Consider the following 60948-nt stretch of genomic DNA (forward strand, 5'->3'; position numbering starts at 1 on the left):
GGGACACAACTCTGTCCATAAGGAAGCCCGGGCAGGCTGCGGGGTTGGAGGGTGGCGGGGAAGCCGCCGCAAGGGTCCCCCATTTAAAAGACGCAGGTGACATGTGGGCAAAGGCCTGAACATTTCTAGGCTGGCGTCACGAGGGCATTGCTGCTGTTCCAGGACAAAGGATGTGGGAGGGACTTGTACTTGGAAAATGATCTGAGGTCGTGAGATGAAGGAGCTACGAAGATGCTTGTTTTTATGCATCACCACTAACAACTGCTTCAGCCGAAAGAGGATCCAAAGCCTTTGGTCTGTGCTGTGCTTTCCGGCCTTGACCCCGCTATCGCTGTGCTCACGGTCTCCCTCTCGCTCCTCTTTCTCTCGCGCTGTTCCTTTCGCCCGGTCCGACCACACAGCACGCAACATCTTCAAGGCCCTGCGCTCCGGGCCGGGGGAGGCCCGGAATGGAATCTCAGACTAAACTTGCGCTGGTGAGCTACCTTCTCAAGGGCACGTGATGTCTCAGGCAGCAGCTGCAGCTGCCCAGGGAGAGCCAGGAAGCGCCAGTGGCTTCTCGTGCATTGAAGAGGGTCGTCCTGATGGACAGCCCGCTCTGGGGAGGGTCCTGTGAGCCCTGTCCCCGAGGGCCCAGTCATCTCAGACCTTGGGAATGCACAAGGACAGGGGCAGCTGGCAACGTTTCGTAACTGCTGGTTCTGTGCCATCAACGTTGCTACTTGGGGAGTAAGGGTTTGTTTTGTCAGGCGGTGGCTATTTTTTGAGTATGTGGCAAATACCATCTGCACGGTGCTTACCCGTCGACCGAGTGGCCTCACAAACAGCTCTCCGTTTGATCTGCACAGGTCTGACTGTCCCCATTCCCATCTTGCAGGACAGGAAACTTAGGGCTCAGCAAAGCGGCGTGACTGGCTCAGGGTTGCCCAGCTGGGAGGGGCTGGCGTTCGTCTCTGGGAACAAGCCCCCCTGGCTCCTGGGACTGGTCCTCTGTCTGTGTGAGCTCATTTGACTCCCTCGACAATCCCGACGGGAAGGGCTGGGGCTCCTCATTTCCCTGGTGGAGAAGATGCTTGGGGGTTACGTGAGTGCCCGAGGTCATGGAGCCAGAGCCAACGCTGATGACTTCTGATCTTGGGTGCTTTCTTCTCCACCACAGCACCATACCTGGACAGGTGGGGCCCAGTAGGTTGGGGGACCGAGCCCTGCCCTCCATGTGCTCTGGCTGCTTGAGACGAGTGGCGGCTGGAAGGACGGGGGTGCAGGTGGGAGCGTACCCACTGGCTGCGGGACGGGGTCGTGCATCCTTTGCGTCGGGTGTCGCATCTCCTCGATGAGCCAGGGACCGTGCTGGCGTCAGTTCCCGGCCCACAAACATAGAGCATCTTGCCTTCCACCAACACCTCTGTGGGGAGGCACGGTGTCATGGAAAAAGAGAGCTTGGGTCGGGAGTCAGACAACCTGAGTTCAAATGCAGACTTTGTCGTGGATGAGTGGCACGACCTTGCACGCACTGGTTAATTCCCCTGAGCCTCAGCCTTCCCACCTGTGTGATGAAGGCGGTGATGTCTACCTTGTAGGACTGCTTTCGAGATGAAAGTGAGACAACGCATGTCGATCGTCCGGCAATGTCCCTGAGGCCGGGGAGACGCTTAGTAAGTGGCGGCTAACGTGATGATGACCAGCATGTGAGGTCAGGCAGCCCCATGGACAGTCCTGAGGCTCAGAACAAGCTCTTGGGGTGACGTGTGTGTCTCTGCACATCTATCCTCCCTGCCTGCGGACCTTGGACCCAGGGCTGTGCAAGCGTGAGGGTCACTAGCTGTGAAATCTTGGACCGATTACTTCAGCTAAGTCTCCTTTACTCGTCGGCAAGATGGGAATAATAATAAAAGTGCCTTCCTCACAGGCTTATAAGAGTCAAATGAGGCCATGCATGTGGAGACTCGACACAGAACAGGCTTCCTATATATCATAGAATTATCATTATCATCTTCATTGTTCCCTGTGCCAGCTCAGCCGTCTGTGCCTGGAGGTCCATGCTGAAAGGACTGGGGGGCTTTGTCTCACTTAACAGAGAGAGTACCATAACTGGTCAGTGAGGTGTGCTAAAAGTGGATGAGGAGCATAAAATCCACAAGTTTCCCTTCCTGAAGCAGATGGTCGCCACGATCCTGTTAATGTAAAGCATGACTCTTTCCGACTTTGGGTCTTAGTTGTCTTCTCCATCAGTGAGGGACTTGGGCTGGCTGATCTCTGAATTCCTTTTTGGCGCCATTATTCTAGGACCCCAGTGACTCCCTGCCTTGGCTGAGCCAAACGTTATCCAAAATGCTCCTCTCCGGAGAGTTGGCTGCAGCGGGGAACAGGAAGGAATTCAGCCTCTGCTGGTCCCTGCCTCTTGGAGGCTTCTCAGAAGCGGCTCCACGACTCAGCAGACGGTGCCTGGTCGTCAGCCGGGCTGCCCCCAGCCTGCCCACGCGGCCCTCCTGCCCCCAGCCTGCCCACGCGGCCCTCCTGCCCCCAGCCTGCCCACGCGGCCCTCCTGCCCCCAGCCTGCCCACGCGGCCCTCCTGCCCCCAGCCTGCCCACGCGGCCCTCCTGCCCCCAGCCTGCCCACGCGGCCCTCCTGCCCCCAGCCTGCCCACGCGGCCCTCCTGCCCCCAGCCTGCCCACGCGGCCCTCCTGCCCCCAGCCTGCCCACGCGGCCCTCCTGCCCCCAGCCTGCCCACGCGGCCCTCCTGCCCCCAGCCTGCCCACGCGGCCCTCCTGCCCCCAGCCTGCCCACGCGGCCCTCCTGCCCCCAGCCTGCCCACGCGGCCCTCCTGCCCCCAGCCTGCCCACGCGGCCCTCCTGCCCCCAGCCTGCCCACGCGGCCCTCCTGCCCCCAGCCTGCCCACGCGGCCCTCCTGGGCCCAGCCTGCCCACGCGGCCCTCCTGCCCCCAGCCTGCCCACGCGGCCCTCCTGCCCCCAGCCTGCCCACGCGGCCCTCCTGCCCCCAGCCTGCCCACGCGGCCCTCCTGGGCCCAGCCTGCCCACGCGGCCCTCCTGCCCCCAGCCTGCCCACGCGGCCCTCCTGCCCCCAGCCTGCCCACGCGGCCCTCCTGGGCCCAGCCTGCCCACGCGGCCCTCCTGCCCCCAGCCTGCCCACGCGGCCCTCCTGCCCCCAGCCTGCCCACGCGGCCCTCCTGCCCCCAGCCTGCCCACGCGGCCCTCCTGCCCCCAGCCTGCCCACGCGGCCCTCCTGCCCCCAGCCTGCCCACGCGGCCCTCCTGCCCCCAGCCTGCCCACGCGGCCCTCCTGCCCCCAGCCTGCCCACGCGGCCCTCCTGCCCCCAGCCTGCCCACGCGGCCCTCCTGGGCCCAGCCTGCCCACGCGGCCCTCCTGCCCCCAGCCTGCCCACGCGGCCCTCCTGCCCCCAGCCTGCACACGCGGCCCTCCTGCCCCCAGCCTGCCCACGCGGCCCTCCTGCCCCCAGCCTGCCCACGCGGCCCTCCTGCCCCCAGCCTGCCCACGCGGCCCTCCTGCCCCCAGCCTGCCCACGCGGCCCTCCTGCCCCCAGCCTGCCCACGCGGCCCTCCTGCCCCCAGCCTGCACACGCGGCCCTCCTGCCCCCAGCCTGCACACGCGGCCCTCCTGCCCCCAGCCTGCACACGCGGCCCTCCTGCCCCCAGCCTGCCCACGCGGCCCTCCTGGGCCCAGCCTGCACACGCGGCCCTCCTGCCCCCAGCCTGCCCACGCGGCCCTCCTGCCCCCAGCCTGCCCACGCGGCCCTCCTGCCCCCAGCCTGCCCACGCGGCCCTCCTGGGCCCAGCCTGCCCACGCGGCCCTCCTGCCCCCAGCCTGCCCACGCGGCCCTCCTGCCCCCAGCCTGCCCACGCGGCCCTCCTGGGCCCAGCCTGCCCACGCGGCCCTCCTGCCCCCAGCCTGCCCACGCGGCCCTCCTGCCCCCAGCCTGCCCACGCGGCCCTCCTGCCCCCAGCCTGCCCACGCGGCCCTCCTGCCCCCAGCCTGCCCACGCGGCCCTCCTGCCCCCAGCCTGCCCACGCGGCCCTCCTGCCCCCAGCCTGCCCACGCGGCCCTCCTGCCCCCAGCCTGCCCACGCGGCCCTCCTGCCCCCAGCCTGCACACGCGGCCCTCCTGCCCCCAGCCTGCCCACGCGGCCCTCCTGCCCCCAGCCTGCCCACGCGGCCCTCCTGCCCCCAGCCTGCCCACGCGGCCCTCCTGCCCCCAGCCTGCCCACGCGGCCCTCCTGCCCCCAGCCTGCCCACGCGGCCCTCCTGCCCCCAGCCTGCACACGCGGCCCTCCTGCCCCCAGCCTGCACACGCGGCCCTCCTGCCCCCAGCCTGCACACGCGGCCCTCCTGCCCCCAGCCTGCCCACGCGGCCCTCCTGGGCCCAGCCTGCACACGCGGCCCTCCTGCCCCCAGCCTGCACACGCGGCCCTCCTGCCCCCAGCCTGCACACGCGGCCCTCCTGCCCCCAGCCTGCCCACGCGGCCCTCCTGGGCCCAGCCTGCACACGCGGCCCTCCTGCCCCCAGCCTGCACACGCGGCCCTCCTGCCCCCAGCCTGCACACGCGGCCCTCCTGCCCCCAGCCTGCACACGCGGCCCTCCTGCCCCCAGCCTGCACACGCGGCCCTCCTGGGCCCAGCCTGCACACGCGGCCCTCCTGCCCCCAGCCTGCACACGCGGCCCTCCTGGGCCCAGCCTGCACACGCGGCCCTCCTGGGCCCAGCCTGCACACGCGGCCCTCCTGCCCCCAGCCTGCACACGCGGCCCTCCTGGGCCCAGCCTGCACACGCGGCCCTCCTGCCCCCAGCCTGCACACGCGGCCCTCCTGCCCCCAGCCTGCACACGCGGCCCTCCTGCCCCCAGCCTGCACACGCGGCCCTCCTGCCCCCAGCCTGCACACGCGGCCCTCCTGCCCCCAGCCTGCACACGCGGCCCTCCTGCCTCCAGCCTGCACACGCGGCCCTCCTGCCCCCAGCCTGCACACGCGGCCCTCCTGCCCCCAGCCTGCACACGCGGCCCTCCTGGGCCCAGCCTGGTGGTGACCGGCAGGCCCAGCCTCTCTGCCACGCACTCTGTCTCGCAGCAGCGAGTCTGAGGGAACTTTGTCCATATCAGGCGGGCTGTTGAGTCTGCTGGTGTGGCCGTGAAATGGGGGTGCTCATAGCTGCTCAGACCTAAGGAGCAATGGACCTTGACCGCCAAAAGGGCCTGTGAACAGGCCTTAGTCATCTTCCCAGAGGAGAGAAACATCGAAAATGAAGCTGGAGAAGAGAATGGACATTTGCCGAGCTTCCCACTCTGTCGGCACTGTGCAGTTTCTCAGGATACAAAGGGGAAGAAGACAAAGAGTCCACTGTCTAGGAGACAGACAAGTTGCTTATTTTTTAGAATTAAAAAAAAAAAAAAGGTCTGTTTCCTCTAACTTGAATATAAGCTGCAGGACAGCGGGGATTTCCTTCATCCTGTTCACCAAGGTGTCCCTGGAACTGGCAAGTGTGCCTCACGTGTGGCAGACACTCAATAAATACTCATTAACTTAGTGGAACAATTGCAATATTGCAGAGTAAAGATGGAAGTGTAATCAAGGTGCTGGGAGAATGGTGGAGAAGGTTAATGCCAGAGAGGTGACAATTGGACTGGGTTTTGAAGGATGAATAGGAGTTCATCAGGGAGAGACAGTATCAAAGATTTTTTTTTTCTTCAGTTAGATTTCAAGATAAACTTTCTGTTGATGATACTTATGAGACCCTTAAATAAGCTATGATAGGAGGTGAAGGTATGAGTCACAGAGGAAGAGTAAATGTCTTGAGGTTTCCACGGCAGGGAAGAGAATCGATGGACATTAATGGCATGCCTTGTGTGTGCCCGATGCGGTGCCAGGCACTTAATGCACGATATCTTATCCCTTCTAACCCTCCTATCAGAGAGGCATTTGGCAAATGGGCGTGCGGGCTTAGAGGCTTCAGTACGTTGCTCTGGGTCTCAGAGCTTGCTGGGGTTGGAGACTGGAATAGACCTAGGGCTTTCCACCTCCAAAGCTACTGTTATTTCCTGGGCAGGCTGGCCCTCCTTCAAGGCAGGGGACCCGGTTATCTTAACCATAAAACAAATGAATTAAATGCCCCTCCAGAAATAGAGCCTTCTGTTAAAGCTCCAGATTCCAAGGCAAGAGCTTGAAAATAAACTCTAAGGCTTTCTCATTTAAAAAAAAAAAAAAAAAAGTCATCTGAGCCTATGGCCTTTCTGCTTTACTTTCTCCTAGTTCACTCCTATGCCTCCACTGTCCGTCCTCCAGCCCGAGGGCTTGGGGACACTCAGAAGGTCCAGGAGGAGCCCAGAGCTGATCCATCCCTCAAGACCTTGAAAGGCCCAGGGCAGGTTTGGGGGGCAGCAGAGAGGGATGGGGGAGCCTTGTTACAGAAGGGAAGCACAGCCCGGAGGTCCCTAGCCCCATTCCCTGGAGGGGAGGGGGCCATGGGGGTGGAAAGGGATGGAGGGGCAGAGAAGAAGGAAAGATAAGCCAGCGGTCATTTGTCTTTTTAATTGGCTCAAACGCTCGGAGGAGAGTGGAGTTTTTATCCTGGCTCCGGGGCTGGACCAGGTCCAAGCTCCAGCCCGAGGAGCTGGAGCTGTGCAGTGCGGGGCTGCAGGGGGAGACTGTGCTCTGCCCTTCACCCGGGAGGGGCCCCTGGGGAGGACGGCTTGGGAGACAGGCTGGGAGGCAGCAACACGTGGTCAGAGGCGGCTTTTGCTTCTCCGGCATTTCAGAAATTTGAAACAGTAATTCAGCCACTGAAATAGACATCTTTTAAAGAATCCGCGGCATCTGAAGGCCCCTCCTAATTCATTCCTGTGCCTGTGGATGGAGCCTGTCAACCAGCTAGGCCTAGAGGTGTCTACGGGGAGGGAGAGTTGTGAGGTGTTTGTCTGGAACTTGAACTTTCCTTTACTGAGGACAGTATAGACACTGCTCAAGCACTCAGGACCGTAATGTATCCCCTCATATTTGCCAGTCCACTTATAATCAGCAATGCCGTGTTGCATTTATTATCCCCTTTGGGTCTCTGAAACAATCTGGTGAAAAAGGCAAGACAGGTACACCTTCCCACGTCACAGGTCACATACGAGGAAACTGCAGCTCCAAGAAGTTGGTGACATTCTAAGAACACCCAGCTTTGCAGCTGGGACTCAAATCCAGGTCTTCTAGTTCTGAATCCGGGGGCTGGCCTCCAAAGCAGTCCACCCCACAGAGGAGCTGCACAGGCAGATGCCTGGGGTGGCCTGGTGGTCCCCAACGATGGATGTGGGTGCAGCTTCCAGGGGACAGACAGCTCAGTTCAAGTTCCCACTCGGAGCACATCTCAGCCTGGCGAGCCATCGTGGTGGGAGAAGGATTCTCCCAGTGCAGGGAGGGAAGGGGTTCCTGGGAGCGTGATTGGTCCCGAGAGGGAATGATGAGGGCAGAGCGGGGAGGGGGAAGATGGTATGGTCCCAGTTAGTACTGGGGTATCCAGGCAACTAAGAAAGCAGATTCAGCCAGATCTGAGTGAGTGTTTGTGGGTAAGGGTCCTCGAGATGCTGAAGGATGCCTGTAGTACCTGGGTCTCCAAGATCTTTCTTCAAGGAGATTCTACCCCATCTTTGACTAAAGTGGAGATCCATTGCCTCAATACGTTTAGGCCTGAAGTGCCCAGTTAAAAATCTCGATGCTCCTGTGGTTTATAAAGGATTTGACAGAGGCTGTTCCTCATCCATCCTTTATGAGAGAGACTGGGCTGGGGTTAGTACTGTCACACTTCCTTCGAGGAGGAGACAGGCTCAGAGATGGAGGGTGACTTTTTCCAGATAAATGACTGTGCTGAGGAGTTCAAACTCTACTTCCGATCCTGAATAGAGCCCCTCCAACGCCACTACTCCAGCTGCCCCACCTCCTGCAATGCTGTCCCTGCCAGCCTCCAAATATACCTATCCTTTTGGTTTTTAATTGTGGTAAAATATACATAACAGAACAGTTCCCATTTTAACTGTTTTGGGGCATACAATTCAATGGCATTCAGTACAGTCACAATGTTGTGCAACCATCACCGCCATCCATCTCCAGAACTTGCCCATCATTCCAAACTGGAACTCTGTGTCCACTAAACATGAATTCCCCTTTTCCCCTCCCCCCATCCCCTGGCTACCCCCATCCTACTTTCTGTCTCTATGAGTGTGATTACTTATGTACCTCACGTAAGTGGGATTATACAATATTTGTCCTTCTGTGACTGGCTTCTTTCACTTAGCAGAATGTCCTCAAGGTTCATTCATTGTAGCCTGTGTCAGAGTTCCCTTCCTTTTTAAGGCTGAACAATATCCCATTGTACGGCTAGACCACATTTTGTTTACCCATGATCCATTGGTGGACTCTTGGGTTGTTTCCACCTTTCCAAATCTCCCTCCTGTTATGACTCAGCTCAGGTGTTACCTCCTGCACAAACCCACACTGCACACAGTTGCCGAACATGTCCAGGAACGGAGGGCGAGAGTTGTCTGGGGACTTGCACGGGGGGAGGTAGCCCCTTCCCCATGCCAGCCTTGAGCAGGAGAGAGAGCAAAGTCTGCTTGTTGCCCAAACCTGTGCCGATCTGAGGCCTGGCATTGTGTTCCTGGCACTGAAAGTCGCTTGTTGGAAATGACTGAATACATCAGACTCATAGGGTGGCCTTTTCTCCCAAGAAGGAAATGTTTGTGTCAAGTCCAAGTGACACACTCTACTGGTTGGAAGCTACTGGAGGGCAGGGCGGGACCTCTTGCCCCCAGACGGGCCCCAGCTCAGCCCTCAGACCTGGAGGGAGTCAGGGTGGCTGAGCTTGAACTCTGAGAGCTCCCAGGGCTCAGGGTGGGAGGTGTATAAAACCTATTTATTCTTTAGTGGGCATCGATAATTTATAACCGCAGACCCCCTCCATCCACTCCTGAAACAGTCAGCAAGGACTGGGGTCCTGGGGATGAGGCAGCAACGCAGGAAAGAAAATGAAAGAAAGCGTCAAGGAAAGGAAGAGAGTCGGGAACAGAGGCTAAAAGCATCTGGGAGCGTGAGACGCTCTCTGAAAGTTTGGAGAAGGATTGCTCTAGATGCTTAAGAATGTTTTGCTTGGTCTTTAAAAAAATAATTTTAAAAAATCACTTTGGGTTTAGATTGCACATCACTGACCCCTTCCAGTGTAGGGACCCCTCAACTTTCCTTCTCACATTCGAAGGAAAAGGGAACCTCAATGTTGGGAGGACCAAGTCCCCAGGAAGTGGTGCATTGTGACGATTTGCCAGCAGGTGGCGATAATGTGCCTTGGGGAAAGACACGTTCGTCTAATTCACAAAGGCCCTGGATGGGTTAGTGGGTGGCCAGGGGTTGGGTGAGGGGCATGACTTAGACATTACTTAATTTTCCTTGCCGTTTGTCAGATGTGGAGTATGACCTGCCAGTGGGTTAGAGACTACTCCACACAAGATCTGTGGAGGCAAGTTACACTCATGCTACTCTGCCCCAGAGACAAGGAGTAAGACCAAGGGGTAGATACTATGGGAAAGCAAATTTTGTTCTGACCCAGGGTGAGCTTTACAATAATCAAAGGTGTCAAAGATTTATGGTAGTGAGGTCTTCGTCACCGGAAGTATTCAAGCTTGGGCAGATGATTCTTTCTTAGTGATATTGTATAAGATCCTCAAACATTAGGTGAGGTTGGGTTAGGCGGCCTTTCCAACCCCGGGAGCCTTTCCTGTTATTTTACTAAAGGAAAAAGACGATAAGGTCTTGAGCTCCTTGAAGGAAGCAGTGTACCTTATTTGTCAGTGACTCACCTGTCCCTAGAACATATAGGTGCATGTGATAAATATGTCAGTAGATACGGCAGCCTTATTAAACAAATGGGGGCCAGAGAATCGGGATCAGAGCTGCTGTTAGCTCACCTGAGCAACTTATGAGGCCCCCTCACCTGGCTGATGGTTAACGAGGACCCTTGCCACCTCCCTGATGGTATCTTACCCCCCTCCCCAATCTCTCTGCTGGTTGCCATGTCCGTGCTGCCATCTGGAAACTTCGGGTGAGCATTCAAAGAATCCCACCTCCAAACACCAACCCTCAGCATCCACCAGGCGTCAGGTGGTGCGGCAATAAGCACTTTCATTTTCCCTCTCTCCCTCTCTCAGGAGGCGGGGCCAGGCAGGAGTGACACTGCCCCTTTGCACCCCTCTGGGGAGGTGGCCTAAATCCAGCTGAGAACTCAAAGTGTCCTAAAAATACCAGTCCCCACCCGAGTGTCCAGTCCCAGCCCGCACGTCCAGAAATCCCTGACAGTAACCATATGCCACCGCCGAGTCAGTCCAGGCAGCCTTGGCAAATGTCAGCCACAGTTGCTCGTAATCTTCCGGGAGGGGGGGCGGTGCCAGAACTGCCCGGTTTCTTTATCCGCATCACCCAGATATAAACAATATCGGGGAGCTGTGACAGGGAGCGCCTCCTAGGCCCGGACCATTTCTCCCTGAGCAGCGTTACCCTCAAGCTCGGGGCCCTAATGGCTCCCGGGATTTCGGCTTATGACTCTTATCTGCTGGAGGCAAAAGCACCCCAGTGAAAGACATTTTTGGTGCCCTGTTCTGGATGGCTCGGTAATCCTCTCATTTATGTACGCAGACAAGGAGATCAAAGCCCCCAGGGATGCATAAAACATGTCAGGGCTGGGAGTTGTACATCCATTAAAGCTGACAAATGCTTTGTCCAGCTGATGGGCGGTCAGATAGCCACCCCGGGGGACAGGAGAGCTGCGAGGGTTGAAGCAGAGGAGAGCGGCCCCGAGCAGGGATGGGGGGCGGGAGAGGCAGGGCTGAACGCAGAGCCAGAGCGGGGCACGCAGGGTGGGCGTGGTACCCAGCCCCAGCCTCTGGCAGCGCCCCAGTCTTCAATGTGGACAGTTGATGATTTCTGAGTCTTATGACAAGTGCTGTGCAGAAAAGGAGCTTCAAGATGCCCTTCCAAGAATCCCCAGGGCCTTCTGTGTGGACATAGTGGGATCAACAGACATGGAAAAGGACTGGAAATCCTGAGAGCCAGGAGGGCAGAGAAGAGGCAAGAAAGAAAAAGGCAAGGAAGGAATGTCCTCAGTTCTCTCCTAGAAAAGCACGAGGCTGACGTGCTCATCTGGAGCCCCACCTGTCACCTCTGCGGTTGCCATCATGTCCCCCAGTTCTCTGGCTCAGGCAGGAGTGTGCTCTCTGGGGTCCATGGAGGAGGAAGACCTTCCTGGAGTTCCTGCTCAAGGGAAACCGTCAGTTTCCCTCGGCTTTCAGGGGGGTCACTCTGCAAACGGAGGAGCAAAGCGGCCCCGAGGGTGGCTGGTGCTCTCCTGGTCTGTGGGAGAACACAGGCCGCTGTTCATGCCCAGATAAGGAGAGGTCTAGGTCAGAACGTGCTTGGATCTGTGTGTGTGTGTGAGAGACAGAGAGAGACAGGGACAGAGGGGCCGAGACCTGCGCCAGGAGCCCTGGCTGCTGCTGCGTCCCCAGGACCGTGGCACAGAGGGCATTCTTCATAGGTGCGGGAACCCGTGATTCGAGCTGCTGAGCTGTACCGATGCCTGCAAAGATCATTCTGGTTTTTTCCTAACTTGTGGGCCTTCCAGGGGAGCCTCGTGGTAACTGCACAGCCTGTGCTGGCCTCACAAGGGAAGTCTCCCTCCCTGCACAAGGGAGCAGGTGGGAGCCACCCTAGGAACTGCCAGGGAGGCCTTGTCTTTAGTTCTGAGAGATGCTCTGTATGGTTGCTAGGAGAGAAACTGGTTCTCACAGTTGCTCTGGCTTTGCTCCTCTGCGCCTGGGTCCCTTTGTCCAGTGCCGGCCTCCTGATAGTAGTTCTAGAAGGAGTGCAGTCAGTGAGCCTTCTCTTTCCTCACGTAGGGACCTGCTGTCCCCATCACACCTGCATTCGTCCCCGTAGACCTTGTCTCAACCTGGATGCTAAGGAAGTGATGCCCCAGGCAGCCCCTACTTATGGATGGGCTTGTTTGGAAATAGTAACACACTTCCTTGTGGAAACAATGTAATAGTTCCAATCCCCTATCCCACCTCCCAACCTATTTAAACCCATTGTCTAAAATGACATGTATTTGCAACAAAAAGTAAATGCTCTTGCAAACTCATAATTTACATGAACAAAATAACAGATTCAATAAAGCAATCATTTTCCTATCCTAAATGCAAGTTCTTGAGGAGACATAGAGTTTTAATCAGAAGATGGTGGAGAAATAGATGGAGATTTTTGCATGTACCTGAGGGGGGCTCCTGAGTACCACCTATGAGTACTGTGCTGTAGAGATTGATAACATTGTTCTGCTTTTTAAAAATTGTGCTTAGTCTCAAACCTAATATATTTTCCTTCCATTCATACAGATCCTTTGCTGTCTTTTATTAATGGTGACTGGGGTCATTTAAGGAAATCTCCCCTGTCCCAAAACAAAATTCAGGAAAGAATAAAAGAAAGCAAGATAGGAAGGGGGAGAGGTTGCCCTTGAGAACACTGGGCGTGAGCTAAGGCAGAGATGCAGGAGTTAAGAGGGAACGTGTGTATATGTGAGCAAGTGTCTGATCTGGAGTGAACTAAGTTTTGGACAGAGGACCACAGAACGTTGTAAAGAGGTGAGGGCAGAGTGTATGTAATTTCTTCAAAGAGAAAGGGGAGATGCCTACCTAGAGATCTGTCTCTCGCTTTTTATCTCTAGCCACCAGAGGGCAGCACTAGCCCAGAACAGTTTGGTTGCTTTGGGCAGTGAGTCAGGTGGGTGAGACCGGCAGGGGCAGCTCTCAGGCCGGGACCTGCCTAGTTCTCAGCTCCCCCGCCTCACAGCGAAGACCACTTAATTCCCACCTTCACTCCAAGCTCTGAGACAAATCTTGATGAATCTGGTTTTCATGTTTACTCCTGTGTCACCAAAGCTTTGATTTTTGTCCTTGGCACCAAGTGCTCTCTTGTACCCCAGTTCCCACCACTCCCTTTCACCTCCTGACCACTGCTTCCTCTTTAAAAAAAAAAAAAAAAGCTCTCCTAGATCTTTATATCTCAATCTCCTCTCTCCCCTGTGCCCCCAGGATTAGAGGCCTGTCCCCCCGCCTCACAGAATTTCCTGACTATGCGGAGACTGGCATCCACTGCAAGGTTTCCCACTGCTGATGCATCTGATAAAACTGCTTGCCTGGATGTTGCCTTTGCCCACGAGGGTAGGTCCCGTCTGGAGTCTCTCCCATCCCCTGTGCTGGGGCTGTCTCTTCAGCTCCTGCCCCTCCTGACCTGCCCCCAGGCTACTGCGGTTAAATTTCTCAACCCAGAAGCATCAGGAGGCGAGACAGCCACACGCTGAGACCCTCCACGGTGCCACATGGTTTAGGACGAAGCCGACACTCCTCAAGACGGTAGAGTCCAGGATCTTTCCCCTTCTTCTTCTCCAGCCTCTCCTCTCTCATCCCCTTATGCACACCTTTTGCTCTAGTCATCCCCTGCGTAAGCTCTTTTCGTTGGCGTTTCGAAGTCCCTCGTAAGCTTTTCCTTCTTTCTAAAACAATCTTCTCCAGTACGAGCCTGGCTAAGTCCTCAACTTAAAGCTCAGCTCAAGCAGCTTGTGCCATGGCAATCCCTCCCCGATGCCTGACCTGGGCGAGGTGCCCTCTCCCGGGCGTCTCCAGACCCTACGCTGCCCACTATTCCAACTCCTATGCAGTGTTTTGTGGAATTACACAGCCCCTGCGAAGCCAGTGGACCGTGGTGTCCCCCATACAGTGTACGTCTGGTGAACAGGGACTGCATCATGTGCTCTGCGTTTCTAGTGCCTGGACCACACGTGTCTTTGTGAGTGAACATTGACTGTTCAGTGAATCATGGGGTGGGTCAAGGGTATTTGAATGATATACTGAAGCGTTTTGCTAAGTATGTTCCTAGAAATTCTATTTCCACAGAATGATAGATATTAGTGGAGAAAGGTTTTGTAGAAACTTAACTTGGAGAAATGCTGGATTAAGCAAAGTAAAACAGACTTCTTTTTTGAAGTATTTGTCACACTTTTTAGTATGCAATATGTATTACTGTCTCAAGGAGTGACTACATAGAGCTGTCGGGCATATCTTTGGGAAACTCTGTTGTAACCCTGTATCAGTTCTCATACGAAGCACAGGGAGAGACAGCAGTGTGACCTCTCTTGTGGGAATAAGTCATCACGGCCATAGTAACACATATCCTGCTTCCATGTTGAATTAACCATTTAGCCGCTACACTTACTATCTTCTGATACTAGTAACACTAGTTTTTCATAACCTTATAAGATCTGTGGAAAACTGATTGAACATCAACATTCCATCCCAGGAATGTTGGGAGGTAAGGCCACGTCATCATTTCTTTATATTTCCAACCCAGACGTTCCTTTAGTCGGGGAACCTCTTCCTTCTCCTTACCGGATGGAATTCATTTGCCTAATTTGGGAGTGTTGACATTATTTGTGCCCTATTGCTGCACAATTACTTCGCTGGGTTTCAGTGGGACCCGGCAATCACGAACTGGCCACCGTTGGCCTCTTGGAGACACCCTCGTCAGAGAGAGGCTCCAAAATGACGGCCCACTCAGCCTGGGCCCCTTAGAGCTGCCTCCACTTGGCCTCGCAGAGGCTGAGAATTCCAAGGCTTGGTAGAGGGACTTCCTGAGGGTGTATCATCCATCTCCAGCTCCAGGAGAGGCCTCATTAATCCTCGTAACATGTTGTCTGGGCTGATAGGATTTCAGAGGGGGTTGGGTCCTGTTTCTTACCCACCCGCCCCCCCCCCCAGCTTAGTCCTGCGAGGCCTCCCCCACCTGTCTTCAGAGCCTCCTCACATTTCTCAGGGGAGAAGAATTGGGTGGGTGGGTGTGGGAGGTTTAAATCAGAGCAGAAGAGACAGAAGAATGTCCCATCGGTCACAGAGCATCAAATACATGACCCAGGGAGTTAGAGGGACACCTTCTTTAGCGGCCTTTAAGAACTCAGACATCAGGCTTCCCTGGTGGCGCAGTGGTTGAGAATCTGCCTGCTAATGCAGGGGACACGGGTTCGAGCCCTGGTCTGGGAAGATCCCACATGCCGCGGAGCAACTAGGCCCGTGAGCCACAACTACTGAGCCTGCGCGTCTGGAGCCTGTGCTCCGCAACAAGAGAGGCCGCGATAGGGAAGAGGCCCGCGCACCGCGATGAAGAGTGGCCCCCGCTTGCCACAACTAGAGAAAGCCCTCGCACAGAAACGAAGACCCAACGCAGCCAAAAATAAATATAAAAATAAATAAGTAAATTTAAAAACAAAAAAAAAACACAACACAACATTCATCACAGAAAAAAAAAAAAAAAAGAACTTAGACATCGGTTGCCTGAAGGAAAGAGCACGAACAAAGTGACTCCCAAAGGTCCCTACCACTGCGGGCATCGGAACCGAGTCGGTTGACCACTGCTCTCTGACGAGGATGGAGAAGGGAAGACGGTGGGTGGAGTGGGAGGTGAGAATGAGGGCAAGAAGGATTTCCACTGTGGCCTTCTCAACTCATGCCTTCATCAGCTACTTGCTGAGGGCCCGCCATGTGCCAGGCACTGCTTAAGGCCCAGAGGACACGGCAGTGAGCAACGGGGCTGATGCTCTCCAAGTACCTGCAGGGGAGTCCCAAATTCTAAAACAAAGATAACTTGTTCAACAAACAGTTTTTGGGTCTACTCTTTGCCAAATTAGGTGCCAACTGTGTGTTTCTTTTTGTTTTTCTATTGCGGCAAAATATGCTAACAGAAAATCTGCCATCTTAACCAATGTTAAGTGTGCAGTGCAGTGGCATTAAGTTCATTCACATTGCTGTGCACCCATCACCACCATCCATCTCCAGAACTTGTCATCTTCCCAAACAAAGACTCTGTACCCATTAAACACTAGTTCTGCATTCCCCCTCCCCCCAGCCCCTGGAAACCATCATTCTACCTTCTGCCTCTATGAATTTAACTATTCTAGTGGAATCATGCAGTATCTGTCCTTTTGTGACTGGATTATTTCACTTAGGAGAATGTCCTCAAAGTTCATCCATGTAGCATGTGTCAGAATTCCCTTCCTTTTTAAGGCTGAAGCATATCCCCATTGTATGGATAGACCACATTTTGTTTATCCAGTCACCTGTTGATGGACATTTGGGTTATTTCCACCTTTTGGCTGTTGTGAATAATGCTGCTATGAAGTTGGATGGACAGCCAACTTTCATTTTACTTTAATGGTGTAGGCAAGCATCATTTCCGGGAGGAGAAGGGGGAGAAGGTGACATCCCTGAATCACACCAGGCAAGTCAGGATGTCACGCATCTAAGGTGCCTGGCTACGTAAGTGTTTTGTGGCTGTAACCTTATTCCAACAGATCTAAGAGGCAGGAAATAGAAGGTAAGAGACTCCAAGGCAGATCCTGAACTCATCTGAGGTGGATCTTGCAAGTTCAGGGGAAGAATTGACCTAAGGAAGGAAACGTGAAGCAGAACATGAAATGACCCTGGGGCTCTCCACCTCCTCTCAAGGTGGGTGAGACCAGATTGGCAGGATAAAGAACGTGAGCTGGCAGGCAGGTGCCAGACTTCCCTTAGAGACCGTGCTGTAAGTGGAAACGTGGTGTCTCCCTGGCCCCAGAATTCTTACACCCTGCGGTCTGCACACCCACTAGCCTGGCCAGGGTGGGTACTAGAAACTCAGTCCTGATTGTTAGCTGGAGATTTTCCGGACCCCTCGTTTTCCCCTCCTGGCATATCCTGCCACCTCTTCTTTGCTGCTTACTTTTTTTTTTTAAACCAGTAAAAGTGAGTTGATTTGAGAATTGCAAAGGAATTGCAATTCTGGAGGCATGAACTATGGAGGCCCATAGGCAAATCCAGAGAACAAGGAAGGGAAGCTTAATTTTATAGGGAAAAGGGGGGGAAGTTGGGAAGGGTTGCAGGAACCACAGAATCTATTGGAGGAAGTTGAGTCCAAAGTATTTTGCTGCTTACTTTAAGGCACGTGTAGAGGAAAAGAATGAAGAGGAAATGTAAGTCTTTACACAGATTCTTATGAACGGTCCTGATCAGGGAGAGGAGATCACAATCAAAGTGTTTTCAGTATCTGAAGATGTCAGTGTATTGACCACTCACTAAGCAATTATTTCCTGGCTCTTCAGTCCTCTGAAGCAGGTGGAGGCTGAGGCAGTGGGCCGGGGATCCTGGGTCTGGCGTGGCAGAAGTTCAAGGTCGGGGGAGGCAAGGTCATGTGAAGGACGCTGGGAAGCCAGATGGGGTGACGGGGAGAGGGGAGGAACCAGAGTGACCCAGAACAAACATGGCTGGAGGAAGACAGAAAGGATGACAATTATTTAAGATGCTGAGCATTTACTGTAGGCCGCGCTTCATCCACAGGACTAACGGGGAGAATATCTAGAAAGAACTGTAGGAAGAAGGGCAAGAATTTTGGTGTCAGAAGGACCCAAGTTGCGATCCAGTCTCAGCTGATTGTTTGCCTAATCAGTTCTCAGTTTTCTCATCCATAAAATGAGAATAAGACTAGAACCCACTTCATAAGGGCAGAATTACGTAGTAAGATCAAACTCTGAGGGTGTAGTAAGCACTTGGACATGGGAAGTGCTTAGTAGATGGTAGCCTCCATTATTTTTGTGGTTTTGACTATAATTTAGTCATATTCCTCTCTCAGGCAGGGTCCGTGCCTGACTGTGTGTCCCTCGAGTTCAGCGCCATCCCCGGCACATGCCACCCACGGGAAGACTGGAAAGGGAAGTCAGGGCATCTGTACCTCGGGGATGATGGGGAACAATGAACAAGCCAAGTGTGTGGCGGGCCTGACCCACAGCGAGCGGTCCCCGTACAGCAGCTACTGGTATTGAATTAGGACTCGCGGTGCTGCAGCCTGGCTTCAGCCCCGGGCTCCTTGGCCCAGACCCTGGACTGGCCGTCTCTGTGGACCAGGGAAGGGAGGAGGCTTAGGGGTCAGGCCTGGTGAGACTGACTCCCAGCTGATTTGGGGAAACACTTAGCCTCTAAAAACAGTGCAAATAACTAGTGAGACGTTTTCTCATACCTCCCCTCATCAGCAGAGCGGACATAATTATTACCCCCACGTTAGGACGTGGATGCTGAGGTTCAGGAGGTTGAGAGCCTGCTTGAAGCCCACACACCTGGTGAGTGGAGGGCCCACCTGAGCCAGCTGACCACAAGCCCTGTCGCCTTCACAAAGGAGAGAAGTGTGACTGGGTTTGCCCAGCTCTGCAGGGGCCTTTCAGCTTCAAAGTTCTGTGATTCTATCTCCGTGTTCCTTCACTGACGGATGTCACAGACCACGCTGCCTCTTTGGCCCATCCCAGGGACCTTAGCATCTTAGGAAAGGACTTTTGGGGAGGGCAGAGCTCATAGCGGGAAGGTGCTGACTGGTACTGAGTGCGTCTCTGTGTCCGGACACTGCACTGGGTGCCGCACAATCCGATGCTCACAAATATTACAGGCCAAGCAAGAGGAAGCACTATCCTCCATTTGCAGAAGAAGAGACTGAGTTTCACAGTGGTCCCATGGAATCCAAAGGAGTATAAGGGGGAATGCCAGGAGTAAAAATGCCAGAGGGGCGGTGTTTCAGGAAAGGGGGCCTCAGAGAAGGCCCATCCCTTACCCCACCATCTGCACAAGGTACCTTGGGCACACCTGTGAGTACTGGGTCTTTGGGACAGGTCCTCCTAGGCTGGGATGCTGCTTTCTCGGCCAGGACCCCGTCCCCCCAGGCCTGTGGCTTCCGGCAGAGGGAGAGATGCTTCCTGGCTCATCCAGATTTGCTGCGGATGCTGTCGTGTTCATCTCGGTGTTTACACCAACGTCTCTGAGAGCCTCGAGCCTCCAACACAGCCCCCCATCAGCAGGGAACATGGAGAGATCCGGATGCCTGAGCAGCTGCTGGCCCCAGGCTGACCCCCGTGACCCCAGAGTTATCGCAGGGATTCAGTGCTGCGGTGGGCCCGAGACCACCAACGACGCAGCCAGGGCAAGGGCGGGGGTGGAGCAAAGAGGGAAACTAGGGGAGGCTCCCTCAGGCCCCTGGACCAGCCCTGGCTCCACACGGGTGCTTAATAAATGCACGCGGCTTGCAGGGACAATAATGCAAACATTGGCTAGCATCTCCTGGGCGCGTTACAGACACTACCTCACTCACCCTCACCACAGCCCTGGAAGTAGGTACCAGTACTATCCAGATTCCGTGGCTGAGGAAGCCGAGGTATGTAGCAGAGATGGGGCAAATGCCTTTCCTGGGGGCACTCCCCACCTGACAGTGGGGATGTAATCCAGGTGTGTCAGCTCCAGAACCCCTGCCTCACTCTACAGCCCTGGCCTGAAGACCACTCGAATTCCCCCCAAGCCTTTACATCACCATCTGGGGTCCGGAATCCTTGTGGAACATAAGGAACTGGGAGAGATGGAGGAGGAGACGGTTGGGGGTTGCAGTGTCAGTGGGTAGATGGCCTGTCTTACCCTAGCCCCGTTCCCAGGGGATGCGGCACGTTAGCCTTAGGGCTCACCAGCCATGGGAGAAGGGGCTTGTTCAAGACCATGTATCTGTCACCTCCCCTGGTGGGTGGTGGTAGTAGTGGATATAGAATCTACTGGGTCCCAGCCATTGCCCCAGTAGGGCTGATCACACTTGCAGTTAAACTCAAGGGACAAATCATAGAATCCTGAGCCAGAGAGAGGTCATTTCCTCTAGCCCTCGGTCTCCAGACACTTTTTCGTAAGATTGTTCCATACTATTAGGTTGAACCTATGAAATTGGTAATATTCAATTATTTTTGACCAACAAAAATGGCAGGTTCGTATGGTCTAACCTAATATTGAAAGGGTCGCACTGACCCAAGAGAATTTGCTGGAAAGACCCAGATTGGAACTCTGATATCCTGCTTTACTCCAAGTCCTTCCTCATCCAGCAGCCTGTTCCCGGCACAATTCATCCAGAGCCCATTGTGCTGCAAGCAGCCGGGTCCCCATCCTGCAAATGTCCCCAGCTGAGGAGTATGGACAGGGGACTGGGCTGGAAGTCTAAAGCCGTGTGAGTTTGGGCAATTCACCCACCTTCTCTGGGCCTCAGTTTCCTCATCTGTGCGAGTTTGGGCAGTTCACCCACCTTCTCTGGGCCTCAGTTTCCTCATCTGTGTGAGTTTGGGCAATTCACCCACCTTCTCTGGGCCTCAAGTTTCCTCACCTGTGCCTTCCCGTGGGGTTTTTACCGTTAGACAGGATGATACACGCGAAGTACCTAGTTCCAGGCATCCAATCAGCGCTCATGCCGTATGTGCTGGGTGAATCCGAGTCCCCAAGATCCATGCTCGGCTCAGAAAGAGTCCCCACGAAGACGCAGCTGCCACTTGGGCCTTGGCCGCCCCCAACCCAACTCCACTGCGGAGGACGCCCTGCAGATGCCTCCAGCCACGGGTGGTTGCCACCGGTGCCCCCGCCAGCCGCTCTGCGTCCACCTCCCCTGCCAGCTCCGTCTATTCTACCAGCCCGCCTGGGTGCTCTTTTCCCAGAAGATTCACAAACGTGTTCCGACCTGCTGCTGGGGGCTCGGGGTTCAGGAGACTCTGCCCTCTGCTCTAGCTGTGCCCAAGATCAACCACACAATCCTCCCAGCCTCCCTAAAGCCCACCCGTTGTAACATCCCCACACCGTGGCCCCCGCCCCCTCCATAGCCCACCCACCCCCATGACACCCCGCTGCTCTTTGATCTTCTTCCCCCTGGACCCTTGGGGAGGGGTCCCCAGCACTTTCAGTCAAACTGGGAAATGATCCTGGCAGAAAGGAGCGGAGTCACCACGTGCCTCAGAGAGAACCAAGAAGTTGATGTCATTTCCCCACATCAGCTCCCCTGAGTCTTGAGGGGAAGTCCTAGAACCCCAGGACACAGGGCGAACTACAACTTTCCCAAGAGAAAACGGAGGCACAGAGAATTTAGGGGACTTGCCGGAGAGCACACAAAGGTTGCACCCAGGCAGGGGAGATCAGGGGAGCTCTGAGTCTCTCCAGGTCTGATGGTCTGAGGTTCCTTTCTAGGCTGAGGCCTGGAACAGCTTCGTCCACTAAAAAATAGCATCAGGACCCAGAGGGAGCTGTGGCTTCGTAACCAAATAGGGATGGAGCTGGGAGCAGGTGGTACGCCTCCGAAAATCCACGTGGCTTCTTCAAAGACCCGAGATTCCTGCTCTCTCAACTCATGAAGGGATTTTACCCAGATTTTTCCAAAGCTCCCCAAATCCCCGGCTCCCGCACACTTCCCTGAGATGCCATAGCACCTGGTTCTGCCACATATTTGCTGGAGACCTTGGTCACTTAATATCTCTGAGTGTTTCCTCATCACTCCGTACCTCCCCGTTAGGTATAAAGATTAAGAAGCAAAAAAGCAGGCCCCCAACTAGCACAGTGGTAGACCCATGGTAGGCGTGCAATCCCTTCTAAGTGCCACGACTGTTATTGTAGGAAACGAGGGCAGCCTGAGGTCTGAAGACCGTCACAGGGATGTCCGAGTCATGGAGGGAGGAGTCGCTGGTGGTGGGAAGTTAGGCTCCCACCCCCTACCCCATTAGGATGAGGGGAGGGGCTTGGTCACCATCAACCAGCCCTGTCTGGTCCCTGGACCTCCCGCCCGGCCTCCCTCAGTGCAGGATGATAAGCTTGGTGAAGGTGTGGTGCCGAGCTGGCTTCCCTGTGAGGAGGCCGCTGATAACCTGGTGGGGGGCGCTATCTGGAGAGGAAGTGGGCTGGAATCGGGGCGGGGGGCGGTTAAATGAGGCCCAGCGTCAGGAGGCCGCTTGGAGCCCCAGGGCCGGACCCAACCCCGGGGTCACGTCACCCCATCTCTGCCACCAGGCACAATTGCATCACGCAATCCATCACTGACGCTGCCTGGCTTTTTTCCTCCAAGTGCATTACTGCATTCTCATCCTAAAAGATTCGAGCCGGTGGAGCACAGAGTAAACTGTGAGCCCCTCCCTCATCTGCCTTTGTCCCATGAGCCCTCACCTCCACCCCAGGTCGTGCTGGGCTCTCTCTGGTCCCTTTGCTGCACTTGTACATATGTGTAAGGGTCTGTGTGATAAATACAAAGTTGTGTGCGTGTGTGTAAAATCACGCCATGTGTATTTTTCTGCACCTTCCCCATCCCGACTACTCCAACATATCTTGGGCATGTTTCCATAGCATATGGAAGTGCCCCATTCATTTTAATGACAGAACACGAGTCCACAAAATACATGTGCCTAAATTTACGTACATCTTCCCCATTGTTGTACCTCCAAGTTGTTTTCAATGTTTGCTTTTGCTAAGACAGAATGTGGCCGCGAAGGGTATCATACACGTCTTTGAGAACCAGGGCATGTTTTAGTGTAGGGTAGTTTTCTAGAAGTGCAATTACTCCACCACTGTATGTAGGCATCCCAAATTTTGAGTGGTACTGCCAAAAATGCTCCCCAAAACGTTTTTATCAAATTACGCTCCCATTGACACCAATGAGGGTAACCATTTTCCCACATCATCACCAATATTATTGGATATTAGCAGTATTGCCATTTTGCCATTCTGATGGCAAAAACATTGCATTACTATTTAATTTGCACTTTTCCATTTACTGCTGTGACTGGACACCTCTCCCTATGTTATTAGCTGTTTGTAGTTGTCTTTCTGTGCAATGCCCATGTCAATCATTTGTCCATTTGTCTTTAGGTTGTTTAGAAACAGGAAGGACTCCTTACATTTTCTTTGCAGTAATCCTTATACAGCTACTGCAAATATTTTCTCCCCGTCTGACACTTACTTTTAACTTCTTCACGTCCTTCCTGAGGCTCCTATGTCCTTTGCAGGATTAGCAGTGATCCCATCCTTTGCTTCTGGATGTTTAACCCTCATTTCTCTTGCAAAAATCTGGTACTAGTAGTAACAGTTACCCTTTTATTGAATGCCTGTCATGTGCCAGGCTTTCCGCGGAGGGCTGGAGAGGCGCGGCCTGCATCATGCACGCAAGGTAAGGCCCCGCGTAGTGGGTGCACTTGACGAGGGAGGACTCGGGCTTGAGGAGTCAGCTGACTTGCCAAAGGCCACCTGGCTGAACAGGACTCCAGCCCCCAGAGCCACGACCACTGGCTCTTGTCTTCCCAGCCTCAGCCCCCTTATAGATGTGGCTCAAACCATCCTTGCCTGAGCCCTGATTGGGCGTATTGTTTTGACTTTAATACGTTACTATCTATCGGATGTGGGCAAAGAGCAAAATAGCAACCTGTCCCCATTCATTCATGTATTTGACAAATATCCACTGAGCACTTTCTATGTTCCGGGCTCTGAACCAGGGGCTGGGGACACAGTGGGAAAAAGAAACAGCCCAGCTCAATAGAAGGGACGGCCTGGCCAAACCTTTCCGCATTTCACTTTATCATTTACTCACTCACTTAATAAATATCCGTGGATCATCTGGGATTCAGGAGGCCCTGCATATTTTTCTTAATCTCAGGTGGGGTGCACGGGGGTGCAGTGGGCCTGCTGTTCAAATCTAGGGGCTAGAAATGAGTAAGAAAGAAACAACACAATCAAGAAATAATGCCAATGGCAGAAAGCTTGCACAACTCTGGGATTAAGCCTCTTTCCCAGGTGCCCTGGCCTGGTGAGTTACGCGTGCAGGCAGGCCCGCCGGTGCGCGCACTCGTACACCCTCGCGTGCACACGCCCCACCCCTCTCGTCCAGCCTCTGGAGCAGAGGCCACGTATTCTACTTCCCTCTGGAGGGCGGAGGGCTCACAGGCCCGACGGTCTGTGCAAGCCCAGGTCCTGGTGGCTCATGGGAAAGGCCGTTCGGTCCAGAGTGATGCGCAGGAGGCTAATTTTAACCAAGAGCCGCAGAGTGACCTTGGCCCAGAGGGAAAGCCTCCAGCAGAGGTGCCCCCAGATAGCACCCTTGCCCTTCCAGAAGGCCTCAGGCCGAGATTAGGGCCCTGCCCTCCCGCCTTCCCCTCCTCGCAGGCGATGCTATCAGCTCACGGGCAGCTATCCCCTTCACCTCATCAGTCCTCCGTAATCTGCCTTCAGACCCCTTGGGACTGGCTCCCATCAGCCCCGACAGCCTCTGCTGCCCACGGGGACCTGGTGGCCCAGGGGCCAAGCTGATTGGAAAGGGGAGGCAGACGGGCCCCGGGGTGGGCAGGCTGGGCTCCCACACTGACTCCCAGGTGACCCCAGGGAGCTGCTGTCCAGCCTGGGCCCTGACGGGGGAGGGGCGTGCACGTACTGACCTTCTACTGCACGCGTGACCCACACCCGAAGCCTTATGCACATTATCGCAGCTCGTCCTCAGCTTCCCTGTGAGCCGGTACGTTTGTGTCCAATTTAAACATGATGAAACTGAGGCCGAGAGGGGTTAAATAATTTGCCAGGGATTCCACAGCCAGTAAGAGGCAGAGCCAAGAGGTGACGCGAACACGGCCTAGTTCCTCCAAAGCCCGTCCTCCCACAGCAGGCGCGGCAAGCAGCCAGGGAGCGAGGCCACAGGGGTCTGGGCCCCGCCCGCGGATGGGTCTGGGGCAGCGCCAGCTGTGTCTCCAGCAAAGCCGTGCCCCCCTCACTCTCCCAGGAACTCCCGCAGGAGGAGGCCCTGCGCAGAGGCTTGCGTCCCGGATGCCCAAGCCTGGCAGGTGACCTCACCTCTCACAGCCATGGTCTTCTCATCTATCGATACAAAGGGGATTCATAACAGAATCAGTCCTGAGGGTTGTCATGTGGGCTGAACACGGTCTTGTACATGAAGCAGGAGCTGGGCGCTGGGCAGGTAACAAAGGTGGGCGACACTGCCTCAGCGCCCATGCTTGTGAGCACAGCGATGGAGGTGCGACAAACGCTCCCATGAACGAGGCATATTTAAGAACTCTTTGGGAACAGGTTCTTGTCTTCCTTGTCTCTGGATCCCTCCAGGGCCAAGGAGGACCTGCGGCGTCCACAAAGTCCCTGCAGGTGCCAGTCAGACCTTTCCACGCACCCACCATTCTGCTCACAAATTTTCACTTTCCCCAAGTATCTCCTGGACGTTCCCTGATGGCTATTTTTAGCTACTCGGCTGCTGTCAGGCGGAGTTGTTACCCCGTGAATCATCAACAGGGTCCCGACCTCACGCGCAGGGGCTCTGGCCACCTCACCTCTCTGGGGACCGCAGTTACTGTCTCCAGGATGAGGCTCCTTCCAGCCTGGCGGCCCCGGCAGCACCAGAGGTTTCCCTTCCTTGCTTCTTTTCCACCAGGCACTCACGGAACCTTCCTGTCTTCCTCGGGGAACGGCTTGCTTAACCTTATTAAAAGGATGGCCCCGCATGGCCACTCAGCGGGCCCCATGTGGGTTGCGTCCACCCCGCCCCTCACTTTTCATCCCGGTGCCGTCTGCTGGGTCCCTTAAGTGCTGGACGCGGAGCCAGGAGCGCGGGGTCGGCGTTCCGAGCCCCCCACCCCAGCAAGGCGACGGTGAGCGGCACCCTCAGGCTCGCTGCCTTCCGCATCCGGGACGAGGAGAGAGCAAAGCAGCCACGCACCTGAGAGGCTCTGCGAGGAGCGCCCGAGGCCACGCCCAGCCGGGGACGCCGCCCTTTGCAGACTGTCAGGTGCAGCACCCCTGGGGCCCCACTCACGTGAGTAACGTCTTAAAGGCGCTAGACTCGGTTCCATCAAACGAATAGCTCTTCTGTCTCGGTTCAGAAATGAGGTTTTGGGACGTCCCTGGCGGTCCAGTGGTTAAGACTCCGCACTTCCAATGCAGGGGGCACGGGTTCGAGCCCTGGTCTGGGAAATGAGATCCCACATGCCGCACCCACATGCCGGTGTGGCCAAAAACGAACAAACAAAAAAGAAACTGAGGTTTTCCAGGGAACCAACTAATCCGATTTGGAGAGTTCTCAAGTATTACAAGGATGTCTATTTTCAAAAAAAAAAAAACCTGCAGTAAACTAACATCTGCCCACCAGGAAAGCAGGTGAGTTGGGGTGGGCAGAGGAAGGACCGGACCTGGAGGGCTGGGCCCTGCTGTGTGGACCCTGTGTGGCTATGCATCCTTATCTAGGCCTCAGTCTCCCACTTGTGAGAGGGTGAGGGTGGAGGGAGGGTTGGACTAGATGACTGATTTTCAAAACAATTTAAAAGCCACGCTCTGTTCAAATGACCCTTGTGAGGCAGCTGAGCATGTGAATCAGAAGCAAGAAGGGCTACCGTGCTTGAAATGGGGGGTGCCTTCCCCCATCCGCCCTCCCCCCCACTGTTAGCCCCCTACTCCTGAGAGCCCAGCATGGATGCCCAGGGCTCTGAGGAGCACAGGTTGAAACACCTAGACCAGATTCTTCCTGGAAGAATGGTTAAGAGTGGTGAGTCCTCACTCCACCATTTACCAGCTGTGTGGCCTTGGGCCAGTTACTTACCCTCTCTGTGCCCCAGTCTCCTCATCTCTAAAATGAGGATCATAGGATCTACCTCTCTCTTTATACCCAATAAATGTTGACTGGTCATGAAGGTCTGTTCAGCTCAGATTGTACACATGGTGTCAAGGTTGGCTCTTTCTTTAATCCAGAAGACTTTATGAGCTCAGCTTGGCTGTGGGATGCACCGAACAAGCCTATGTCAGTTGTCTGTTTTCCCTGATCTGCCTGCGAATCATGGTGGCCGCTGCCCTCAATTCTCTCCTTGTTGCCTCTGCGGCTGGGTGCCCAGAACAGGATGTGTTTCTTCCCTGTGAACATGTTGGGGTGGAGGTCTGAGCATGTGCCCACGGATGCAGACCCACCTGGGGACGGCTGGTGAGAGCCTTGGGCAAGTTAACCCCGAGGCAGCGCTGGGCAGACTCACTCAGGGGGAAAACAGAAATAGAGTCCTTTCCCCAGAATAGAGTCCTGCCCGCCCCCCCACCACCGAGACCTCCATCCAGCAGGGACCTCTCAGCTAGGCCCACGAAGCCCCCAACCCCCGGCCGCAAACAGCAGAACTTCAGAGGCACCGGCCTGAAGAGGCTTGTCACCAGCAAATACAGGGAAAAAAAACTCGGGAAACTCAGACATCAAAGAGGACTGAGGTCCTGTGGGGTCCAAAGTCACAGAAACGTGGGTTAATACTATTAAAATGACACTGTCTGCCCCAAACCCATTAGGATGGCTACTATCAAAAAAACAGAAGATATCAAGTGTTGGTGAGAATGTGGAGAAATCAGAACCCTGTGGGCTGCTGGTGGGAATGTAAAACAGTGCAGTTGCTGTGGAAAACGGTATGGTGGTTCCTGAAAACATTGAAAATAGAACTACTAGATGATCCAGGCTTGGGTCTCAAGAGATATTTGTACACCCGTGTTTATTGCAGCGTTATTCACAAAAGCCAAACAGTGGAAACAACTCGTGTCCATCGACAGGTGTCCATCGACAGATGGATAAACAAAATGCAATATATACAATATACAATGGAATATTATTCTGTCTTAAAAAGGAAGGAAATTCTGACACATGCCACAACTTGGATGAACCTTGAGGCCATTATGCTAAGTGAAATAAGCCAGTCACAAAAGACAAATATTGTATGATTCCACTTATATGAGGTTCGGAGAATAGTCAAATTCAGAGACAGAAAGTAGCATGGGGGTAGCCAGAGGCTGGAATGGGGAGTTAGTGTTTAATGGGAACAGACTTTCAGTTTGGGAAGATGAAAAAGTTCTGAAGATGGATGGTGGTGATGGTGGTTCAACAATGTGACTATATTTGACACTTACTGAACTTAAAAAGTGTCGAAGTTGGTCAGTTTTATTCTGTGTGTATTTTACCACACTTAAAAAAAACCCCAGACAACATGAAGCCTGGGGAAACTTGAGCCTTACTTTTTTTTTTTTTTAATTTATTTTTAAAAATTAATTAATTTATTTATTTTTGGCTGTGTTGGGTCTTCGTTTCTGTGCGAGGGCTTTCTCTAATTGCTGAGAGCAGGGGCCACTCTTCATCGCGGTGCGCGGGCCTCTCACTGTCGCGGCCTCTCTTGTTGCGGAGCACAAGCTCCAGACGCGCAGGCTCAGTAGTTGTGGCTCACAGGCTTAGTTGCTCCACGGCATGTGGGATCCTCCCAGACCAGGGCTCGAACCTGTGTCCCCTGCACCGGCAGGCGGACTCTCAACCACTGCGCCACCAGGGAAGCCCCGAGCCTTACTTTTAAAGTACCTAAAGGAATATGCGGTGGACCCCTTTGTAAGCTAAATCACTGGAGACAGTTGTATCCTTTGCGTAAATCTGGATTATTGTGTGTGAGTTTGCTGAGAGCTGGCCCACTGGTTTTTCAGCTTAGCTTTGGTTCTTCCTTATTCGTAGATGGGAAGTTTATTCACACTAAACATTCTTGTTTTTAAAACTGGTCAGTTACAAGGATACATTGACACCTACTGTATGTCTTGCACTGGGAAGGTAGAGTGGAAGATACAAAAGAAGAAATAATTATTATATTATGTCTATGTGTCACTATTTGCTATGGGCTGAATTTTGCTTCCCCTAAATTCCTATGTTGAAGTTCTAACTCCCAGGACCTCAGGATGTGGCTGTATTTGGAGACGGACCTTTTAAAGAGGTGATTAAATTAAATGAGGTTATTGGACTGGACCTTAATCCAACACGACTGCTGTCTCTGTAAGAAGAGGAGATAAGGACCAGACACACACAGAGGGAAGACCACATGAGGACGAGGACACAGGGAGAAGACGGCCATCTGTAAGCCAAGGAGAGAGGCCTCAAAAGAAACAACTCTCCTGACACCTTGATCTTGGACTTCCAGCCTCCAGAGCCGTGAGAAAATAAATGTCTGTTGTTGAAGCCCCCCAGGCTGCAGGGTTTGTTACTGCAGCCAAATGCACTAACTCAAAGTCTCTTTAAATCCTGAAAACAACCCTGCAAGGGAGTCACTGCTCTTGCCTGCTTGTAGAGGGGGAAATTGAGGCTCAGAGGACTTGAGTTACTAACTCAAGGTCACACAGCTGGAAAGTGCTGGGTAAACCCAGGTCCCTGACTTCAACCCCCAGGACTGCTCTTCTCGCAGTTCTGCCCCGAGGGTGGGAGCAGTGTGAGAGCAGACAAAGAAAATTCCTAGCAACCAATAGAGAACAAAACGCTGAGGGGCACAGTTGGAAGCCCACCCTGGGAGACAAAGAGGACAGGGGACACCCAGTTAAGGCCGTTGGAGATTGTGGATCAGGGTCTTTGAAGGCCTTTCTTTGGGGGCTGTCAAAATAATAAGAGCTCGGGCTTCCCTGGTGGCACAGTGGTTAGGAATCTGCCTGCCAATGCAGGGGACACGGGTTCGAGCCCTGGTCTGGGAAGATCCCACATGCCGCGGAGCAACTGAGCCCGCGAGCCACAACTCCTGAGCCCATGTGCCATAACTCCTGAAGCCCAGGCGCCTAGAGCCCCGGCTCTGCAACAAGAGTAGCCACTGCAATGAGAAGCCCTTGCAGCACAACGAAGAGTAGCCCCCGCTCACCGCAACTAGAGAAAGCCTGCGCGCAGCAACAAAGACCCAACGCAGCCAGAAAAAAGAAAAAAAAAAAAAAAGAGCTAAAGTTTCTGAGCATTTACCATAAGACAGGCACTGGGATAAACATCCCATGTGTTCTATTTTGTCTAAACCTCAAAACAAGCCTATAACATAGGAGTTATTAGTGTGTCCGTTTTCCAGATGAAGAAACCGAGACTCAGGGAAGTCAAGCAAAGTGTCTGAGTTCACACACCTGGGAGAGGAAGTGCTTGAATTTGAACCCAGGTGTATCGGATCCCAAAGGTCTTGCTGTTACTCATTTTACAATAGCACTGCAAATGCCCTGGCTCTGGGGAGGGAGGGAGAAGGGGAAGCACAAAATTCATGAGGGGTCTGAGGCTGGGGCGTACTTCTTGCCAGAGCTCTGGTTGGGGGGCAGTGGTCATAGGCTCAACTCTCTCAGGCCTGGGCCCCTTTCCAATACCCTCACACGGACAGCTTGTGGCTGGGAGAATACTACCTCCACAGCCATGAATAGGGGCTGGGGGCAAAGAGCGGGTTCAGATCCAGGGTCCAGCACTGGCCAGCTAAGAGCCTCTGGACAGGCCTGGTGTGTGGAGTCTCTGCCGGTTTCCTCATTTGGGAAAAGAGTTTGGGTATAATAATGGTGACCCCCCGCCCGCCTCTCCATCCGTCCAGTCCCGGGGCTGTTTGGGAACGCCCTCTGGAAACAGCAATACTATGCAGATGTCTGTCCTCCTTTGCTTGCTCGGCAGCCGCTCCGTGAGGCTCTCCCGGCCCAGCATCCCCCGTTCTCTGCTGCCACGGTCCAGCTGCTCTGCTTGGGGCCACAACCCTATCCTGCTACTAATGAGCTGTGTGACCATGGAAACACCGCGTGCGCTCTCTGTTGCTGGTTTCTTTCTCTGTATTCCCACCTCCTTGGTTGTCACGTGATCAGAGGAGTCAGAAACATGGCAAGTTGTTGGCCAGAGGTTCAGGGGGAGGGAGAGAGGAAAGAATAGGTGGAGCGCAGAGGATGGCGATGAAAATATTCCATATGGTAGTGTGACGACATGGGATTATACATCCGTCCAAACCCACAGAATACAAGGCAAAGAGTGGATCCCAGCGTAAACCACGGACTGCAGTTAATAATAATGTGTCTGTGTTATAGCTCATCAGCTGTAACAAATGTACTGCCACTACTGCAAGGTGTTAATAACAGGGGTAATTGGGGGTGGGGGCGGGGTGAGGGGTAAATGGGGATTCTCTACACTTTTCATTTATTTTTCTGTAAACCTAACAGCTCAAAAAAGGAAAATCTGTTATAAACAAAACAAAAACATGACACATGGGGAGCCTCCATGAACAGCGAGGAACCTGGAACCTTCCTTGGTGTTACCATCCCCGCCTCATCAGTTTAGGCGGCTGGTCCGGGCACCACCGGAGCCCAGGGCTGCTTCGCCTCCCCGGTGCGCGCACTGTCAGCTGGGGCGCTTTGCAGAGCAACGGCCCTCCCACCCCCGACCCCGACTCAGACCTGGAGGCCGAGGATTTCTGAGGTGAGAGCGCCACCTGCTGGTCCTACTCAGGCTGCCCTAAAAGGCAGTGACTGTCGGGTCTGCGCCCTTGTCCTGGGGGGCTGGGGGCTTGACTTTCACCCAGGGCCGTCCGCGAGTCCCTAGCGGCACCACTCATGCAACCACGAAGGTCATGTATGCGACGTCCAGGCTTGTCACCAGGAACGACACGGGAAAGGTCAGATCTCGTGACTTTATTTCGGAAAAGTCCCAAAGTGCTGGAGCGCAGTATGGGTCCGGTGGGAGCCCGCGGGACTCAGGTCACCTGCGGTGGACGCCTGGCTTTTGGTGCCAGCACAGGAAGCCTTCTATGACATGATGACAAACACTTACGAGTGTGCCGGGCACTATTCTGAACACCTTAGCGGGTCATCCTCGTGAAGAACATACGAGGTAGATACAACTGTGGTTCTTCCCCGTTGTGCCAACGAGAAGGCGGAGGCACAGAGAGGCTAAGTAACTCGCCCAGGGGCACACAGCCGGAGAAGGTTCGTGCTGAGACTGGATCCGGCGTCCAAGCCGCGTGACCCACCTGCCAGGCCGCTCGACCTCTACTTTGCTCATCTGAGAAATGGGCGTGCCGACCCCTCCCTGCCTTTCCAGCCCATCTGGGGCTGAGGAAGCCGCCGGGTGAAGAGTCCTCGTCAGTTGCACACGGGCCTAGGGCTGCAGCTCGTACTGGCCCTCGGTGGCCGTGTGGAAGTCCTCGAGCACCGACTGCAGGAACTCGAAGGTGGGCCGCTCCTCGGGCCGGCTGCGCCAGCACTCGGCAATGACGCTGCGGTACAGCTCGGGCGGGCACGAATCTGGGCGCGGCATGCGGTAGCCGCGCTCCAGGTTGCGGATGACCTCGGGGTTGCTCATGCCTGGAGGCGGAGGGGACGCGGCTGAAGGGCGGAGGGGCCCGCCAGGCACGGACCGCCAGCTCCGCCCTCGCAGCCCGGCTGGCATCCCACTATTTACTTTCCAATGCTTGGAGAACAGCTGGAAACGAGGCTGTAGATTATCTCAGTGCGGGACAGCTTCTCCTGGATGGGACCCCACCTCGCTTACCTGTGACTGCGCGGCACAGGCGAGCATCACTCACCGCGCAGGTACTTGGGGAACAGGCCCCACCCCCTCCCAGAGGCTGCTAAGAGGCCCCAGCCCTTCGGGTCTGAGGCTGGGGGGCTGGGGGTTGACCCTCAAGATGGGGCTTTGTACCCAAGGTGCAAGACCAAGGGAGGGGCCACCTGCCCTCAGCTGAGGGCAAACTAGTTGGAGGAAACCTGAGTTCAGACCCCGACCTTAACTGAATTCCAGGTCTGGGGACTCACTGACCTCTGCTGGATGAAGGGGACACAGCTCTGTTGCCAAGAGCAACGTTGAGGAAGGGGGTGGAAGCCCCGCCCCCAGAGTGGCACACTTGGGTTTCTGTTTCAACCATTGGGCTCCATTCTGACATGCAGGTGGGCAACCCCAGGCACTGAGGATGGGACATCTGCCATCACAGTCATCTCAGGACAGCCCTGAGCAGCAAGGTCGCTGCAGGATGCAGCCGCCTACCTGGGTAGGGCACACGCCCGTAAGTGATGATTTCCATCAGGAGGATTCCAAACGACCACACATCTGCTTTGATGGTGAACACCCCGAAGTGGATGGCCTCTGGGGCGGTCCACTTGATGGGGAACTTGGCCCCTGTGAGAAGGCCAAGAGCAGCTTTGTGAGGCCGTGGCGGACTGCCCCTGCACGCCCCCCAACTCCCTGCCCCTCCTCCCCTCCACCCTGCCCTGCCTGGCGGAGTTAGCGCAGCTGTGCCAGGCAGAGATGCATTCAGGGAGTCGCTCAGACCCCTAGGACACGTGACCAGGAGTGTGCAGACCCTGGGGGTCCGCAGCATGAAAGGACAAATACCACCCCTGTCACCCGCTTTGGGTCTTTGCCCAGTGGGCTTCATTGGGCAACCAGCTCGTGTTTCCATCTGGGATGGGAGAGTCCTTTTCCACCTCCCGTGAGTCTTGTTTACTAACAGGAACCCATGGCTTGGGAAAGTCATCTAACTTGTCCCTGCCTTAATCCTTTCCTGCAAAATGGAAATGGTGACACATGGCTCATATACCTCCTAGGGTCACAGTGAGGACGGAATTCAAATCCTGCTGCCCGTGAAGCCCAGTGGATGGCTGCGGCCCTGGCTGGCATCCAGAACAGACCGCATGGCCCTGCCCTTGATCACCTGCACCTTGCCTGGCTTTATCCCTTGAAGTTCCCTCAGGGAACGAGGCATGTCAATCCTTCTCCCGCATCAACTGACTAATGTGCTGAGCTATTTATGCTCACTAACTTGCTTGATGAAATGTATTTTGATCCTTTCAAATCCTCTTGTGAAGAGGATTTTTGCCAAAGCTTTACAAAGTAAAGTAGAGTGCCTGCGGAGACCCCAATTCAGGTATTAGGTTTTGCTGCTCATACTTTAGGGCAGTGTTTTCCAAAGTGTGTTCTGTGAACCCCTGGTTCTGTGGGAGGTTCACAGAAGTTACATGGAAAAAGTATTTGGGATTCCAATTAGTTTGGGAGACCCGAGGTGAGGCACAAGTACACTGTTCCTTAGCTGCAGGACTTCTCAGTGCCTTTAATATGCTGCTGTGGGCTGGGAGTCTCCAAGGGAGAGCTGGATGGACTGGGCAGTGTCTCCAAACTTACCCTCTCACAGAGCCACTCCTCCTGAGGCACCTGTGCTCTACAGAACACTTTAGGGAAACGCTGGACTAGCTGGGGGCAAGGCCAGAACTGCATGACAAGAAGTCCAAAGGGACTTGGGGAGTTGGGAGGCTCGGCTCACCCTCTTGGGCAGTGTATTCATTGTCGATGATGCGGGCCAAGCCAAAGTCACCAATTTTGCAGCACAAGGTCTCAGACACCAGGATGTTGGCCGCCCTCAGGTCCCGGTGGATTGAATTCATCTGCTCGATATACGCCATTCCTTCTGCAATCTGAGAGAATGGGCCCCACGGTGAAGGCCAGCCCCCCTCGGGGAGAAGGACTCCGGCCACCCTCTGCATCAGAGCCAGGGGCCCCGCACCGCTCACCCACCTCTCCTCTCCTTCCAAGGGTCTGCAGGGGAGGAAGGTGGCAGAAGGCAGGCAGGAGAAAAGGAAGGTCTCTTGAGAGGGAAGGAGAAGAAAAGGAAGGGGCGCGAGAAGAGGGGAAGGCAGGAGGCTGGGGAGAGGGTTTCATTTCCTCAGCAAGTTGCAAGTACTGGAGCAGGGAGCCCTGGATTGGAATCATTGCTTAAGCTCCTTGGGGGAGAGGGTGTCAGTGCCCTGGCATGGAACGTGAGGGGATGGGTCTCCAGGGCCCCAGGGTTGGGGTGAGCATTAGTTGAGACCCGGCGGAGGACCTAACCCAGCAGGATCCTGACGGAACAGAGGCAGTGAAAGAAGAGAGTTGTTTCTGTCCCAGATCACCAGCATTGGGCCAGGAGGAGCCGTTTAGACAAAGAAACTAACTCAGGGTTTATTCACTGCACTCCCAGTGGATGGATGAAGAAACTGAGGCAGAGAATAGAAAGCCAGTTTACCTCCTCAAAGCCAGCACTGGAATTGGTCCCACTCCTCCTTAGGCTTCCACTGCTCTGGTTTATTCATTTATTCATTCATTTATATATTATATTATATTTCCATATTTATTCCTTCGCTAAATCATTCCATCATACACACGTGTTGGTATGGTACTGTGAGGGCTATAAAGCTGAATACCAAATATCTTATATCTGGACAGCATTTAGCCGTATTCATCCCATTAACAAATATGTACTATATTGTATTCATGTATATATGTACTATATGAGCGGTATTAGAAATTAAAAAAAAAACAAAGGTCTAGCAGGACCCAGATCTGCTTTCAAGAAGCATCCACCAGGCACGAGGCTAGGTGAACACATGACCAAGGTGCTCTCTGCACTTTCTTGTCCAGAAAAACTGAATAGACGTGACCTTGACCTGGGTCGTGAACGTTGATTAGGATTCTGCCAGCTGAGAAGAGAGTCAAAGGCATCCTGGGCAGAGGGGACAGTCTGGGCAAAGGCTCCCAGATGTGACAGGACATGGGGGAGCTGCCGTGTGGCTGCAAAGTGGGGGCACATGGGCTTGTGGTTGGAGGGGAGCTTGGCATTTCATGCCTCAGAGCAGGAAAAGGAGCGTCCAGAAGGCAGTGAGTGCGGGCATGTGTGCGTGTGTGCGTGTGTGTGCATGTGTGTGTGTGTGCACGCAGTGAGGTGTTAGCATGATCAGAATGTGGTTTAGAAGCTGCTCACCTGGAAGGTTCTGATTTTCTGGTTTCCTAACCTTCAGATTCTTGACCACACCTACTTATAAACTCAGGTGGCTTTTCACATCTTTTGCCTCTGGGTGACCCAATATTTCCCAAAGGATTGACTAAGAGACCGCGGAGAGAGAGAGAGAAGGAAAAGAATGGGGGGAAAAAAGAGTGGGCAGGTTGCTCACTGCGCCGTGGTTTGAAACCGGTTACCAGCGTTAATTTTCCGAGACCACCTCAGCAGCCTGTTGGACCCGGCCTGCGCTCACCTCGGTGGAAAAAAGCGGTGGTGACCTCAGTTCCTGCCCTGATATTAACAGCAGATAACGGTAGAGGAGGAGGGGAGGGGCTGGTGTGGGATGCGGAAGGGTGCCTTTCTGCAGCAGGATGTGTGTGTGTGCGTCTATGTGTCTCACGGGCTGACCACAGACCGGAGCTTTTCTGCTGAGTTCCAGTTTTAACAGATGCACACTTGGAGCCACCAGATGTGCTTTGCTGCCGGGTAGAACCCTTGGCTAAAATCCCCGGGGAGGAAAGATCCCTCCTCTTCCTTTTGCTCTTGACCTCACGCCGTCTGAGTCTACAGAAGGCGTTTGTGGGTACCATCTGAGGACAGGCGAGGCCACCACGGAACACGGGCCTACCGCGTGACATGGACGTCGTGGGAACGCTCTGGGTCTCCCACACCATCCTTTCCTCCCTCTCGTCCTTAGCAATAGAACCCACCTCGCTCCTTCACGGCTGCCCAGGATAAAGACTACATTTCCCAAGCTCCCTTGCAGTAGGGGTTGGCTGGTGACCGGTGGCCAGGGGGCTGGGAGAGCAAGGGTAGTGGGTGACTTTGGGGACGCGTCTGTAAAGGGAAGGAGGTGGGCTTCCCCGCCCCCCGCCGCTCCCTTCTTCTTGCTGGCTGAGGACAAGATGCTAAAGTGCGAGCAGCCTCCCTGGGTGGGAAGATGACCTGCTAAGACCTGGAGGGTGGAAGAAACCTGGGTCCCTGTGACTCTGAGGAGTGGCCTCGCTGCCCACCCCAGACTGCCCACCTCAGACTGCCCACCTCTGGTGTTCACACATTTAAGCCATGATGACTTTGGGCTCTCCGGCCTTCACAGCCCAGCCTAAATCTAATGGACACAACCTCTAAATAGTTGATCTTGTTAAGCCATGGGGACGGAGGGAGAGGGTCTGGGGGCCTGGCCCGCTGCACTAGGTTCTCACAAACCTGGGCCGACATGTCGATCAGCCTTGGGAGGGACAATCGGTTACCTTCATCCGTCTTCAGGAAATCCAGCAAGCAGCCTGAGGAAAGAGAAGTTGCAGCTGCACTTGTGCAGAGTGACCCAACCAACCCTGGCTGGGCCGGCCTCTCAGGGTATGGGCTGCTCCCCACCTGCGGCAGGAAGTGGGTGGCACTCTGTCGGGTCTCTTGTGCCCAGAGGACAAACCCATCCACAGCTGCAGGTGCCTCTGCTCTACAGAAACTCCCATCTCAGCCCTCACAGCACCCGGGAGGTGCTGATCTGCTACCGGCTGCTCGGAGGATGTTAGGTCTCAGCCAAGTTCAGGGTCGTGCAGCCAGGGGACCGGAGCAGAACATGCTCTTTCCCCGCACAACATTCCAAAGCATCTTCTTGCCCCCTTCACTGTCTGTTGGCAGAGATTCTTCCTCCGAGGGCCAAGGGCACAAGAAAGCACCAGAATGGAGAGACCCGTCTCCTGGGTTGGTGCAGGGAACAAACGCAGCTGCTCTCTGGCATCTAAGAGTCGGGGGATTCTCACCAGAGGGGTGGCTGAGAGGTGAGCAGGGGGGCCAGGTGGGCCCCCTTCATGACGACCTTTAAGGAACTGTATTAGCACAGCACGTTAGGATCTGACCAGAATCAGCGTGTGGTCAGGGCCACAGGAGGGGTGAGAAGGAGCCCCCTGCCCCGGGAGAGCGTGGCCACACCAGGGACCTCAGAGGCCATCTCGCCCATCCTCTCTTTTCATCCATGTTGTAAAATGCTCATAGGGTTGTAAAACGTTCCCTGAACGAGAACCGTCTCTGGACACCCAGCCTACTGTTCTCTGGACTTTGCCTCGCTCTGTCCTCCCCAGGGGGCATCAAGGAGTGCCAGGCACAGAAGGCGCACTCCAAAAATGCTGGTTCAAGGGCTCCTGCACCGAGGACACCGCTCTGTAAGGACCACTTATCCGTCTTGTTCTCACCATCCTTCCCTCCGCCCCCCACGCACATGGAACACCCTAGACCTGAAAGATGTTGGCTAACTGATCCAGCCCATGGCTCAGTGATCTCCTGCGGAGGTCTCCTGGCCAGGCAAACCCACGGCAGCAGATCAGCCTCAGCCTTCTCGGCCCCCCAAGCCTGGACTCCCACCCTCAAGCCTCCCTGCCTCTGTGTGAAGGATGCAGTCCCGGGCAGGGCACCACCTCTGGCCATGTACTCGGTCACGATGTAGATGGGCTCCTTGGTGACCACGGCGTAGAGACGGACCAGCCTCTCATGCTGGAGAGTTTTCATCAGGTTGGCCTCACCCAGGAAGGCCTCCGGAGACATGGTTCCCTCCTTCAAGGTCTTGATGGCCACCTTGATGTTGTTTTTGTAATAACCTGAGCCCCAGGGACGGAGAATGAAGAGGACATTCAGAAGACCCAGAGGCTATGGGAGGTGATCCCTTAACCAAAATCGACCTAAGCTTCCAGGAGCCATCGCTGCTCTATAGATGGGGCACTGAGGCCACAGCCGCCCCCGCCCCGCCCCCGTAGGTGGTCCTGGGCTGGAATGACAGCTCCTGAGAGAGATAGATGTGCCTGCTTACCTTGCGGGATGCCAGCTTGTCCCAGCCTCCCCCGCCAGACGGGAGCCCCAGGCAGTGGAGGAACTTACCCGGCCTGGGAGGGGGGCCACTTCACCTCCTTGCCCCTCCACCTGGGTCTGGGCTGCATCTCTTGTCCTTCAAGTAGCCTGCCTCCTACCCCTACGTAATGAGTCTCTTCTCCCACCTGATAGCTTCCGCGTGGCAGGGAGCATTACAGCCCATGATAAAAGCATAGAGAACGCGGAGGGGGCCTGGGGACTCCTTCCCCCTTTCTGCGCCCTGTGATGTTTCCCTTACAGCGCCGGCACCTGCACACCCCCACCCCCACCATGAGGTCCCCATCCACACTGAAGGGAGAAGGCAAGTCATGACTCAGACTTGCAACAAGCCAGGTGGAGCTCCTGCCAGGGGCGCCTCAGGCATCAGTCCTGGGTGCCAGAGGATTCGGGGGGGGGCAGCAGGATCCCACCGTGAAATCATGCCCAGAGACACGGACCTTTCCAGGGATAAAATAAAGCACCTTGTGTTCTGAGAGTGCCCATGCTGAGCAGAGGAGAGACCATCAACTATAATTGAAGGTGAGGCCACAGGGGTCCAGAAGTTAAGGGACTGGCTAGTCTCACAGCTGCAAGTGGTGGCTTTGGTCTGTTACCAGAGTCTTGGGGCCCCTGGTTCACCGCTCACCACGGTTAACATGCTGTTGCCACTCTATGAGTTAGCAAGGTGTTCCAGGTCACACACAAATCAATGGCAAAGGCAGCTCTGGGCAGCAAAGAACGAAGGAGGGACTGGGCTGAGGGGGTGGGAGAGTTGGATTCTACTCCTGCTTCACCATCATGTGCGGAACAGCTGAGGGCAAGTCACTTTAGTGTTCTATGCCTCCATTACCTCATCTGTAAAATGGGTATATAGCCGCAATCCCTTCCCCCTCATAAGCCTTTATGGGAAGCATGATGCCCTGTGCAAATCCCGAGACTTCTGTGCTTCAGGACGCAGGACAGGGAGAGAGCAGCTCCCGGCGTGACACATACTCACCCATCCAGACTTCGCCAAACTGCCCAGACCCAAGTTTCCTGAGCAGCTTGAGAGACTGCCGGGGGATTTCCCATTCATCCTGGGCCCAGGGGTTCTGGAGAGCCAGGCTGACACAGGGTTGGGTCAGCCTCTGGCACAAACCATCCCCTTTCTCTGCGTTAGGAAAGAAGAGGTGGGGCTGGAGCCAGACTGGTCTCATTCTCTTGGGAGCCATATCACTCCCAGCTGTGTCCCTGCCCCCTATTGCCCGCCCTACCCCACCCCTACCCCTCGTGCACACACCACACACACACAGCTCTCTGCGTTCGTTTTGCATTAAGCAAGGAATGCTATCATTGTCTTGCTGTCTCTAAGACTGAAAATACTTGTTACTCTCCAAGTGGTCACAGCCAGTAGAGGGGATTAGGGACACAGAATGTGAATCGTTATGTTGACAGTTGTCAACTCCTTAGGTCCAGCCTTGGGATAATCCTCCACCCCTCCACCAAGATGGTACCGATAATTCACACCATCCTGAGATCTTAGTGATAGAGAGATACAAGGGCTCCTCTGGTACAAGCCCCCCATGCCCCCTCATCAGATGCCCCCTCTTACTAGAATAGTGCTGCACCAAAGCCTGCAGGGTGGGGAAGGTGCTTCGGGGGGAGATGTAATAGCCGCCTTCATCCAGGGAGCGGATCTTATAGTGTTTGATCACCTCCCCCTGGGTGGTCACATCCTTCACAGACAGAGAAAAGGCACCTGGAGGGTTAATAAAGACACATACATGAGAAGTAAGGCATAAAGAAGGAAAACCAGGACTGGGATTTGGGCTTCATTTCAATACCCTGGAAAAAAGTTCCCCGAATTCTGCTCTCCATTTTGACCACTTCCATCAAAAGTTACCTTTTCCTTCATCTCACCCTCCACCCTCCTGGAAGCCTTTCCTCGCAGCTCCATCTGACTCTGTCCTTGACGTTCCTCCCCAAATCTCCAAAAACTCAGCCAGGGAATCCCAGAACTCTGGAGCAGGCAGGATGTTATCTTAGCAATCAGGCTGTCCCCCAACTTGGGCCCTGGGGCTTGGGGACCCTTTGCCATGGGATATTGAGAAATATAGAATTGTTGGAGGGACTAAGAGATTGACTCATTCATTCATTCATTCATTCCAGGTGAAAGGCTGACCCTACCCCACATGCAATAGCAAATTACAACCCCAAGCACTCCTGTCCGTGGGGGACAACATAATAAGACACTCCCCAGGGGTTCTGTTCAAATCCATACACACATCTAGGTATTTTGTCTTCTAGGTTAATGTAGCAGATGCCAAGGGTTAAGAGCAATTTAGGTGGCAAGAGTTTTCAGCTGAAAAACATTCCACGAACTTGATGTTTTTTACAAAGCGCCTCTGTCCAGCTCTCTGGGCACCACACTCCTCCACTCTTATTTGGAAGATGAGGAAGCTGAGGCCCAGAAGGGGGATGTCGCTTTGCCCCAGGGCCCTCCGCTGGCCAGCGGCAGGCTTGGGGGCTCCCGTGCCCTTCCTAAGGGCGCGCCTACCGCGAGCAGTACCACCCTTCCCCGCCAGGTGTCAGGCTTGGACACCTCTTGTCCTGGGTGTGGGCGCTTGATTTTGCTCTGCGGTGTTTGTCTTCAGGCGTCTTTCCTCCCCCATCAGCCCATCAGCCCATCTCAAATCCCTTCTCCCCTAACCCTTGGCCATTGCGCCTCTCTTATTGCCCACCTGCAAAAGGATGCGGAGAAGCCTTGCGCCCCGCGGCGCGCCCTGCCTCCGCCACAGCCCGCCCCACGCGCCCGACCCCAGCCCAGCCCGCACGCGGCAAACTGTGGCCCCGACTTCGTCCCGGGGGGGTGCAACGCGCCCCGGTATCTCAGGAACCAGAGAGTGGCTCTAGTGAGTCCATTCATCCGCGCGTCACCCTAGTGAGGAAAGGGGCTGTTCTCCCCATTCCCTCCGCTGCATCCTGCTTGCGAATCCTCGAGATCAGCCAAGGAGACCGGGCTCTCCTCCAGCAGTGCCTCTCTCTTGTGTGGGCTCCTCCTAGGGCCTGTCCCGAATATCTTTTTACAATCTGGCGTTCCTTCCTCTTAAAGGGGACTTCAATCCTTGCAGTTCACAAAATCTGGATCCCCTTGTCCTGTCTCCACGCTGCGTGTGGGCTGCGCTGGGCATAGGCAAGGCTGGGCTCCCAGAGATCGAGATTTCTTAACACCGTAAGGACCACCTGCCCTGGAACTGGGAAACGAGTCAGTCCTCACACAGATACCAATTAAATGAAGCTTGAGAAGCTAAGGGATGTCCTGGAGGCCTCTCGGGGCTAGAACTCGCTCCCTGGCTTCTGGGGGCAGTGTTCCTTCGCCATCTCCCATCCTCTGTCTGTGGCCTCCAGGGGCTTTGGAGTTCGGTGGAGTGTGGGCATGTGTATGCGGGGATGTGTATATGTGCGTGGGGTCCCGAAGCCTCAGCTCCATCTGGCCAATCCCAGCCTGGACTAGCTGGGGAGGGGGGCAAGGGCAGGAGGAGACACCCGCCGCCCTTAGAGACCCCTTCCTCCTTCACACTGAGGATGGGGACGCCCTTTCCCTCCAGGGGGCCCCTTAGCAATAGGCAACAATTAAAACATCATTTCCGGGTGAAATGACGTGATGTCTGGGATTTGCTTCAAAGTAAGAGTGGTGGGTGGCGATACACACAAAACGAGATTAGCTGGGTTGATTATTGTTGAAGCTGGGTGTTGGGTACAGGGGCTCCATTATACTGTTCGCTTTACTTCCGTATGCGTTTGAAATATTCTACAGCCAACAAAACACTTATGTCATCTCTAATGATTCCCATATTGTTTCTTGGACATAGGTGCACTGCTATTCACATGGAGTAGTGGCAATATCCTAATATGTATGTGTATATAATTTAATGCATCCATGGGTGCATCTCAGGAAATTCTGCACAGAGCACTCCAACGCACCATTGCATCCCTCCACCTCCCCAACCTGGCTCTGACCCTTTGAGGGGCAATGAGCTGCGGGAGCTCCCCTGAGCCTCCAGTGGGTTGTAAGCAGCTCTCTTTGTCCAGCTTTTGCTGCTTTAGTGTTTCCACTCACTGCAGTTCTCAAGCCATGGATGGAGCTGAGGGGTAAGCCAGCAGGCAGGGGAGGGGTGGTGCTCCCACCAGGGAAGCCCTGTCCATTCTCTTTGCCCCAACACAGGGGGCCAGGCTCACAGTCCAGCCACCCTCTCTCCCCTTCACCTCCGATGTCGCTGCCGCCACCTCCTCTCCTGTAACAGGTCCCTCTGTGCAGTGTCCTGATAACAAAGGCTTTCTTCACCCTGCTTGGGAAACTCCCCTCCATCCACCCAGGTTAGGCCAGTTTGACACGTTTTAGAGCTTGTGAAGATTTTCGGTGCCCCTCAGATGATCTGGGCCCTGACGCTTGTTCACTGTTGGTCTTGAATGAGTCACTTCTTCCCTCAGGGAGTCAGTTTTCTCATCTTTCAAATGGGGGTATTGGCCCAGTATCTCAAAGATGGAAGACTGGTGGCAATCGTGTACCAGGAAGCATATGTAACAAGGTTCACAGCAGCACGTTCATAACAGCTCCAAACTGGAAACAACCCCAAGTCCACCAACGTTAGCGTGGAGAAATAGCAATGACTTATGGAATATTCATATACTAGATTCCTTATAGCAGTCAAAGTGAACAGACTGTTGCTATCCTCAACAACACGAGTGAGTCTGTCATGGGCTGAATTGTGTCCCCACTCTCCCCACAAATTCCTGTGTTGAAGTCCTAACCCCCAGTATATCAGAATGTGGCTGTCTTTGGAAATAGGGTCTTTAAAGAGGTGATTACATTAAAATGAGGTCATTGGGGTGGGCCCTGATCCAATATAACTGGTATCCTTATAAGAAGAGGGCATGAGGACACAGACACACACAGAGGGACAACCATGCGAGGACACAGGGAGAAGACGGTCATCTACAAGCCAGGGAGAGAGGCCTCAGGAGAAACCAACCCTGCTGACACCTTGATCTCAGATTTCTAGCCTCCAGAGCTGTGGGAAAACACATTTCTGTTAAGTCCCCCAGTTCCTGGTACTTTGCTTCAGAAGGCCTGGCAAACGAATACAGAATCTTACAGTGTTGAGTGAAAGGAATAGGACACACACAAAAACTAAAATAGTATGATTCCATTTGTATAAAGGTGAAAAACAGACAAAACATGGGTGGTAAAACTATAAAGAAAGATAAGGAAGGATATCCATCCAAGTCAGGACAGTGGTGGCTTCTCTGGCGGGTGGGGAGGTGAATCAGAAAGGGGCACCGGTGGGGCAGGGAGAGGGGCTCTGGGTGTCTGGAATGTTCTCGCTCTTGTGGTTACAGAGGTGTTTACTTAGCATGACTCTATGTTTATAATTATGCACTCATTTATAATTTATGCAATTTTTAGATGTGTTTTATACTTTATAGCAGAAAGAACTTTGAGGAGGAAAGACAGAGAGAAAACTAAAGACAGAGAAAGAGAAAACCCAGTGGCCTGAGGGTGGTGGCAGAAACGTTCTGCTCGGTCAGTGGGTTTGAATCTATGAGTCCCCCAGATCTCAACGATCACTGCCCCCTCCTTGTATATCACAAACTTATACCTCACAGGCTCCTGGAAGTGTCTGAGTCACCGCCTCTAGCTGAGATTATCTCTAAGGATTCTTTCAGCTCCCAAATCCTTTGATTCCAGACGTGGCCCTGGGTCACACCCCCTCTTCCGCCCCCGCCAGCCTCAGCACCCCTGCTGACCGAGGCAGTGCGAGACCAGCCCGAGATGGGAGCTGCTCTCGTGCTGGGCACGTTTCCAGCAGGGCCCTGGGAGAACTGTCCATGTGTACAGCCCCACGCTCAGTTACCGGATACCCGGGGGCTGTCCTGGCTGGCCTGATGTGGGAGGGACCCCCTGGGGCGGACGCTGCCAGGTTCTCCTGCCTAGCACCCCCACACACTGGCCCCCTCCCAACTCCCAGAAGCAAGGCCGCAGGTGGGGTTCCCGGGCTGCACAGGGGAGGGCAGCGGAGGCCCAGGCTTACCTTTGCTGGTTTCGCTCTCTCTAATAAGAAAGGAGCCGGCTTTATTGATTGGAGCCAGAAGCTGCCTCTCGGCATCTCTCCGGCAAATTGATCTGAAGAACCACCTGGAAAAGAAAAGCACAAAGGCAGACAGACCTCAGAGAGTGGCCACACTCCCGGGGATATTGTCACCCAAGTCCCTTCCCTCCAGAGATAAAATGTGTTCCTGTTGTCGACTTAACCCTGAGCTGAGCCCCTCACATTTTGCTACATGAAATGCCCCTCGGTCCCTTTCCCTGCTGTCAGCGATGGACTTGGTGTTTTCTTGAAATGAAAGGAGAGCAGTATTTCGTGCCCTTTGTTAATTTTGCTCTGGGAGAATGCACCTGACACCTTCCCTCACAGCCCACCCTCCTTGGGGTCGGGTCTCTAGTGCCCCTTGAGCAGAGGCTGGTCAGGGTGGATGTGCCCCGGCCTCACGCTGGTCCAGGGCCGGGCACAGGGCCGGGCGTGCTGGGCAAGGAGCCCTCCTGAGGGCGAGCATCTCTGGATGGGAACACTAGGCGAGGCGGCAGACCCGTGCCAGCTCGTGAGTTTGACAGACTCTGAGCTCCTTCAGGGCAGGGGTCACGTCATAATGGGTTTTGCATCCTCCCCGGTCCTGGGCAGAGCTGGGGCTCTGGCTCTGTTTGCTCAGGGCACTAATGCTCGAGGCCCTGGCTGGTGCTGTGTGCAGGTGGGTTATGAGGATGCCGGGGCGGAGCTGTCCCCTAAGGCCCCCATCCTGTGAGTCCCCCGAGGTGCAAGCCCTGAGTCCTGCCCTGGAGGCAGGGGAGGAGGGTGGCTGATCAAGGCGGTGGGACATGGGGTCGTCTCTATCAGGTTAGCCAGGAAATGGGCAGCTCCTATTTTACAGATGGGAAGGGTGAGATGGGCTCCCCGAGTGACACCCTCAGTGTCACACAGAGATTTAAACGTTGCTGGGACATTAGACAAGCCTTTCCCAGCGGCACCAAGTCCCCACCCCTCTCCTGCCCCCTCCGAGCCGGGTTCACACCCTGCTCTGCTCTTTAGCCACTTTCTGGCTCCGCCCTGCACAGACTAGAAGCAGCCAGCACAGACTAGAAGCAGCCAGCACACGCCTCTGCTCTGAAGGGCCGTCTGTCCACCTACTTTTCCACTTCCAGGGTCTCTATTCGGGTCACAAAGTTGCTGGGCACGTAGCCTTCTCTTCCTGTGATGAGAGACTTGGCCAACCACCAGTCTCCAGCTCTAGGCGGGAAAGAAAAACAAAACAGGTGGCGGCTCCCACGGGCCTCTCTGGGCAGCTCACCGCCCACAGCATCTCACCCCTGGGAGGCAGAGGATTCGAGGGGCAGGTGGTCGGGCAGAGGGAGGGAACTGGGGCCAGTGGCTCAGTGATGCCGTGTGTCCAGGTCATTCCAACTCGCCAGCATCCGATGGGCCCAAGATGCTCCTGGTCCAGGGGAGGAAAGGGAACAACGCAGCCTCCAGGGGAGGTTTGTCTCCATAGCCTGATCCACCAAGAGGGCCCCAGTCCTCTGGTGAGACGCCTTCCTCTCGATTAATGGGACACGTTTAGGGTTTGGGGAGTGAGTTTGGACTGGACGGGAAAGACAGAAACAAGGAGGGCTGCGGAGGAGAGGACGAACCGGAGCCCACAGGTGGTCAAAAGGTCAGGGCCTTCACACTTTATCAGAGAATATCAAGAAATAAAGGAGCCCTCAGGCTCCACAGGACAAGCCTGACGTGCGAAAGAGTAGCTTTAGAGCAGTTTCTGAGAAGAAACCCTGGATAAACTAAAGCTGAATTCACAGGTAGGGTCTCACGCGAGATCTTGTCCTGCAAGGGAGACAAATCTGGACCCAACAGACTCCAGCCCAGAGCTGTGATGCAGCAGCCAGGCAAGCGTTGTGGGCATCAGGAGGGCTTCATGGAGGAGGTGACGTTAAAGGCGGGTTTTGAAGGAAGAGTAGGATTTTGACAGCAGAGCAGGAGGTAGTGAATACGAACCCCTACTACCGAGTGACTGGGCTGGGCTGAGGGGCAGGGCACTGGAGAAGATATTCTGGAGGCAGCCGTGCAGGGCGGTGGGTTGGGGGAAAGGTAGGTGGGTGGGGGGTGGGGTCCTGTGGGGGGACACCGTCACAGGGATGGTGTCCAGGACACTTACTCCTTCAGGATCTGCAGCTTCTCCCCCTTCAGCATCTGCAGGTCCCGGTCGTTCATGGCTTTGTAGTCATACAGGGCCACCACGAAGTTTTCCTCTAGGGTGAACAGGGAAGAGATGGTCACTGCTTGGGCTGCTAGAGCGATGATAGGGGCTGGAAAAATCCTGAAGATCTAGGGAGATCGGCTGTGTGGACCTGAGGGCCGCAGACCCATGTCTGGGAACCATCCCTTATCACTTCGGAGGCCATGACCCTCCCCTCTCTTCCCCTTCTCCCCCTGCCCTCCCTGCCTCTGTTCCAAGGGGAGTAGTGGTCTCGGAACGTAGCAGCTGTAACTTGGACCTGTAACGGTACCCAGGGCCCTGTCACGGTACCCAGACGAGCTGCTGGTCCCTGGAACGGAGCGGGCTCTGGAGCTTGGCTTAGCGTCTTCCCAATGACCACTGCTTTTCTGCACAGCTCGGGGGGGCCAAGACCCCCGCCCCGGAAATGGTCACCTGGAGACCACTTAGCGTCCCCAGAAGTAGATGACTCAGCTTTGTCCCCAAAGTGTGGCTGTTCACCTCCCCTCGGCGGGAAGGGGGGCTGGAATAGATGACACAGGCCTCCTCCGGTTCTGAGATTCAAGTTCTCGTGCCAAAGGCAGTTGGTTTTACTTCCTTCTCCTGGGCTTCCTTCCTGGAGATGCGAAGCCCCCGGCAGGAAGTAAGGATCCCCCCTAACGGTAATTAACCGTGATCCTCCGCAGGATAAGAAACACCAGGCACCAGGCAAGGCCACTAACTGGATTCCAGCTCTTGACTGACAGACTCTGAGCTCCTTCGCGGAGGGGCCCCATCGTAATTAGTTTTGCATCCTCCGCAGTCCTGGGGCGGAGCCGGGCTCTGGCTTGTTTGTTCAGTGCAGCCGTGCGAGTGCTCTAATGCCCGAGGCCTCCCGGTGCTGGATGCAGGTGTGTTATGAGGATGCTGGCGCAGAGCTCTCCCGGAAGCCCCATCCTGTGAGCCCCCTGCCCAGGCCTCAACCCCCGAGCCCAGAGGGCCGAGGTCATTCATTATGTCACCTCCACAGTCCGGCCCATCAGAGTGGAAGTGGAGACCGGGGGTGGTTAGAAGGCCGGCAGGGGGCCTTTGAAAGCAGGCTGGGAAACTAGATATGGGAAACTCCATATGCAACAGAGCAAGGGCTGGGACGCAGAGCCAGCGACCTTCGCCCTCGGAGGTTGGGAGCTAGAATTTTTGAAAGCCTGGGTTTGACGATGCTCTTTGTATTTGCTGTAACTCTTTTGGTGCTCATTCGTAGTTTGTAAAGTCTTTTTAAAAAAAAAGCCCACCCAGGCTCAGGTACACTAAAGGAGCTGGTGCTTGGCTCCTGGAGAGACACCCCCCAAGGGCAGGTGAAGCCTAGGGCACCTCCCTCAGCCTCCCCCCAGGCCTTCTCCTCTCCGACCCTCGAGGGCCCGTCTTCCCCGGGAAGCCGCTCCCACCACGGCCCCTGTTCCAACCGCACGAAGCCGGGGCCCGGAGGGTGTGGCCAGGGGAGGCTCAGCTGCCGAAGCAGCCCCTTCCTACCTTGGTCCGGGTGCGTGGTGCGAGGAGCGGGGGCAGCCAGGTGGTTAAACACGACCTAGAGTGGAGATGCACGCGCTCTGTGTTAGGTCACGGCCCCGAGGCCTGCGCAGGGCAGGAGGGCTGAGACTGCTGGGTGCCAGCCGGAGGGTCTGGGGGAGCCTCTCTGCTGGCCCAGGAGGCTGCACAGGTGAATTCGACCCATGCTGCCTCAAGCCCCAGGTGCCAGTGCCACCTCCCACAAGCCGGGACCACCTGCCCAACCACACACGCGGCTGGAGGAGGGGTACGTGGGAATGCCCCAACTTGGTAAGAGGCAGCTGTGGAACTGTGAGGGGAAGCCGTGTCACCCGGGTCAAAATCCTGGTTCTTCTTTAAAAGACGAAATTGCCAAAGAGTATTTGCTCTCAAGGGAAATTATTTTAAAAGCATATTTCCCTCAAACTCAACAGATGTATTCCCAGGTATGTACCCTGTAGAGAAACCTTTGTACTGGAATGCTCCCAGAAAAAAAATTAAAAAAATAAAAATCGTTGAAGTTTGGTCACCCTTTGACCAAAGACAGACGAATAGACAAACTGGAGCGAGTTATGCAACGAAACCCGGGGCGAGTTCGTGGCCACAGCCCCAGGCATCCACGTGGGTAAAACCCACAAACGTAACGGAGATCCAAAACCCACGCCTCGGACGAATACGTGCTGTCTGATTCAAATGATTTAAAGTTCACAACGGGTAAAATCAAACTGAAGAGTGTTTAGAAACACATACATATGTGATCACACCGAAAAACCGAAGCTAAGGAATGATAAACACCCTCAGGATAGTGGGGCCTGGGGTGACGAGGATAGGCTGGGGGCAGCAGACAGTCTCAACCGGTCACCTTCTACTTCTGAAGATGACGGGGCTCTTCATTTTGCTCTTTTTTCAACTTGACACATGTGTTACAAAATTTTTTTTTTTTTTTGGCCACGCAGCATGTGGGATTCCCCCACCAGGGATCGAACACGTGGCCCCTGCGATGGGAGCACGGAGTCTTAACCACTGGGGCCGCCAGGGAAGTCCCCAGATATTCTTTTTGTATTCCATATTTATTGAACACAGTTTTGAAGTAGCATTTTGCAAAATGGCATGTATAGCGTGGTCCCATTGACGATACAAGCATGTAATATAAATAACCCAGAGAAAAGGGGTCTGGAGGCAGGAGCTCTGAAGTGCTAACGCCAGGTATCATTGGGCAGTGGAATAATGAGCATTTATAATTTTTTTCCATAATTAATAGATATGACGTGACTTTTAAAAAAGTTTAAAACCTTCCAGGCTCTACTACTTATTAGCATATAACGAACACAGTCGAAGTCGGCGTTTTCCCAGTCGATCATTCATTCATTCAACAAACATTTCATTGCTACCTGCCAAGCCCTGCACTAAATTGGGACATGGATAGATAAGATTTCTCTAAGAAACAGGATTGGCAATCCCCCCTCCCCTCCCCCATCAGGTCACTGTCAGAATAAAGCAATGGCCAGTAGAATGCGCTGGTGAGGGTTGGGGGACCCAGGCATGACTCCCAACTGCCCCAAGCCAAAAGGGGGTAGGTGGCCGGGCGGGGGAGACACGAACACCATCATCTAAAAGTGCCTCTTTGGGAATGCTACCGTCAAAGGCTGCCAACCGCTTTGTGAACAGACCAGAGCTGCATGACAGGCTCATGAGAACTTGAGGGCCTGCTGCGGGGGAGAGGGCCCCTCCAGTCCTAGGCTGCCTTATCCCAGGACGGCAAGCTGCTTGGAATGCCAGCAGCAGTGCCACGAAGGGGACAAGGACCATCAGGAGCTTCTGGGCAGGGGGTGGGGGCAGCAGATGTTGCTAAATGCCCCAGACCCCCCCTCACCCCACCCTTTCTCCAAGTTGACATTTTTGATATCCTTTCCTCTTCAAGGCTGCCCGTGTGCATTGAAAACTGGCTAAGAATTACCGGGAACCCCCTAGGCCTGGTCCTGTGCCTTGCACACCTGCCTATGGTCACGGCCCCATCAGAAAGGCATTCTTACTGTACCCATTTTACAGATGCGGACACTGAGGCACAGAGGAGTTAAGTAACCTACCTGGAAGCACACCGCTCATAGACTTAAGCTCGGCAATCTGGCTGCTAAGCTTGGTACTATGCCACCGCTGCGACGTGGGTCATGGTGGCAGTGGGAGGGGCCCACTTGTTGGAGCCCTGCGTTGTCTAGAGATGGCGCTGGTGCTGGCTGGAGACGAGCAGCAGCCCCCGAGCCGCGCGGGGGGTCTCCGTGCGCACCTCTCCCACCCCCTCCAGAGGCGCACAGCAGTCACTCACCAGGGGCGGCAGTGGTGGGGCCTCTTTGCCCTGGGTGCCGGCCTTCACGGGGCTCCATTTGCCCTTTCCCTGCTCCTTGACCTGCCTTTTGCTGCTCACCACTCCCATCCTGTCGGAGAGCACACAGCAGATTGGCGATGTGAGTACGTTTTCAGAGCCTCTGTGCACAAGAGCGTCCCCAAACCCCTTCCGGTTGCCGATTAGAAAGGTGGGGATGCAGGGGGGCAGTGAAGGCCAAAGTCAGAACATGGGGTCAGAAGTGGGTTCGGTGGGCTAAGCTTGCCTCCATCTTTTTTCCCAGAGCAGGAAGAAGTGGCCTAGAGAGGAGAGACTCCTGGGTTTAGGACACAGAGATGGTCTGGCCTGAGGAAACTGCCAGAAACCGCCAGGGTGGATCCCAGGCCCCTGGGGGTAGGAGCCTTGCCGTCTAGAAAGAGGCTGACCAACGTGTCTGGTGGTCTGGGTTTCAGTCTTCCCTTGGGAAAGTCACATTCCCTCTCTTGGCCCATGTTAGAACATTCTGAGGTTCTTTCCAGCTCAGGTTTTCAGGTGAGATGCTGTAATTTAGGTCACAAAGACAGTACAGGCATCTAATGCCAACTTTTCAATAATATCGGGGAATCTTCTTTAGGGGTGAGTGAAATATGATCAAGATTTTTCTTGGGTAAAGAATCTTCAAATGACAGATGTGAGAAAGACCCCGGGGACCACGGCCAAGAGCACCACCACTTCACCACCAGCCCCATTCCAGGGGCGGCTGTTCAAGGAGAGCTTACTCTTGACCAAGAACTTCACCTATCTTGTATCATCCTTTCAAGTCTCTAAAATAAGGGTAAGTAGGAGGTCTGAGATGTTAAGTAGCTGGTTCCCGGTCAAACAGTTAACCAATGCAGAGCCAACTCTGGAGCCCTGGCTGACACGAGACCACCACACTTATCCACATTTTGCATAATGGATTATGGGGTTGTACCAGGAAGGGCTGCTGAACTTTATCAGGTGACTATTTAATATCTATTTATATGATAATTTTTCTTCTTTAATTTGTTGATGTAATGAATTATGTTGATCAATTTTCTGCTACTGAAACATCCTTGCATTCTGGAATAAAAGCTATTTCGTTACAGTGCCTTAGTCTTTTTGATACACGGATGGATCCTATTTGCTAATATTTTATTTTGAATGAAAATCTATATTCCCGAGTGTGATTCGTCTATAAGGAATTAACATTAAGATGATTCTGGCTTCATAACATACCGGGGATCTCTTCGTCTTTCTTCCTATGATCTTGAATCGTTTAACAACATTGGGGCTATCTGTTCTTTAAAGACTACGTGGAACTCAGCTGGTAAGTCATCTGTTCCTGGGACCCTTTTAAATAGTAGATCTCTAAATAAATTTCCAGTTTCTTCCACAGGAATTTGTTGCCACTTTTCCTCCTTCTTGCACCACTTTGATAATTTTTAAGATTTATAGGACATCTTTGATTTCCTCTCCATTTCCAATTTACCATGAAGTTTTTTTTTTTTTTTAATTTATTTATTTTTGGCTGTGTTGGGTCTTCGTTTCTGTGCGAGGGCTTTCTCTTGTTGCGGCAAGCGGGGGCCACTCTTCATCACGGTGCGCGGGCCTCTCACTATCGCGGCCTCTCTTGTTGCGGAGCACAGGCTCCAGACGCACAGGCTCAGTAGTTGTGGCTCACGGGCCTAGTTGCTCCGCGGCATGTGGGATCTTCCCAGACCAGGGCTCGAACCCGTGTCCCCTGCATTGGCAGGCAGATTCTCAACCGCTGCACCTCCAGGGAAGCCCAACCATGAAGTTTTACATCGTATTGTTTTGTAATTATTTTCATCTCTTCTCTTTCTTGATTATGACTTATTTGTTGTTCCCAATATAAATTAAATGTACTTTCAATAATTACAACTTTTAATTGGATAACATTACCTGAAGGTTTCTATGACCAAATAAAGTCTCACCCTAGCTTTAAAATTATGAAAAAGGAGAGTGAAATCAAACCAGCATGAAAGTGGAATAGGAATAGACATATCATCAGTGACGCATAATAATAAGAATGCAAACAGATTCCAGTACATATGGAAACTGCATATATGAAAACAGTGGCATTTTAATTCAGTGGAGAACTGAGGATTTATTTTAATAAAAGGTATTGGGGAAATCACTATCTACCTAGAACAAAATACAATTGGATGCCAATCTCACACCATATTAAAAAAATAAATTCCAGGTGTATTGAAACAATATATTAAAAATTTAAAATTTTAATTGGAAGAAAATTTAGGAGACTATACATATGACCCAGAGCTTGGGGATAACAATTAACAAAGATGGAATAGCTAGAAGCTGAGAGAGGACAAAAAGACATATTCATAACAAAAGGACAGATTCATAAATGTTAAAGGTACTACACAGTAAAAGAAACCATCATGAAGATAAGCAATAGATTGGGGAAAAGATTTGCAAAGCATACGGCAAACAAATGTCCACATATAATATACACAGAGCTCATGAAATTTGGCAAGACGTATGGGTTTAGCATATAATCTACTCGATAGAAAAATGAGTAAAAATTATAAATAGACACTCCATCCAACACAAATCCAAATCACTAAATAGGCATGTGAAAAATGTTGAAATTACTTACCAATTGGAAAATGCAAATCAAAGTAACAAGAAAACACTACGTTGCATCAGTAAGATAGGGAAATATATAAAAGGAATGGTAATACCAATTGTTGATGGTAAAGAAAGGGAAAATTGTGTTTTCTTGTTTTCTACATTTCTGGTACAAAAGTATTTATTATTGTTATTTCATCCGTTCTTTCCCACTCCATTTCTAAGATGAAACCTCTGTGAGGTCTGGGATCTTTGCATTATACATTGTTAATCCAAATTGCTAAAACAGTGCCTGGCACAGAGTAAGTGCTTAATAAATATTGAATAAATAAAATATGAAACATTGCCAAACTTTTAGAAAGCAATCTCTCAAGTTCTATTAAAATGAAAAACTACACATATCTTTCGATTTACAATCCCACTTCCAAGAATCTCACTGCGTACTAAGACATCTTTATATAGGAATATATGAGATACAAACACATTTATTGCCGCAATAGTTGTAGCAACAAAAAACAAAACAAAAGAAACTTTGTAACTGCTCACCAACTGGGGAACTGTTGAGTAAATCTGCACTTTAAAAGTCTCTAAAATATTATGCATCTATCAAAAAGAACATGTTAGATCTTTACCAGCGAGGCTAAGAGGAATTGCTACAACATATAGTTAGGTGAGAAAAGCCGGATGTGAAGAAGTGGGTGAGGCTGTCCCATATTCGGAAAAACCAAAGAATGAGACAAGAAACCCCTATGTAGGCACATGCACGTGTTTTTATGTTACATGGAAATAGGTTTGGGAGGATAAACACGAAGGTTTAGGTTTGGTGATTGGTGGAGGAGGTAGAGACAGAAGGGGAGGCAGAGACAGAAAGGGAGGAAGCACGCCCACACCCAACAGAAAAAAAAGCAAATTTAAAAAAGTGCGTGTGTGGGCGTTAATGCAAAGCAGGACTCCAAAAAGATATTTCCTAAAATGTTAATATTGTTTATCTCAAGTAATGAGACCTCGTTGGACTTTTACCTTCTTTCTTATGATTTTATATATTCCTTGAATCCTTTAACAGGAAGCATAATCTTATTGGTACAAGCAGAAAATGAAAAGAGACGTGAATGACTTGCCGGGGACCAGAGCGGGCGTAAGCTCTGGACCCGGGTCAGCCCCAGCTCTGGAGAACGGCTGCCTGGGCCTCAGGCCTTTCCTCCCTCTCCCAGCCTCCTGGCGCAATGAAGCATCAGAGGGCAGCAGCTTCTAGAGTTTTCCCGACTTGGACACCTGCTTCTGCACCTGCCCGAATGACCAACCCTATCTGGTCAACCATACTGCCACCAATTTTAAACTTCCTGGGCAGACCTTTATGTCCACTTAGATAGCAGAACTGAACATCTACGTAACTTGACAGGAAGTAAAATTCCTCAGATTAAATCACCACTACTTACACTTCCTCGTCCTTCGACTCCTTAGCAGTGTGTATGCAGATGCTTTTCCATGGGTTTTATAAACACATCGGTTCTCTAGGGTCCCTCCACCCCAGAGGCTCTGACCGGAGCCTGAGTTACCCAGGAAGCCATGTGACAAGCAGAGCTGTGTTCCCGTGCTCGGGCTGCCACCCCGCTGTGATATTTTAGCAGTTTCAGGCTGGGTGGAGCCAGGAGACAAACGCAGAGTCCACGCAGAAGCCCAAGGCAACGCGTGCGGCTCCCTGGGGGTTCAGGGGGCTTTGCTGCACTTAGAGGGCACCGGCCTCCTCCCAGCGGTGAAGGATGGATGGGAGAAGGATGTGAGTTGTGTGTGTGTGAGAGAGAGAGAGAGCGCACACACGTGCACCTGCGTGTGTCTGTGAGTGCATGACAGAGCAAGCATGTGAATGCACCCGTGTGTGTGCTTTTGTGTGTGTGTGTGTGTGTGTGTAGTGCAGGGGGTAGGGGTTAGAAAGAGGAGGGGATTGTGGGGGAGGGGACATCTGCTTGCTTATTTGAAATGAATTAGACGCCCCTGCTGACCTTGACCAGAGCAGGGAGATCAATGTAGGCCCCAGGGGAGATGCTTAAAACGTGAAACACAGCCTCAGCCTGGCAAGGGATGTGGCAGAGGCAGTAACTAAAAATAGAGAAACTGGAAACCCTTTATTTACAGTGGCCAGCATTTCACAGGTGGAAAGCACTTGACATCTATGATTCATTCAATATTCGTGTAGCATCCATAGGGTGGTTACAGTTACAGTAAGTCCCCTACACACGAACGAGTTCCTTTCCGAGAGCACTGTCATAAGTCCAAAACAGCCTAGGTACCCAACTAACACAGTCGGCTATATAGTACTGTACTGTAATAGGTACATAATACTTTTCACACAAATAATACATAAAAAACAAACACAAAAAATAAACATTTTAAATCTTACAGTACAGTACCTTGAAAAGTACAGTAGTACAGTACAACAGCTGGCAAACAGGGGCACGTTCGCATCTTTGAAAGTTCGCAGCTTGACGGTTCGTATGTAGGGGACTTACTGTATTCTCATTTCACAGCTGAGGATGGAGTGGCGAGGTGGCTTGTTAAGGTCACACTGAAGGTGGCAGAGCCAGGTGCTGGAGGGGGTTCTCAGCCCCCCACGCTGCGCCCGACCTCCCTGCCCAAAGCAGGTACATGGGTGCCCTGCCTGGGGCTCCATCCCCTGGGCCCACAGCTCAGGTTCAGATGCACAGTCCTCTCCTCTGTGCACGCTGCGCCTGCCTCCAAAGCCCTCCTGCCCGGAGGAAAAACCTCCCGGAGCCGCTGGATGGGGGGGGGGGGGGTGGGCGGTCTGGAATTCCAGGCAGAGCCTCGTACAGCGTCTCCCTCCTCCCTGGCTCTGGGGGGAGTGGGTGGTCCAAGCAAGCTGGGCTCAAAAGCAAGCCACGGGGCTTCCCTGGTGGCGCAGTGGTTGAGAGTCTGCCTGCCAATGCAGGGGACACGGGTTCGAGCCCTGGTCTGGGAGGATCCCACATGCCGCGGAGTGACTAGGCCCGTGAGCCACAACTACTGAGCCTGCGCGTCTGGAGCCTGTGCTCTGCAACAAGAGAGGCCACGATGGTGAGAGGCCCGCGCACCGCGATGAAGAGTGGCCCCCGCTTGCCGCAACTAGAGAAAGCCCTCGCACAGAAATGAAGACCCAACACAGCCATAAATAAATAAATAAATAAAAATTAAAAAAAAATAAAAAATAAACAAACAAATAAATAAAGAATCCTGGTCAAAAAAGGTGAATGATTTACTTTAAAAAAAAAAAAAAAAAAGCAAGCCACGAATTGACTGTGTGAACCTGGGCAAAGCACCTCATCACCTAGGCTCAGTCTCCGGACCTATAAAATTGGGAAGTATGAAACTACTCCTCGTCTTCATACATAAAGACTTCCTGGGAAAACATACTCAAAGGTGAATGCCGAAAAAGGCCAAACAACGGACTTTCCTGTCTGGGGGTGAAGGGGCAGTTCTGTTTCTGTGGAGTTAAACCAGGTTTCAGTGCATTTTTCTGCTTGCGATGCCCTGTCGGTGTGCTTCCTTCATCCTGATCCTGGCTTTATGGAATGCCATATTTTTAGCATGTTTTTAAACAAAAACTAATAACGTGTCAATTATGTCTTGCCTATTTGGCAAATCTTTGTCTATTTTTAGCCTTTCACAGATGCCTTTTAATTATGCACTTACCCATGATTACAGGCGTAATTCCAATGACTACTTGTGTAAAATTAGGGGGCAAATGCACCAAAACATTAAAACAGTTGTGCAAACGCTATTACCCAGATGAAAATGGTTGTCCTGCCAAGACTGAGCTGTTGGCAGGCGGGTGGCAGTTCATTCACCAGCTGACGTGCTCAAGTCCGAATTCAACACGTGGAAAATGTTTGGGGATGTTGACACATAATGCACCACTACATAGGTTTTATAGAGTTCAAGGACCAACAGCCTGTACATAAATCACATGGTTGTCATGCGGCCCAAACAAGATGAGGGTCAGAAAGGAACGAGAGCAGAGAGGGTGCTAAATAAATTCTAACTGGAGGACGAACTGGGTGACAGAGGAGAGCTTCATGGTGCCCTAAGCTGCCACTGGGGTCCTTCGGGATTTCCTAACCTTTCCTTTGGGGGTGAGAGCCGGGGTGGTGGTGGAGATGGTAGGTGGGGGACAGAGGCCACCGTGGATGGCGGGCTGTCGTGTGGCCCCGGGAAGTGTTGATGGCTCTGAGTCCCTCCACCTGAACTGGCTGCTCCAGAAACAGGTTATTTGAGAGGCAGGAGGATGATTTGGTGGGAAAAATCTTCTGCATGAAATCAACCCTGGAATGCACACGGTTGCATGACAGAAAAATCAGTTTGACTCTGGTTTACTTTTTTTAATTTAATTTTTTTAAATTGAGGTATAGTTCATTTACAATGTTGCGACTCTGGTTTATTCTTTTAAATAGCAGGTACTGTCATGTGTCAAGCGGTCCCCCCGTGCCAGATACTGAGTGAGATGCCCCATGAACACTGTCCTGTTTGAGAGAGACCGCGGAGCACCGTTGACAAGAATGCTGAGGTCTGAATCCTGGTTTCGCTACTTTTGACCTGTGTGTCCTTGGGTAAGTTGCTTAACATTTCTGTCTCTTAGTCTCCAGATAGTAACAGTTCCTGCTCCCAGAGTGCGGTAAGGATTAGATCAGTTATTACATGCTACTGGCCCATCTTAGAACAGTGCCTGGCCCATAGCGTTTAATAAATATTTTACTATCATTCCACATATACAAATAATCAACCATAATATTTCCTTTAGTAACTGTGAGACAGGCAGTGCTACCTTCTTTCTACAGACGAGATGGACTTGAGACTTGAAGCCAAGTCAAGCTAGTGAGCTGCGGAGCCAGCCTTACACCCACCTCTGACTGGTTCCTAAGTCTGGGATCTGGAAACATTGCCATGTTATTAGCCGAAAGCTCTACCCTCTGACTTAACCTGCCAGACATGGGTGGGCAGCTTCAAGTTGGAACAGGTAAGCCTATGTGCAGACCCAGGGCCCATCCTGGGCGTTGGGCGTCGTGATGAGACGCCAGCCTCTCATTGGCGAGTTCCTTCTGCCCTCGTGGAACATTTGCCTACTTCCAAGCATTCCAAGCCTGCCCCCCACGAATCCACTAGTGCAATAGCCATTTCCTAGATGAGAAGAGTACAGTGATGGGCCTATGACTCTGAACTAAAGAAGAGGCCAAAGAACTTGAATTGAAACTTATTTTTCGAGTCTCAAGTTCAGGATAACTCAACTTGAATGAGGCTACACCACCTTTGCCCATATCGCTCCCCCCAACATGTGATCAGGAAACAGCTGCAGTGTTGGCTCTTAGAAACTATATTCTTGTGTTCATTCAGTCACTGTCAACCGTGTACTGTGTCAGACACAGTGAAGAGTTGAAACAAGGAAGGCGTCCGTTCCCGGGGGACGATAAGAGGTGAGACATACACTCAAGTCACAACAAGCAGGGTAGGCAGATGACATACAGAAGAGAGGTCTTGTGAGCTCAGCAAGAAGAACTCACTTCCACCTGGAAGAAAACACTAGCTAGTCCTTAACGGATGGTTCAGATATCACTTTTTTAGATTAAAACTATTTTTCTTTTTTTTTTTTTTTTTAATTTTATTTATTTATTTATGGCTGTGTTGGGTCTTAGTTTCTGTGCGAGGGCTTTCTCTGGTTGTGGCAAGTGGGGGCCACTCTTCATCGCGGTGCGCGGGCCTCTCACTATTGTGGCCTCTCCCGTTGCGGAGCACAGGCTCCAGACGCGCAGGCTCAGCAATTGTGGCTCACGGGCTTAGTCGCTCCGCGGCATGTGGGATCTTCCCAGACCAGGGCTCGAACCCGTGTCCCCTGCATTGGCAGGCAGATTCTCAACCACTGCGCCACCAGGGAAGCCCTGAAAACTTTCTAAATATAAAAATAAAGAGTATAATGAACACCTCCAAACTCATCCCCCTAGATTCACCAATTATCTTTAGAAATTGTTTTCTTGATTGAAGTACTTTAGGTATTTTAAGACAAATCATTTTATAAATAAAGGATTGAAACTTTGAAATGAAATGAAACTCATGGCTTGAAACATGCCGCGTCACCTCCACATACTCTGCATGTGTCTTTAAAACATGGAGACGTTTTCTCACATAACCTCGATGTCATTATCACACCTAACGAAATGAGCAATAATTCTGCGGTTTCATGTAACATTCAATCCATAATCAATTTCCCCAGTTGTCTCAAAAATGGCTTCTTGCTGTTGGTTTGTCCTATCCAGGATTCAAACAAGCTTCACACATTATATGGGATGGTTGAGTCTCTCTCCAGTCATCTTTACCGGAACTGCCCCCCAGCCCCTGCTTAGGTTTGCTTCATGCCACTGAGTTATCAAATCCAGAGTGGTGGTCCCGTGGAATGTTCTACATGCTGGAGTTTGCATCCTTGTGATGGCTCACAACTGCTCCTCTATCTCCCTCTTTCTCATACATAGAACTAACTCTGCAGGGCCCACTGCACTCAGGTTCATCTTTTCCTGGTAGGGATGCCTTATGGGGGTGACATGTGCTCTGTGTCACAGCCTATCTGGAGGCCCAACTGTCCAGCGGCACCGCTTCAGTGATGCTAAGATAGATCTGGGTTCAGGTGATGCTGGTTTGATCCTTCCATTGATCAGCTCCTCATCAACATTTCAACGAATGGTTCCATGAGGGGTCACTAAATACTGACGTGCTAATTCCAGCATTCCTTCCACACTTGTTAGTTGGGAGTTGAGAGAATCAAGGATGAGAACGAGAGAACACCAGGAAAAAATTCCGTGCATAATTCCACCAGGGTTGGGTAGTATCTGCATATAGAGAAATGGTGCTTTCCCAAAGACATCGACGCAAGAACCTTGTTCAGAAAACAGAGTTTTTCCACTGGCTGGGTTCTAATGCTAGAATTAGTTCAAGAAACCACAGTTAACACCTTGTGCGATATTTTCAATACTAGTAGAATATTTGCCCAGTGCTGGCATAGGACCCACTGCAGAGTTGTAACTCCTGCCTGAGTATGTCAGGGCCACCGGGCGAGCTAGCAGTGGACTTGGACTTGTGTGTTCCCTTGGTCAAAGTGGTCGCCAACTTAGGCCCAGTGAAGAGGAGACACACATACGGCTATTTCAATTTTGTAAACTGAAAATATTTCTGCAGTGGAAATTCACTCCCCGCAATGGTAAAGTTGATCAAAATGATCTTCAGGTGGTAAAACGTTTGAGGGTGCTGAGCGAAACTTCAGGAAGGAAGACAGCCTTCTTGTGACAATGTGTTAAGTAAAATATAGACTCATGCTTACTGTGTCACCGACGTTTGATTCTGCTGACATCGGCAAGCTGGAAATTTGTTAGGCAATTAGGCGGAAAATGGTACCATGATATTTAAATTCTTCTGATAATGACTAGCTTGTGAATAAAATTCTTCTATTGGGAGACACCACGTACATTTATACTAAAAAAAAAAAAAAAAAAAAACACAACCACGGGCTTCCCTGGTGGCGCAGTGGTTAAGAATCTGCCTGCCAATGCAGAGGACACAGGTTCGAGTCCTGGTCCGGGAAGATCCCACATGCCGTGGAGCAACTAAGCCCGTGTGCCACAACTACTGAGCCCGTGCGCCTAGAGCCCGTGTGCTGCAACAAGAGAAGCCACCGCAATGAGAAGCCAGTGCGCTGCAACAAAGACCAGCCCCTGCTCACCACAGCTAGAGAAAGCCCATGCTCAGCAACAAAGACCCAATGCAGCCAAAAATAAATAAAAATAAAATAAATTAAAAAAACAAAAGGC

General features: G+C 53.1%; 1 protein-coding gene across 2 annotated transcripts; it reads right to left on the bottom strand.

Moving 5' to 3' along the window:
• Positions 1-31459: 31459 nt before the first annotated feature.
• Positions 31460-46643, bottom strand: BLK (BLK proto-oncogene, Src family tyrosine kinase). Of its 2 annotated transcripts, XM_007192684.2 has the most exons (10): positions 46573-46643; positions 45552-45650; positions 44400-44503; positions 39920-40066; positions 39326-39478; positions 37902-38081; positions 36694-36770; positions 33997-34147; positions 32724-32855; positions 31460-32044 (listed from the first exon to the last, which is right to left on the bottom strand). In XM_007192684.2, exons 1-10 carry the CDS (start codon positions 46626-46628, stop codon positions 31839-31841), a joined length of 1305 nt encoding a protein of 434 aa, XP_007192746.2. In that variant the 5' UTR covers positions 46629-46643; the 3' UTR covers positions 31460-31838. The 2 variants fall into 2 exon arrangements, with proteins under 2 accessions (XP_007192746.2, XP_028024994.2); XM_028169193.2 differs by lacking the exon at positions 39326-39478.
• Positions 46644-60948: the final 14305 nt, after the last annotated feature.

The sequence above is a fragment of the Balaenoptera acutorostrata genome, chromosome 6 (genome assembly GCF_949987535.1).
Source record: "Balaenoptera acutorostrata chromosome 6, mBalAcu1.1, whole genome shotgun sequence".
In the NCBI taxonomy this organism is placed as follows: domain Eukaryota; kingdom Metazoa; phylum Chordata; class Mammalia; order Artiodactyla; family Balaenopteridae; genus Balaenoptera; species Balaenoptera acutorostrata.

Coding starts and splice junctions, on each gene's coding strand:
- BLK (XM_007192684.2), bottom strand. CDS start 46,628: ATGAACGACCGGGACCTGCAGATGCTGAAGGGGGAGAAGCTGCAGATC. Junction 39,479..39,919: donor TTTGGTGCAGCACTATTCTA/GTAAGAGGGGGC, acceptor TTCCTAACGCAG/AGAAAGGGGATGGTTTGTGC. Junction 38,082..39,325: donor GTTTGGCGAAGTCTGGATGG/GTGAGTATGTGT, acceptor CCTGGGGCTCAG/GTTATTACAAAAACAACATC.